At 43.6% G+C, this 67569-nt stretch overlaps 10 protein-coding genes and 3 long non-coding RNA genes across 17 annotated transcripts; 4 read left to right on the forward strand and 9 right to left on the reverse strand.

The window, feature by feature from the left end:
• Positions 1–2041: 2041 nt before the first annotated feature.
• On the reverse strand, positions 2042–3104 carry LOC6593965. The gene is made up of 3 exons (XM_002018914.2): positions 2397–3104; positions 2161–2341; positions 2042–2096 (listed from the first exon to the last, which is right to left on the reverse strand). Exons 1-3 carry the CDS (start codon positions 2695–2697, stop codon positions 2042–2044), a joined length of 537 nt encoding a protein of 178 aa, XP_002018950.1. The 5' UTR covers positions 2698–3104.
• Positions 3105–3648: 544 nt separating this feature from the next.
• LOC6593964 lies at positions 3649–4967 on the reverse strand. Its single transcript, XM_026987666.1, has one exon. It carries the CDS (start codon positions 4936–4938, stop codon positions 3790–3792), a length of 1149 nt encoding a protein of 382 aa, XP_026843467.1. The 5' UTR covers positions 4939–4967; the 3' UTR covers positions 3649–3789.
• A 1126-nt stretch (positions 4968–6093) lies between these two features.
• LOC6593963 (ethanolaminephosphotransferase 1) lies at positions 6094–9783 on the reverse strand. 2 transcript variants are annotated; one of them, XM_026987813.1, is made up of 5 exons: positions 9426–9783; positions 9209–9277; positions 8505–9127; positions 8260–8440; positions 6094–7399 (listed from the first exon to the last, which is right to left on the reverse strand). In XM_026987813.1, exons 1-5 carry the CDS (start codon positions 9501–9503, stop codon positions 7076–7078), a joined length of 1275 nt encoding a protein of 424 aa, XP_026843614.1. In that variant the 5' UTR covers positions 9504–9783; the 3' UTR covers positions 6094–7075. The 2 variants fall into 2 exon arrangements, with proteins under 2 accessions (XP_026843614.1, XP_026843615.1); XM_026987814.1 differs by having other exon boundaries at positions 9209–9272; positions 9426–9509.
• On the reverse strand, positions 7434–8245 carry LOC113565527. Its single transcript, XM_026987816.1, has one exon. The coding sequence runs from the start codon at positions 8009–8011 to the stop codon at positions 7544–7546; it is 468 nt and encodes a 155-aa protein (XP_026843617.1). The 5' UTR covers positions 8012–8245; the 3' UTR covers positions 7434–7543.
• A 1086-nt stretch (positions 9784–10869) lies between the features above and the next one.
• On the reverse strand, positions 10870–16780 carry LOC6593324 (centrosomal protein of 104 kDa). Of its 2 annotated transcripts, none has more exons than XM_002018910.2 (8): positions 16644–16780; positions 14384–14551; positions 13202–14312; positions 12836–12950; positions 11758–12773; positions 11550–11695; positions 11386–11487; positions 10870–11321 (listed from the first exon to the last, which is right to left on the reverse strand). In XM_002018910.2, exons 1-8 carry the CDS (start codon positions 16681–16683, stop codon positions 11179–11181), a joined length of 2841 nt encoding a protein of 946 aa, XP_002018946.1. In that variant the 5' UTR covers positions 16684–16780; the 3' UTR covers positions 10870–11178. The 2 variants fall into 2 exon arrangements, with proteins under 2 accessions (XP_002018946.1, XP_026843534.1); XM_026987733.1 differs by having other exon boundaries at positions 12836–12974.
• Positions 15017–16039, forward strand: LOC6593325 (cytochrome b561 domain-containing protein 2). Its single transcript, XM_002018911.2, has 3 exons — positions 15017–15209; positions 15327–15519; positions 15595–16039. Exons 1-3 carry the CDS (start codon positions 15045–15047, stop codon positions 15921–15923), a joined length of 687 nt encoding a protein of 228 aa, XP_002018947.1. The 5' UTR covers positions 15017–15044; the 3' UTR covers positions 15924–16039.
• Positions 16781–17079: 299 nt separating the features above from the next.
• On the forward strand, positions 17080–18103 carry LOC6593323 (probable dolichol-phosphate mannosyltransferase). Its single transcript, XM_002018909.2, has 3 exons — positions 17080–17212; positions 17274–17484; positions 17555–18103. The coding sequence occupies exons 1-3, from the start codon at positions 17109–17111 to the stop codon at positions 17963–17965; spliced, it is 726 nt and encodes a 241-aa protein (XP_002018945.1). The 5' UTR covers positions 17080–17108; the 3' UTR covers positions 17966–18103.
• Positions 18104–18198: 95 nt separating this feature from the next.
• Positions 18199–24357, reverse strand: LOC6593322. The gene is made up of 10 exons (XM_002018908.2): positions 23976–24357; positions 22746–22876; positions 22497–22684; positions 21162–22428; positions 20990–21095; positions 20112–20926; positions 19304–20045; positions 19045–19235; positions 18514–18989; positions 18199–18452 (listed from the first exon to the last, which is right to left on the reverse strand). The coding sequence occupies exons 2-10, from the start codon at positions 22814–22816 to the stop codon at positions 18232–18234; spliced, it is 4077 nt and encodes a 1358-aa protein (XP_002018944.1). The 5' UTR covers positions 22817–22876; positions 23976–24357; the 3' UTR covers positions 18199–18231.
• A 634-nt stretch (positions 24358–24991) lies between these two features.
• Positions 24992–32179, forward strand: LOC6593321 (protein lev-9). Of its 3 annotated transcripts, XR_003408603.1 has the most exons (17): positions 24992–25204; positions 25612–25911; positions 25973–26152; positions 26209–26400; positions 26467–26643; positions 27246–27428; positions 27488–28278; positions 28345–28552; positions 28608–29581; positions 29640–29747; positions 29807–30123; positions 30183–30331; positions 30387–30501; positions 30567–30685; positions 30743–30902; positions 30971–31957; positions 32021–32179. XR_003408603.1 is itself a non-coding variant. In XM_026987591.1 (16 exons), exons 1-16 carry the CDS (start codon positions 25153–25155, stop codon positions 31902–31904), a joined length of 4959 nt encoding a protein of 1652 aa, XP_026843392.1. In that variant the 5' UTR covers positions 24992–25152; the 3' UTR covers positions 31905–32179. The 3 variants fall into 3 exon arrangements, 2 of the variants coding, with proteins under 2 accessions (XP_026843392.1, XP_026843393.1); XM_026987591.1 differs by having other exon boundaries at positions 30971–32179; XM_026987592.1 differs by lacking the exons at positions 27246–27428; positions 27488–28278; positions 28345–28552; ... (7 more) ...; positions 30971–31957; positions 32021–32179 and adding an exon at positions 26723–27021 and having other exon boundaries at positions 25016–25204.
• A 13819-nt stretch (positions 32180–45998) lies between these two features.
• LOC113565413 (fibrinogen-like protein 1) lies at positions 45999–47377 on the forward strand. Its single transcript, XM_026987327.1, has 3 exons — positions 45999–46094; positions 46162–47099; positions 47174–47377. Exons 1-3 carry the CDS (start codon positions 45999–46001, stop codon positions 47304–47306), a joined length of 1167 nt encoding a protein of 388 aa, XP_026843128.1. The 3' UTR covers positions 47307–47377.
• Positions 47378–55658: 8281 nt separating this feature from the next.
• Positions 55659–56071, reverse strand: LOC113565485. The gene is made up of 2 exons (XR_003408610.1): positions 56011–56071; positions 55659–55956 (listed from the first exon to the last, which is right to left on the reverse strand). It is a non-coding gene; the product is annotated as an uncharacterized LOC113565485 (long non-coding RNA).
• Positions 56072–56194: 123 nt separating this feature from the next.
• On the reverse strand, positions 56195–56635 carry LOC113565486. The gene is made up of 2 exons (XR_003408611.1): positions 56576–56635; positions 56195–56472 (listed from the first exon to the last, which is right to left on the reverse strand). It is a non-coding gene; the product is annotated as an uncharacterized LOC113565486 (long non-coding RNA).
• A 558-nt stretch (positions 56636–57193) lies between these two features.
• On the reverse strand, positions 57194–57619 carry LOC113565484. The gene is made up of 2 exons (XR_003408609.1): positions 57551–57619; positions 57194–57497 (listed from the first exon to the last, which is right to left on the reverse strand). It is a non-coding gene; the product is annotated as an uncharacterized LOC113565484 (long non-coding RNA).
• Between the last annotated feature and the right edge of the window lie 9950 nt (positions 57620–67569).

Consider the following 67569-nt stretch of genomic DNA (forward strand, 5'->3'; position numbering starts at 1 on the left):
TTCGATAAAAATCAAGAATAACAATTATAATAACAATTATAATAACAATTATTCAATAAAAATCAAGAATAACAATTATAATAACAATTATTCAATAAAAATCAAGAATAACAATTATAATAACGATTATTCAATAAAAATCAAGAATAACAATTATTCTATAAAAATCAAGAATAACAATTATAATAACAATTATAATAACAATTATTCAATAAAAATCAAGAATAACAATTATAATAACAATTATTCAATAAAAATCAAGAATAACAATTATAATAACAATTATAATAACAATTATTCAATAAAAATCAAGAATAACAATTATAATAACGATTATTCAATAAAAATCAAGAATAACAATTATAATAACGATTATTCAATAAAAATCAAGAATAACAATTATAATAACGATTATTCAATAAAAATCAAGAATAACAATTATCATAACAATTATAATAACAATTATAATAACAATTATTCAATAAAAATCAAGAATAACAATTATAATAACAATTATTCAATAAAAATCAAGAATAACAATTATAATAACGATTATTCAATAAAAATCAAGAATAACAATTATAATAACAATTATTCAATAAAAATCAAGAATAACAGTTATAATAACAATTATTCAAGAATAACAATTATAATAACAATTATTCTATAAAAATCAAGAATAACAATTATAATAACAATTATTCAATAAAAATCAAGAAAAACAATTATTCTATAAAAATCAAGAATAACAATTATTCAATAAAAATCAAGAATAACAATTATTCAATAAAAATCAAGAATAACAATTATTCAATAAAAATCAAAAATAAGAGTTATAATAACAATTATTCAATAAAAATCAAGAATAACAGTTATAATAACAATTATTCAAGAATAACAATTATAATAACAATTATTCTATTAAAATCAAGAATAACAATTATAATAACAATTATTCAATAAAAATCAAGAATAATAATATATGGAATGCGGCTAATTGTCGTCAACCGGTTATGACCAATAAATATTCGTTTTTGATATTCCTTGGAATATTACTAGCTATATAGATCTCTCAGTTTTGCCCACATAATTTTATATTATTAATGAATCAATTTTGTTCGAGATTAACTACTTTTATGTACTTGCATGTATTGTATTTTGACTAAAACACGGTTTAAAAATTAATGTAGCCAGCAAAATTGGGATTCATTGCTGTCAACCGGTTAAAGGAGGTCCTTACCCGATTCCAGTTCGGTAATCGATATGAGTGGTGCCCGCCAAATAGAAATTGTTTGAAAGTGAATGAGCGAAAAGGAGTTAAATGCAATCTATTGGAATATATGATACACGTAAGTACGATTTGAGAGCGAAATTAAAAAAACCTGCGTATTAAGGCTTCTAAACCCTTTGTTCTTAAAAATACACTAGAAAATTAGATTTAATAGATTGATGAAATTGACAAAATACATTTATACCGTAAATATACCGTAGGTTAAATGTTGACCTAAAAAAAGTTTTTTCTACAAGGTAACTACACGGTAACTACATTTTGTCACAACTGAACTACATATTTATGTAAAAACGTAAGCGTGTATGGATTGTAACGTAGTGAGCATGAAATGGTACGTCATTTGAACACTTGTTTGTCAACCTTAGTATGGACTTATAAATACCCTATTTTATATTCCAAGCTTATTTGAAACATTACTAATGACTCTTTCCCAGATTTGATTAGTTTCCCGTACGTATATTTCAATCCCGTTACCTATTCTATGGTTTTCTATCCGCGCCAGTGTAAAAATAATAGTACGGTCTATTACAGTCATGTAGAATGTCATGTAGAAATATACGTTATTAAATTTACAAATTTAATAACCGTTTAAGCTAAACAATTATTTTTTTTTAAATAATGCTTCAGAACTACCAATTTACCAGAAAATTGATTCATCGATAGGATAAAGTGGTGAGTTTCATTGATTCATATATTTATTTATATATCCTAAATTAGTTTTTAAAATTTTATTTTTTTTTAAGAATAACGTTAGATTTTTCTGCTTTTAAGCTTCTTTAGCATTTCAAGCAATTGAGAAGGTGAACTGGAAATAGCATAAAAAAATGTATTATTTGATAAAAGAAATTTATTCGATTTTAGATACATACCGGCTAGCGTTCTGCGGTGCCACAACATGATGCTGTCGGCTTTCCATATCAGTTTTGGGATCTGGAATTCTAGTATGCTCCTCTGAAGCCGTTGATTCTGGCTCTCTGACTGGAACCTTTTCGTACAATTGGGTTTCATCTGGCTCTGGAGTAGAATGTTGGAGAAGCATTTCCCTCATATCTGCAAGTTCAAAGGAATGTTAGTATCTTTTCTTGTACATTTGATGAAATCTTACTGAAATACTGATCGGCCATCATATACAAAGAATGGTAACTCATCTCGGGTGCCAGAGCTACGACCAGACCATCCATCTTCAGCTGCAAATTTTCAGCTCCCTTTTGCCGCTGATCATAATAGATATCCTCCTGTTGATACCCGTTATCGTTGTAGTCGTCATACAAGACCTCCAGCAGATCGCTGATCACATTTCGTGGGCCACCGGGACGAGCCTTGACCGACACGGGCTGGGCCAGCACCACGCCCAGAGCCAGCAGCAGCAGGGCAAAGACGAACAATCGATTGGTAAATTTGCACATACTCGTACTCGTACTCGTACTGCTTTTCAGCGCAGACAGGACCGTTGTGCTCTGACAGCGTGCGACGAATGACCATTCTGGTCGTGGTTCTACCACATAGACCAGAATGAGCCTGGACCGTGGACCAATGGATACTGGGATGCTGGGATGCTGAGACGCTGGGAGAAAAAAAACCCGATTTCTGGACACAGTTCAATGTCCGTCGACCAAAGACTTCCGCATTGCAAGGGAACTGTGGGAATATTTACTGAGGCTGGGATGCACATCTAATGCTTCCTAGCTGCCACATAGGAAAATGCTTTCTATACCTTAGACTCTGGATTTCTCGCCAGTATCACATTTCAGACCCCACCCAAATGGGTTCATTCTGAAAGTAGTAGCTAACCTAATAACCTCGATTTGATCTAAGCTCAATAGAAATCGTAAATCATCAAAAATATACTAATTTCTGGGGGATGTAATATATGTATGTTTGACGAAAATCTGTTGACTCTTCGAGTTAACGGCGCCCCACCGTGTGTTTCATTGTGTGTGATCAGGTGTGTCGTATGGTAGATCTATTGAACCAGGTTCAATGACCAATGACCAATCTCAGGCCCAGTCTGCATGGAGAATGCACTGCTCCCCACAGGAAGAGGCTGTGTGGATGTGGCTCTGCTGGAGCTTGAAGCTACAATTCAGAGTCTTTCTAACTGGAAACTGGTTTCGAATAGAAAAACCTGCAAAAATTATGGAGTTGCTGGCCTTTGTCTCTGGGTAATTGCTAATGCACGGCCTGTCCCTGCGCCTGTCCCAGTCCCCTGGCTCTGGGCTGTCAAGATTATATCTAGACTTATCCTTCAGCGCATCATCATTGAACCGTTAGACGGGTGCACCGACTATTGCTTCCGCATTTGCCTAAGGCAAGCAATCAGCATGGAGATTTGCAAATGTCATTAGCAGCTCGGGATTACGTTTCTGTATTTATTTGTTAGATGATAGGCTCAGCGCAGCTTAATTTTAGAGTGTGCAAAAGTATGTAGTTGTATGTATTTAATCTAAAACTAACATTTAGGCTTTCATTTAGTAGCAGTCTGGAAGTTCTCATTCGCGTCAATAGCCTTCGATCTGGCGGCACGCCCCGTAGCTGTCGCGTCTTTCGCCCCGGGCACAGCGTGCCAGACCATCCCTGAGAAGGGTCTTGGAGTCGCCCAGATCATCGGACAGCAGATCGAAGCTGATGATATCCGTTTCCAGCAAATGCTTCGGCTCCACCTGGGTGGGCTCTTCATCCAGCTGCCAGCTTCGGGCTTCGTTCAGGACATAGGCCGGGGCATCGATGGGCGGATACAGGGCATTGGCCTGGCCACTAAGATCGCTCCGATAGATGGGCACGCTGATGGAGCGTGGGTGGGCTGCCTGGGCGTACTCGCCGCCAGCCAGGCGGTTGGTCTCCAAGTAGGTGTCGCCTCTCAGGGCGCGCGAGTTGCGAAAGTAATGGGATCCGGGCTGATTGTAGCTCTCGAGTAGGTTCGATCCTGCAGCACTGCTTGTGGCTGGCACCGGCGGCAGAGCTTGGATAAGCTCGGGCTCTGCCTCCAGGTGGAAGGGCTTGATCAGCTGCGGCATGTGTATCAGTTGCGGGGGCAACACATCCACCTGTTGGCGCTGCAGACGCTGCGCCTGCTCCGTGTCACTGGCCGAGATGTCCACATGATAGGGCGTGCGTCCCTCAATGAACTCGGGCAGGGCCACCAACGGCTGCGATGGCTGCTGCTCCTGCTGTTGCTGCAGCCTCTGGAGCTGGTTTCTTTGGTAGAAAGACTTCAGCGAGGGGCCTCGTTGTGGGCTCTTGCGTTTGCTGCTCTTGGTCGCTGCTCCACGGCTAAGCAAATCCAGTAGACTAAGGCTCTCCTGCGGTCCCGGTGGGATAAGTAGTATCATGAAGTTCTCCAGGTCGGCCCGGATGTTGTATTGCCCCTCCTGTCGCTGATCGTAAGTGACAGTGCGACGACGCAGTGCCTCATCGTCCCCACTGCCGCCGGCAATCGGCGGTGGCTGCAGTAGAATCGACTGGGACGACTCGGCCGCTTGAGCTGGGGCAATTGCCGGAAATTGCTCTTCCTTGATCAAAGTGCTCTGCTCCACCACACTGGCGGTGGTGGTGGTCGGGGACAGCTTCTCTGTGGTGCTGGAGACTAAGTGGGACGCAGTCGTCGCTGCCCCCAGCAGCAGCAGCAGCGTGAAAGTCTTCCAGATCATATTGGGATGTGGGATGGGTTCCGCCTCACGTTCTTAACTCTCGCGCTTCTGCCTCGCAACTGATTCCACGATCGTCGGGAGCGCTTCGACGTTGTATCGCCGCCAGCGCAGGCGCAACTTTCATATCTGGCTCTGCCGACTTCGCTGCTACTGTGGCTGACTGGCTGGCTTTCTTCTCTCGCTCGATTCTCGATGCCCGATCTCGATCCGATGTTTGCTTTTGTCCATTCCACTTACTTATTCCTTGTTTCTTTTTGTTCTGCCGTGCCCATTTCGGCTGCGTGACTTGGGAGCTCTCTGTTTATTGATATTGCTCAACGGTCAGCCGTTAGCCGATGGTGCGGGCGAGGCGGTGGAGGCGTCTTTCTTGGTTCTCACCGGCCCGGCTCGCACAGTGGGACGTGAATTCAATTTTCACGCCAATTAGCTAATGAGGAAGCATTCCGTTCGAAGCTTCGGCTAATAGCCAAAGCACGTACTCAAGTTGGTCAGTGTCAGCTGAGCAAATGATTCCAAAAACCGAACGTGGGGATTCTGTTAAAACGAGCTTTATGGAAACAACAAATATAGGAGCAGCGTATACATATCATAGCATAGAAAATTAAAATAAATATTTGTAACAGCGCCAAGCTTCAAATAGAAACCCAGAGAGAACGTTCTGGATCATAGGATATCCGCTAGTCCGATGGGCTTTACATATACATATGTATATAATTGCATTTCATTATTGAATGTAGACTATTTGAATCCGATTTGATGGATTTAGCAATTTACATATATACATTTTGTATCCAACAAAATATGCGCATGTCTGGTACGTTTAGGTATCTTCAAAGTGATTAGTTTTGTAAAGAAACTGTCTGCTCATAAAGCTGTCTCGCCAAGGAACCATAAAATACTACTTAAAAACACTGTGATTCATATAAGAAATATGCTTGGTATTCACAACTACTAGGGAACCATGCCTCCCATTCTGGAATTTCAATGATAATCCTTACTCAGATCGACACTCCTATTTGGGTGCATTTCAAAGCAAAATTGCTGGGTACGAAAACCTCTCAAATTGTTAGCTCTGCGATCTGAAATCTAGATAAAAGTCATATTTCACTGCTCATACCGAGCGAGCTCTCAAGCATCTCAAAATACAATTTGGGATTTTAAACATATTGTGTTTTATTTTGTTTACTGTCTTGTTGTTTTACACTCACTGTGATAGAGGGGTGTGGTGTGGTGGGGGCGTAGGTTTCATACCATAAGCGTGCTGTGGCGCTATGGACGACGTCACATTACAGTTGAATGACATTGAGGTTGGTTTTTTAAGAATAATAAATACCTTTGTTTTTCTAAGTAATTAGAGGTCTTTGCGGTTATTTGTTGTTAGAAATAGTACATATTGCTGTGTTGCGTGTGTCTATGTGTACAGTATAGTGTAGTGTATAGCAGAACAATTACAAAATAATGGAACAATGGAAATAAATTAAGCTAGCACATAGAAGTCATTCGATTATGTCTAGTCGAATAAAACAACGCTGAACATATCGGTTACCTATCAGAGGCCAAAGGAAGCGAACCTGGTTTTTAAATTTACATTGAATTCTTTCTTTTTTATGTTTGAAATTAGGTCTTAAGTAGTAGTATACGTGAAATAAAATAATTGTAAATGTCTAACCTAGATGATGTTGTATACTGGTCTGTTCGGTGTTGCGTTAAGGTTTCGATTAGTAGAGTTAATGCACTGGAACTTGTATGGCCTATCAGATATACGTTTACGAGTAACATTTGGGTCAAATCTTATCTGCGGATTACACCACTTGTCATGATTAATAGTTAAGTCCAAATAAAGCTAAAAATGCTGCCCTAAGTGAAGGGAGAGTTGCAATTGTGCGACTTTTGAAAGAGAGCATTACACAAATAATTTCTGAATAAAAGACCAAAACAAGTTCCAACATAAGGATGGATAATACTAGGATCAAGCAAATTTTTAAATTAAATTCTAACTATGAAAAATATACATAATCTCATAAATCGTTTAACTAAACAGCCTCCATGATGAACAGAAGAACATGAAAAAGAACTCTTGACCGAAAACAAAATGAGCAAACAATTTGACATAAGCACGCGCACAAGGAGCCGACAACTAATCCTCCTTCTTGAGTGGTTCCTCAGGTTTCAGATGCAATTCCGGTTCCAGAAGCATCTTCTTCCGTTTCAGGAATTCCTCTTCCGGCAGCCGTTTGTGCACCGTGAAGCAGACGCGATTGAAGTGGTCGCACATTTGGTTGACAACACTGGCCCCGTAGTGCCAATGGGTCAGTGTGGTCACAATCAGCAGTAGGTAGAGCAGCGGCCTCTCCAGCAGCGGTATCCACATGCTCAACAGCAGGGAGAAGGCAAACATGGGTGTCTGCCAGTGCCAGGCCTCGCAGCGCGTCACCGACATTTGCGAGACAATCAAGCGGCACTATAATTAAGAGAGAGTGTGAAAAACAATAAGCAAATGTTTTGGCCTGGATCACATCTAATTATTATAATTATTCTTCAAACAGACTTAAATTTGTGGAATTATTTCGTGTTTTTTTGTCGAGTTTCTTGCAAGGGTTAGGCATTATCGAGTATTGTTAAATTTGTTACTTAGAATCTGTTGAATATATGGATCATTCTCGTGTGGAAAGACGAAGATGCCACGATCACGCTTTAGGTAACGATAGGCGCGATCTTGATACCAGCCATAGATTTGATTTTCGGTCATTGGCTGTGCCGTGGGATGATCTACTTTCTGTGTCAGCACAACGTCCTCGCTGCTGCTTTGTCTCCTGGCGTCAGTCAGTCTGCCAGCTACCTTTAACGACTCCGGATCGAGCTTCTCACGAATTTGGCGAATCTCCTCCGGAGTGCAATTAAAATACGGCCAATCGTGACGAGCGTAGAACTTGAGGGTCAACGGACGCTCATAGTCGGCGGCCGTCGTGTAAATAGTATCCTTAGCTTCATCTCCCTCCATCTGTCCCTGCAGCCCCTCCTTTTGTGCAGCATCATTCGCACATCGCCGACCACCGCAACAAAAGGGCGGCATTGCAAATAGTTTTTGTTTTTTACGTGTTTTTATCGACTTGACGTCGGTATGAATGTCGTTTTGGGGCAATTCGACTGGCTCATTAAAGGCCTGTTACTGCGCTGACAGTAAACACATGGGGCTCCAGTGACTAACAACTAACAACCGATGTTGACACACTCGTCGTTCCTTATCTATATGATTCAGCGCACCCGCGACACAGTTCGATAACAGCCAATGGCAGTAGGTGAAGGGGTGGAATGACTTACGCTGACATTCGAGAAGATGGTGCCGCTGAGCATGAATATGGCTCGAGGATCCGTCTCCATGATGTTGTTGGGTGAGATGTACGGCCAGAGCAGCAGGATGATGAAATATGAGACAAATGGCCACATGGGACGGATTGCTTCCCATGGGGATAACAGGCGGCCTGTGCGTTGGGCATAGGAGCTGTGTAAAACACGGGAATTACTAATTACTAAATGCCTTAAGATCTCTAGGTCTCAAGTCTCACTTGTAAACGTTGATGATGACTAGCGGGAGATTGGCCATGGCACTCACATGGAGTACGGCTTCCATAACATTACCCAACGGCAGGGTTCCGTAGGAGCCCAAGGACAGCTCGAACTTCCAACGCTCGAAACCCAACCACCAGGTGATCAAGTACATTGCAGTGCTGCCCCACATGCTGAGGTCGTAGCCCCAGGGGAGATACAATATACCCGTATTGTACTTCTCCCAATGGGAAACAAAGAAGTTGAAGTAGACCGTCAGGCAGACATAGTACATTCGCATCGGTCGCACGGAATAGACCCTGCTCCGACCGAATATGCTGTAGAGGCATGTGGGTATCAGCATGGCTGTGTACGAGTCGAGGCCATGATCGAAAAGTTCGCCCAGTGGCCCAGACAGGCCGATCCGGCGCGCCTGCTTGCCATCAATCCCGTCCAGAGTGTAGGCGAGGAAGATGTTCACTGCCGTGCACAGCCAGACCCATGATGGTATCGGGGTGGTGTCCTCCTCCCCCGAGCTGGCCTCGAAATTCCAATCATAATAGGAGAGCAGGACCAGATTCATGGCACTAAACAGGAAGCCCAGGAACGTCATTAAATTGGGCGCAAACCAGCGCGGGAAGAACTGAAATAGGCCGACAAGAGGCATTAGTCGATTAAAAATATTGATTTTTTTGTAATCAAGCAATGCCTGTTGGCTACCAACCTTGACGAGCCAATCCCAGAATGGATGCATTACGTACTGGCTCAGAGGGGAGGTGTCTATGGCGCTGTACTGTAAGAAATATGTACATAAGCGTACAGAAATGGTTAATGAGAATGATATTACAATGCTTTCGTATGTTCATCAGGTACACGAACTATAAATAGATGGTCTATAAAGAACTGGTTTTGATCCATCCTTCTTCACATTCTCTACCTACCTTATAGTTGTCGAATCCATTGATTTGCGACCGGCTCAGGTATTTGTAATCCATAATTCTCTTAAATAATTCGTGCATTTTATGGGTTTTGGGTGGCGTGACGCACGTGCAGGCAGGGTAGTACCAAATCGGGAATCTAAACTATTTTAATCTACTCGGAAAACACGCGAGCCAAGACGCTGAGAGAAGCGGCGGAGTGGAGTGGGGTTTGATAATAGCAGCGCCTGATGTTAATTAAATGATTTTTAGCACATTTTTGTAAAGATTTGCACCGTACACCGAGTGAAAATGAATTGAAATAACTATAGCGCAGGCTCCGGTTCAGCTCGCATTTTTATTGTTTTTAAAAATTGTTATTTATTGCAAAAAAAAACTATGCTGCCGCCGGCTGCAGTGTGGCCAGATCGGGCTTATCGATCAAATATACGGTCTGACCCTCAAAAATATACCGCCTCATTTTAAAAATATACCGAAAAATAGCCCATTAAGCCCCCCCTCGATTTAAACAGCTCAACGACTTGAGGTAAATGGCGGAATGTAATGGTGTATGTAAGATCTTCTCATAGATGCATGCCATTTCTTCTGAACTTCAAAAAAACCACAATATCTTTCAACTGAAGTGCGTTATATTGATTCAATTTTCAATAACTCCTGTATAATCTTAAAATACACACTTGGTCTACAATGGGTTAATCGTTGTCTGTCAAGGATTGGAAACCATATTCCTCGATTTTGATATTCGATTTGATATTTCTAGCTAGCTAGGACTTCCATACCTGTACACATAATTTTATTCGATTGATAGATCAATTTTCTACAAGACATGCTTATTTGAATTACTCCGTTTTATTGCATTTTTTTTTTCTGAAATAAAATTTCAACAAACAAAGTCAAAGCACAAAAATGTACAAAAATTTAAGTTTGCCTTGAATGTTTCGTCATTCTTGCTGGTCAACAGGTATCCGCTATGAGGATGGACCTCTTTACACCCTATTTCACTTAAGTAACATTAAAATTCTGTTTTCCAAGCTTATTTGGAACATTTCTAATGATAGTTTCACAGTTTGACATGTCTTAGACCTATTTAGTCATTTGATAGTTTCCTATATATATGTATATATATATACATATATGAATATATGTATATATCCCGGTACTTATTCTTGGTCTGACTTGGTTCGGCATTCATTGGATTTCTATAATATCCTTTTCCCTAGGGTTGCATGTTGCCCATGTCGCGGGACTAATTAACAATTGTTAATTAATTTGCCTTTCATGTAGTTTTATTTTAATATCGATGTATTTTATTTGCTGGACTTGTATGCAAAATAATTTATTCACATTAATTGTCAGAATACCTACCCGACAACTTATTCAACTGGCGATTAGTTATCGCCGAATGGAAAATTCCAATTTTTGATTTAAAACTGTTTGGATGGGCTGTATTTATTGTAAGGACGTTTCAAAAATTCGTGTTAGGTTACTTAACAAATCACATTGCGTAAAAAACATACAAAAGAAACTACACATAAACTAATTGTATCTTTGAATTAACTAATTCCCATAACAAAATGTGTCTAAAAGAAATTTAGGGTCTTAAAACAAATTGATTTAAATAACGCTTAACGCCACTGCAGCTGGAACTTGTGTATATATAATTATATATATATATTTATAGTATGCATCCTGATTAGTATAGTTGCTCTAGTAAATTCGCTACATATGCCGATTAATCGAGTAGATTGACTTAGATTCAGTTTGATTTCTTTGGATTTTTTTTGCGTATATTCCCGGGACACCCGGCGGCGCTGAGGAGATGCAACTTCCAGCCGCCATCCACAGGTAAGTGCACATCGTCATGGCAGAGTGGACACCGAGCCGCACCAGTTTTCAGTTCTAAAGAGCGAAACATTATCAATATTAAACGATCGTAATAGACTGGTTAAATGCGCATTCTTACCACGACAATAATCCTCCATCTGATGCAGTTCGTAGAGCTGCTTGTGCACCGATTCCGTACAGCGGGTGCAGACCACATAGCTCTCCTTGGCATCGCATTCCGCTGTGCAATAAAATGAATATCAACCCATTGGATCTGATGGATGTCTGATTTCTTTAACTTACTGGTCAGGTGATAGTTGAGCGCAGCTACCTCCAGCACTTGACTGCATTGTGGGCACTTTGTGAGAAACGGACAGGCCTTCCAGTAGTGTCGATCCAGTTGGGTGGCATCACTTCCAGCACACGACCAGTTACAAAAAGGACAATGTCTGAAAGAATAAGATCTATGTATTAACACTTAAAAAAAGGAAAGGCAGCTCTCATTACGAACATCTTGGGTGTGTTGTCCTCGGTGGATTCCGAATTGGAGGCAGACCCCTTTCGAGAATTCGATGCGGATAGCATGGAACGTTTCAGCTGTTCATTGTATTGCTGTTTTCCGTTGCAACTGGCATATCCGTTGCTGGAACTGGCAGCAAGGCCCAGCCCCTGGCCGCTTTTACTCTTAAGCAGACGCGAGGCATCCGAACTGGTTGTGGGCTTGTCTGTCGGTGGAGTGGCTGCATCTCCGGAACTGTGTCCCCCCACATATTTGCTGGCCTCGAGCAGCTCCTGCTTGCGGTCCAGGTCCAGCTTGTCAAATTCGGTGAACAGTTGTCTGTAGAGGAGATTGCGACGAGTGATGTCGTCGTCGGGAGGCAGCTGCTTGCGCACCATGCGAGGATTGATCTTGTAGACAAGAAGGAGAATGCGTTCTGCCACCTTGCGCACGGGCTCGGCTGGATGATGGATACCAGAACAGCCGCATTCTGAGAGTGCCCGGCAGGTCAGTCCACTGTGCTTGTCCGTGCTGATGCCCTGGGTATGCACCAACTGCTCGAGCATTTGAAGGCGGCTCATGGCCAAACGCTGATGGGTGCCGGAGCCTACGCTGCGTGAGAGGGCCGGAGCCACCAGACTCTGCTCGGCTACTTCCGGACAGGCGGCAATGCTGAGTATGGTGTGCTGGGCCAGGGTGTGCAGGCGGGCCGAAGGATCGCCGGACTTGGCCAGCAGCTCGGGCAGCAGGCGGTCCACACAGCGTGCAACCTCACTGGGCGAGACACGTCCTGGCACATATTCCAGAAACAGGACGCGGACCGTTTCTGTGGCCTGGCTAAAGACGGAATAGACTGCGTCTCGCACGGCTCGATGAAGCAGCAGGGCAGCACTGCGTGCCACCTTATTCGGACTGGCTGCGTGCTCATTGCTGGGTACCTCTACCACCTCCAGCTCCTTTAGAAAGTTTCGCAGTCTCATCAAACCATCCTCTCGATCCTGAAACTGCCGCGAATAGAATTGCTCCACCTAAACGAAACATTTAGCTCAAATGGTGTTTTGTGAATTGTCGTGGGTGCAAATATTCTTACCAACTCACTGCCAAAGACCAGAATGGGAAGGGCTGCCTGGCGACGTTCGCGATCGTTGAGGCGCGAACGTCCCCGGTTTGGATCGGCTTCCAGCAGGGCATTGCCTTGGCATTCCCTTAAAAATTCATTAGTATTTGAACTTAACGATTTTTGTTTTGTGGTTACGGAATGGCAAGGTTTACGGTTTACAGTTTACGTTTACGGTTAGAAACGCATTAGAAAAAAGAAAGTAAAACGTACATCAATCAACAAAAGATTTCAAAACATCGACTCTCGATGTCTATCATGCAACACAACACAGTTATTTGTTTAAACCTTATCTACGCACAAGAATTGCCTATAATAAAGTTGCACTGCGTTACTCACTGTCTTAATGTAGGTATGGCGCGCTCCTCGTAGTCCTCGTATGAGTTGCGCGGAACACTCTTGTTGCGTCGCCGCAGGGATCCCTGCCGGCTGCACATGGGCGAACTGTGGCGCGATGGTAGGCGCGGCGATTGAGGTATCTCGTCATGGGACTTCCGCCAACCACCAGTATGTGTGGGCGTGGCATGCAGGGCTGATGGTACTGTTGGGGCTGGGACAGATGACGCTGGCACGGCCACCACACTTTCATTGCTAGCCTGTCCCAAAGAACCGTCTGTCGAAGATTTATCGTCCTGACTCTGGCTGGTAATGCTCTTGGGACTTAGGGCCGCCTCAGCCAAGGCGTGAGCTACTTCCTGAAGGCTCGGAGCTGGAGGCAGACTGGGCTTTCCTCCGGCATAGATCTCACAGCTCTGATCATTCGAGCTCTGGACGCCCTGGGACTCCAGGAGCTGCTGCACTTGCAGCTGCCTGAGAACAGATGCTCGATACATTTCCATCTGCTCCTTCCTTAGCTTGGCTGTAGTGAAGTCCTCCTGCTGCACCGCTTGTCTTTTGGCCAGCGAATAGCGTCCCAAACGCTCTCCCGCCGTCCGCAGTGCTGTCATGCAGAGCTTCAGCTTCCGGGCGTATTCAAATCTTTCCGAGCTGACCGCCAGAGTTTTACGCTGTTCCAGTTCCCTGATGTACTTCACAATGGACTCCTCCACGTACATGGAGAAGAGCAGGTCATCACAAATGGAGGCCAGCGCTAATTCCCCGGTGGCCGTGTCCAGGGGTGGGGCCTCGCTGCCAATGTGATCCTCGCCATTCCCGTTGCCGTTGCCATTGCTACCAGTGCCCACGTCCAGGTCCTCGCCCAGCACATTGACGGCCAGCAGGGAGATCTGCCCCGTTCTGTTGTACTCATTGTCTTGGGATCCGATGAGGCGCAGCTTCAGATGTGTGCCCCGCCTCGGCGTGACGGTAACGCTCTGCAGCTCCCGGGACTTGTAGTTTGTGTTGGCATTATCGGCCAGAGCCACAAAACCAAGGAAATCAAAGTATTGCGAGGACGGGGTGCTGGGTAAAGACTTGGGTGAATAGTGCAGCCAGAGCTCAACTTTCTCAGCTGTCGATGGAAAGAGAATATCATCAGTTCCGTTCCGTTCCTTCATAAGAGAACTTTGCACTTCAACTTACGTATGAGATACTGGTGGGCTAGCAGTTGTATGCGGTAGATCTTCGCCGGCTGCTGGAAACGTAGAATTATATCATGCGTGGTCAAGCTGCCGTCCACCGTACTCCTCCAGCCGTGCACAGTGGGTCCATGTGTATTCAGTTCGCTGGCCGGAAAGTTGACATCCTCATCTAAAAATATCAACAAAATTTCAAAGTCAGCATTACTGTGCAGTCGACGGGAGAGCGGCTGAGCAGCTCAACAGCTGCTCGAAGAGCACGCTCTCTTTGGTGCCTCTCTCTTAGTGTGAGCCACGCACACCTAAAAAAGCTTATCTCTCTGCTCTTTCTGTACCAATTACAAATGGAGTGCAAGGGTATGTACGTTTGTTCACAGTCACTGCTGCATGTCCGTTTCTCGTCCCCTGGATTGTGGTACTACACCTGGCTGTTATGTACTGTTCCCATCGAGTATCTATATAATTAGCGTTGTTTAGATAGTCCGCGTGGGCTTTGTTCTACATATTAATCTGGTTAGAGGGTATCCAATAGTCGGAATGGCGACAATTCTCTTCGAACTCACTCCCAAATTGTTTATTCTGTTTTGTATTTAAGCAACGTGCCAGCCTTGTGTGGATTTAGTCGCTCTTTAGTCGCTCTGCGCAACAAATTTAAGCAAAAAATCATGGCAGAGGGATCCACCGGAGCCACCGCCTGGCTGCAGGTACAAAGTTTGTTGAACAGCATTAATCATATGCTGATCTTCTTGGTGGCCACCTTCTTCTTTGTCCTGGCCCGCAGCCTGGACTTCAAGGATACGGCAATGCACATGTTTATGACCGGAATTGGTGTGAGTACCGCCTTGACAAGTACCTGAACACAATAATCCCCAGTTTTCATAGTGCCGTCATATCAGCGATTATCTTATCGATCCAACTAATTATTCTGTTCACTTCTCTTGGGACAGTTCCACGTCCTTATCGCCCAGGCCATGATGTCCCACTATAAGGTTAACCCCATCACCCGCTGGCTGTCACACCGCAACAAGTCGCGTTTCCATGGCATTCTGCAAATCATCGGCGGCGCAATGGTCCTACTTGGGGGCCTGGGCAAGTTCTCCAACAAGGAGGTTCACTTCAACACCTGGCATGGGAGAGTTGGTGAGTGGCTTTCGGTTAAACTTTGTGCCTCATTGACTTGTTGGCGCTAATCGATGTATGTTTCTTGTGTTGCAGGATCCGCTGCTACCTTTTTTTGCGCCGCCAGTATTGTGGGTGGTCTGGCCAACTATTTCCAGCCAAAGTTGGCCCTAAAGTTGTTCCCCCCCTCGGAGCTGCGTTTCCGCCACAATCTGTTCGGCCTGGTCACCTATTCCCTGGGCATGGGAGCCATCTACCTGGGCTACTACTCGAAATTCTTCACGAAACATGTGGACAATGACTTCATTCCCGGCATGATGCTGGTCACATCGCTGGTCTATGTTTTGACCATAATTTCCCCCGTTTCATCGCTGTTGAGCAAGCTGAAGTATAGGCGGCAGAAAAAGCAGGAGAAGGTCAAGTAAATAACTCTGTCACATCTGCTGAAGGCAAAGGGAAAGGCTACGGAGGCTATTTGGGAGGAGTGTTTGGGAGTATCTATCAAAATAAAACGCTTGGCCCAGTGCCAATAGTAAATCCATGTCCGCATCTCTAATTGAATATGCAGACACCGAAAGAGCCAGACATATTATGACAATCTGTCAAAATGACCATGATATATGGTGGTTGCAGTGGGTTTAGACCCTTTCAAAGGTGATGTCAGTCAATTTTTTATAAGAAACAAAACACAAGGTAGTTCTTTTTCATGTTTAGACTTGATCTAGGGTATAGTTGCTAGCTAGCTTTCTCGATTCTCTGTGCAATGTTCCATAACAAATTATCTGGAACTGTGGCAAATTTAAAACTTTGCTTGGCTCCCCACTCCCCAAACTAATCTGGTTTCCATAATGTCTTTAAGTCTATCCAAAATTCTCTTTAATATCTAACGTCCCGCTCAACCAGACGCACATAGTTTTTGCGTGCTGTATTGATTTCTCAAGTGCACCCAAATGCGAATACGACACGGTTAAAGGGGGCGGGGCGGTGAACGGATGCTTACATGCAGAACAGCAGCAGTCGCTAAAACAAAATGAAAGAAAAAAATCATATAACAAAACACAAAATAAACAAAATTATATGAAGAAAGTATAGCAGGTAAAATGAATTGTTATGCTTGGGAGTATTCCATGGCGCCGCTTGTTTACCTGAGGCAAATACTACATTAAATGGTATTTTCTTGGCCATTCTGAAGATTTAAAATCACACGAAACTATGTTGCGGGACATGCACACCGCCACGACCAGGCGCACACGGCAGACTTTATAAATAACGTTTAATAAGTTTAAAAAAACTTAAAACAATCACGACCCTAGAGCAGACGGCCAGTGCTGTAGAGCTGAAAAACAATTGATGGTGCTATCGATACTCGATGTTTTCGCAATTTCAGGACAATATTTAAGTTTAGATCAATTTTTAATTTGTAAAGCTTCTGCCATTTTTATGTTTTACTGTTTATATTATAATGCATTGTTTTTAACAACAATTTTCTTTAATTCTGTTAAAACACGATATAGACATATCGATACATCTTTAGGCGGTCAGCTGTTTGGCACAGCCAGTTTCCAACACTGCTCTAATTGGCTCAAGAATTTTATTTACACGGCTTAAAAATGCCAACAAATGCCCACAAATACAGCATTTTGCTGCCCACCTACAATGAAAGGGACAATTTACCAATTATAATCTGGCTGATTGTGAAATACATGAAGGCCAGGTGAGTAGCTGTGCCAAAACGGTCTAAAACAGCATTTACAAAGTTCACTCTCTCTGTGCAGCGGCTACGAATACGAGGTGATTGTGATAGACGATGGCAGTCCGGACGGAACATTGGATGTGGCCAAGGATCTGCAGGGTATCTACGGCGAGGATAAGATTATCCTCCGGCCACGCGGCTCCAAGCTGGGCTTGGGAACAGCCTATATTCATGGTATTAAACATGCCACTGGAGATTTTATAATTATCATCGATGCGGATTTGAGTCATCATGTGAGCATAGATAACACCACTCTCCGTGTGACGTGTACGTGAAAGTGTAAACGAATCTAACCCCACACAGCCCAAGTTTATACCGGAGTTCATCGAGCTGCAACAGAAGGGCGACTATGACATAGTTTCGGGCACTCGTTATGCCGGAGAAGGCGGCGTCTATGGCTGGGACTTCAAGCGCAAGCTCATCTCACGCGGCGCCAACTACCTCTCGCAGGTTCTGCTGCGCCCCAATGCCAGTGACCTGACCGGCTCATTCCGACTCTACAAAAAGGATGTCCTAGAGAAGTGCATCGCGAGCTGCGTGTCGAAGGGCTACGTATTTCAAATGGAAATGTTGGTACGAGCGCGACAACACGGCTACACCATTGCCGAGGTGCCCATCACATTCGTGGATCGCATCTATGGTACATCCAAGCTGGGTGGCACCGAGATCGTTCAATTTGCTAAGAATCTGTTGTATCTGTTTGCTACTACATAAGCAAGAAGTCAAGAGACCATAAATGAAACATGCGCCGGACTGAGTGGATTTTTAAATTAATAATTTCTTTGGATTTTCTTTGCATTGTTTGTACATTTGGTAAGATTTGTTTAAAGAATTTTACATACAACTAATGAATTATGCATGAGAAATTTGTTTGCCGTATTTATAATAGTTCAAAATTCTGTTTTCCTTTGGTTTCCTTTCTTGTAGGAGGAGCTTCATTTATAATTTGAATAATGATAACTAACTTTAATTGATTTAATTTAATTACTCAAGTCGAAAACTTTGTGCTGGTTATCTGGATTGCCATACAATGTGCCACAGTCATCCTCTAGAGCGTCGCCGGAGCCGCCGCCGTAGTTCTTCAGCGCCAACGTAAGCAGAGCATTGCGATCTTTGAGGGCCAGAACGACATAGGCTCCGTTGGGCAGTATCTCGCAGGTGCTCACCTGCGCGGGTGGCTTGAAAACTGCCAGCGATTTGGCTGCCACAAAAACGAGCAATGTAGAGAAACTGCATAAGAAATTGTAAAGACAAAGACCCACCTGAGTTCAGTTCCCACATGCGTATGGCACTGTCGCGTCCCTCCTTGTCATAGGAGACCAGCACCTTGCCGAGTGGATCCAGTTTCAAGAACGTCACCGGTGCATTGTGGCCAATCAAAGTGGACTTGCAGTTGCCTGTGACCAGATCCCAGATGACTATTTTGGCATCTTCTAGACCAGCTATAACACAGGCATTCAGCTGCGATATGGCCAGGGAGACGGTATTGCAGCTTGGCTTCCACTTCTTGAACAGAGTTCCACTCTGAAGATCATACACCACAATGAAGTTCGGTGTTGTCGGCTCATTCAGCTCCTTGGCCACCACGCACACATAGGAACCCTCATGGGTAATGGCCGAGAGTGAGGTCATAAAGTCATGGTGGGGTATGCGGAGATCGTAGAGCAGTTTCCGCTGCGACAGATGCCAGACGAGCAGAGGGAAGGGCTTCTGTGTCTCATCGCCACAGACAAGGATGCTGCAGATAAATGTTTCCACTCAAGATTCAAACGATTCAAACGTATACCACTTACCGCCCATCTCCGGAGACCAGCAAGGAGTTGAGGAAACGATCTTCGCCAGCCTTAAAGGTGGTCACACAATCCCCCGAATCAAGATTCATGAGATTCACGTACATCCGATTACGAGAGAGGCACACCAAATGATTCTGATCATGAAGACCGAAGTAGGGCATCTTCTGGTTCATCACGCCCTTGAGTGTGACCTGATCACGGAAAGGAGCGCATCATCAATCACACGACTTTGAGTAGGGATTTCAGATGAAAGACTCACCTTAAACTTTCCCTCATCAAGATTGATGACACGAATCTCGCGGCGACAAAGCACTGCCGCCTCGTAGCTGCCAACGGGACACATCGCCGTCGGCTGCTGTATGCCCTGGAGCTCTCTGATGCGACAGCAGTTCTTGACATCCCAGATGCAGATCTCGGCCCGTTCCGTGCACATGGAGGCCACATAGCAGCCCGGCTGGGGTAGATTCATCAGCAGATCGTAGCCCTTGACAGGAGCAACAGCCGGAGCATCGCTGTCACCAGCACCATCGGCCTGCTCTGGCCTCTCATTGCCATTCTCGGTGTCTAGGTCCGCATTGAGTATCTCGAGGAAGGCAAACTCTAGCTCATTGGTGTACTCCCACCAGGAGCGTATCTTCTGATCGTCCTTGAGGGCGGGCGACTCCCTAAAGCTCGTCTTCAGATAGTACTTCATAAGCGTATAGAACTGTTGGCCGTCGTAGCTCAGCTCGTGCAGATACTGGACGAGAAACTGTTTGAGGAAATTGATATGCACATAGCCGGTGGATCCATCGCTGCCAACGGAGGCTAGCCACTCGGCGTGAAGGATGTCGTGCATCAGATGATTCGGCCCAGTGGCATGCACCTTGTTGGCAATCCATTGGAGGTCCGTAAAGTAAAAGCAATTGAAGAGTATGTCGATCTTGTGCGCCGCCGGCTTGTCCTCAATCACGGCACAGAAGTGATGATAAGGCAGTTTTAAGTACTTCTGGTAATTGTAGCTGCAATGTGAGATTCTTGATATAACAGAAGGCGAATCCTGTGTGTACAAGAGCCTGGAAACTTACGTGTTGGCACCCTGGCTACCCTTGAACTCGCTGTCCTGCCGATCGAAGTAGTCCCGCAGCGCTTCATGTACCAGCCACTGCTTCTGCGCATACCTCGCCAGGACGGCACGTCCAAAGCTTCTGTCCGCTATCCTAATATTCTTAAGACCTAATAGCATTGGTCCCATCAGCCAGCAGAACTTGGACCATATCTTGAAGGCGACCTGCGCCTCCAGCTGCGTCATCTTTTGGAAAACACCCAGGCAGTCGCTCTCCCTGATGCCCCACGGCGACAGCCGCACTATCAGCAGCAGCAACTCCACCTGATCCGCCGCAAACTTCGTCTCCAGCACCTGCAGTATCCGACTGGAGATGTCGCCGATCTCACTGATCGGCTGCGCCACGTGCCCCAGCCATGCCAGCCACCACAGCGACTTGGCATGGTAGGGCGTCTTGCCGTGCAGCGATTTCCATTCGTCGGGCAACTTGAGGGCTCCGTTGGCCGCGTAGAAGTCGCCGCCTCCGGAGCTGAGTATATCGTGCCACTGGCGCTCAGTAAACTGGCGTAGGCGCAGAAAGCAGCGCTGCGGTATGCCCAGCTGCGCCAGCGCGCCGAGCATATCAAAGGAATCTTCATCCTGCTCCGCCTCCTCCCCCTTTTGCTCTGCCTCCAGCTCGCTGACGGTCAGGATGAGCTTCGAGTTGCCCAGCTGCAGTGGCAGCCAGTCCAATGCCGCATCACGCTGCAGCTCGTCCACTCCATCGATTATGAGGACAAAGAGGCGCTGCTGGCGTGCCAGAATATCCCGAATGACTCCGGCATAGCCCTCGAGGGTCTGTGGATGGAATGGATTTTTCAGATGATAACTCTCGATTATTCAAGCTGTTCATTCACTTACGTGTGGCACCTGGCACTGCTGGCCCGTCTCCAGCACCGACATCTGATTGGCCATGGAACCCAGCAGCGAGGTGAGATCCGATGAGCGAGCACTAAGGTTGGCATATCTGTTGTGGAATGTGGAAATGTTAGTAGGAGCTTGGCCCTGATCATGATATTGGTACTGGGCCTACCTTAATATCAGCTGGGCCTCTGGCTTCCAGCGATGCACATTCTCCATTATCTTGGAGACGAGCACACTCTTGCCACTCCCCCGATCGCCGGACACGACCAGGGGTTGAGCGTTGGAATCGCGTATGTAGCGCTTCACATCGTTCATGATGTCGAAATTGGCAGAGTTTTGGGCAAGCAGTTTGGAGTAGTGGCCGATGAGCTGGAGCTCCTCGAGCAGGACCCTGTCCACGCCCAGCGTGTTGTAGGGTATACTGCTCTTTTGCTGATGTTCCTCGAAGATGGCGGCCAGCGACTTGTCCAGCAGACTCTCGATAACGGCCGACAGCTCCTCGTCCAGGATGTTCATGGTGGGCAGCAGGCGAATCAGATTTTTCTCGCACAGCTGACTCTTGAGCTCCGCATAGATGCGGGTGATGCGACGCAGCACCTCCAGCTCCAGCTGGCTGGCATTCTCCGGCGCCCGGGAGTAGTGGGCACCCGTCTGTATCCATATGCAGCGCTTGGCAAGCTCCTGGCTCATCAGCACCGTATTGTTGATCTCCTGCTCCACCACCGTGGTCAGATAGGAGTCCTTGACGTCGTCCGAGAAGAGGCGCAGCAGCACGGCAAGCAGCTCGTTCAGCTCCCCGTTCGCCTGAGTGGAGTACGGGTCGATCTGCTGTGTGTAAAGGCGATGGCACATCGGCTGGTAAGAATTGTCAATGGTGTACCACTTCTCGAGAAGCAGTTTTTCGGCATCGCTGGCGGTACCCAGCACCGAAGTGAAGTCCTGACTCTCGATCGTCAGCGGCAGCATCGGTGTGCCCAGGGTGGAGCCCAGGAAGAGCACGGGTATGATATACGCTCCGGCAGAATGGCGCGATATCTCGCACAGGCAATTGGCGGCCTCTTCATGGCCGCCCTGGGCCTCCAGCGGGGTCTGCGTCCACCTCTTGACCTCCTGCAGGCGGGAGAAATCCTTCTTGGCATTGCCGTTGGTCTGCTCAATATGCTCCTCGCTGTCATGGACATCGGCAATGATGAAGTCGAATCCCCTGCTTTGGCACTTGCTCTTGAAATGTTTGTACAGGCTGTAGATGACGCGCTTATGCTTCTTGTACTCGGTGCTGTTGTCAGCCAGTATATAGATGACAATCTTCTTGTCCCGCTCGATCTTACGGCCAGGCGGGGGTTTGCCCTGGAGCATGCTGAGATTTCCCATGCTCGGATTGGCATTGGCCACATCGCTGGGCGCCAGCGCCCCCTGCGGTGTGGTGGTGTTGGAGTCTAACAATGCATATCAGTATCAGTATAATCGCCTCTCCAAAGTTCCGCCGATCGTCCTCCCTACTTACCTTTTTCCGTGGCACCGGGCTTTGCCTGAGCCGGCTGTGCTGCCGACTGTGTCTGATTGCCATTGGCCTCTGGCGCTGGGGTCGTCTCTGGCAGAGCCTCGACAGCGGCTAGTGGGGCTCGCTTCTCATTGCCCATATCATTGGATATCAGTATATCCTTCTTGTCTGCCTCCTGGTAAGGTGGGGAACTGGAAGCAGAATCAATTAGGTTGGGTTTTCTTATAGCGTAGGCATGCGGAAGTCACTCACTCATCGGACTTCTCGGAGCCACTGTCCTTGTCCTTCTTTTTCTTCTGGCCGGAACTGCACACGTTGCCCATGATTTGACGGAGTGAAGCCTCTGTTTGATTCTAGTTAACTTAAAATTGACTATGGATGTCCTGCAATGAGTAGCCATAAAAGGATGTTCAGAATATGCTCTCCTTGATTGATTAATGGATCGTTAGATATATCTCACAGCTGTTAGGCATTCATGCACAGAGATCTAGTTGTTACCTTCGGTGGTGCTCCCCCCATATCGATTAAGTCCTTGCTGATAAATCTGACATACCTGAGATTTATCAACATTTGAAAATCTTACGTTTTCATTGAAAATCCTTTTTTCCATACATATTTGATGGATTGGCATATCTTTTCCCACAACAGGTCAATGACAAAAACAAAGTCTTGCCATCCTGTGAGAGAGGCGCAGAGAGCCCGAGAGAGCGGTGGAGAGAGCGAAAGCTCAGGCAGGTAGAACGCATGCTCTCTGCTATGCTGGAACTGAACTTTATAGAGATTTTCTGCGTTTGAATTGGCATTGGCGTTAATCAAGTGGCCGGGCTGGCCTGGTTGGGTGGATGGGTGGTTGGGTGGTTGGGTGGTTGGGTGGCTGGGTGGTGGGTCTGTCGGCTGGTCTGGGTCTGGGTCTCGTCTCGGATTTATTGCGGGCAATGCGCTTGGCTGGATTTTTGTGTACACGCTTGAAAATTGTTGACGCGCGAGCTCCCTCTCTCCCTCTCTCGCTCATCGCACTGACGTCTGTCGCTCTCTGTCTGTCCTTCTTTCGAAATCCCTATAGATGCTAAATATGTTCTTTTTTTTGTAGTTGGATATCAAGTATTTATTGGATATCAAAATATGTTCAATCGCTCGGACAGACACACACATAATTTTATGTCTTTCGCATTCAATTTAAATTCTTTCACAGTGGCTAAAAATACATTTCCCTATATACACAGAAGAGAGATACTTGTATACGTTTCTTTTTTGCATCTGCTAGTTCGACATTTTGTCGCAGATGTATTTCGAAATGGTTCAATATCAATTAATTTATCAAACCTTCCGCTTTTTCCCTTTCTTTTGCAGATGCCCCACTCACATAGAGAACTATTCACTCTCGGGCGTACATACACTAATCGCGGTGTGTGTGTGTGTGTGTGTATGCATCGTTTAGTTGGTTAGTTGATTTATTTTAATACACAAATTTCTGGCACTTACTTTTCTTTACGCGCTTTTCACATGCGCCCCCGCCGTACCGTACTCGTACCCGTACCCGACCCCGAGCACGTTCCCGTTCCCGTACCCGAACCCGAACCCGTAAGCGAACCGAATCTAAAACATTTTCCACCCACTGCACTTGCACTTTGCTCAATTAATTGCTTAATCAAAATGTTTGTTACACTCTTGCTGCCCCGAAGACATTTTCGTCTAAAAAAGTGTCTACTTTTTCAGTGTGTGTGCGTGTTTTACTGGCGTTTTTTTTCTTTTGTATTTTTTGTATTTGCTTGTGCGCGCTTTGGATAGTTTTTCCCGTGGCTCTGTGCGTAGTCGTCGGTGCTCGGTGCTGTGCGTTTTCACTGCTTCTGCTTCTGCTTCTGCCCGTGAGCGGTGATGGAAAATTGTATGCCAGCGAGCGAGCGTATAGTGAAAGCTTTTTCAATGCTCTCATAAAAGCTCTGCTGCGAGGGCTGCACAACCACAACCCCCGTTTGGAAAAAGCGCCATAAAAAGCAGCCGAAAAATGCTTTCCGAAAATTACCGTTACAGGTAGGGCTAGAGCAATATGCAGAAATTCTTAATGCGAAAGGGATAAAAGGGAAAACTTTGTTAAAATTAATGCACAATTTTTCAATAATCTTGGTTAATTATAGATTTTTAATAATATTAATGTTGGTTTTTTCAAATGAATACTTTTTTCATGATATATTTTGTATATGATAAAAACCTACATGTGGAATGTACATACTAGCAAAAATAGACAATTATATTATTTTTAATTTATTAAAATAATGTTTACTATTATCAAAGGCATACCCCTCTTAGGTATGCTATAATTTTGGATAAACTAAACGACCAAATCCCAAAAAAATCCATGTTAGAGGGACCAACCACCGGGAGGGACCATTGTGAGCTGTCAGAAATTGGCTGCTGCTCTCTTGATCTGTCAAAATGCGAGAGCTGGAACGACTTTCGTCTCGCAGCAGCAGCTGGGCTGGCTGCATTTCGTGTTTTTCCGCCAAAGTGTGAAGTCTCGTGGCTCAGAGCCCAAGCGTAGAAAAAATTTAAAAAGTTCTCCTGCATCCGAGCAAAAAATTTAAAATATCGGTGCGAAAATGCTATAGATCAAAAGCAAGGAGGAAAATCAAAGGAAAAAAACCAATTGGAAATAATCAAAATGAATCGTCTGCTGCTGCAGTGTCTGGTGGCCACCATTCTGGTGTACAAAGGTTATAATTAATTTAAAAAATTAATCCAACTGCTCAAAAGGGAGTTTAGGAGGGGGAAAACAGAATCTGGTGAATGAAAAACTGGCTTGAAATTGTAGAATTTTCCATGTGAATTGGCAGAAAAATGTATATGCTGCTGGGATTATATAAGCAGGTGGACAATGCGCAGGTCCCGAATGATGCTGGAAACGACTCACATCTGGAGCAGGCATCGGGGGAAATAGGTCAATGTTTTTGCCACCAAGCAAGGCGGAACAAAACAAAGAGAGGGACAACGACAACGACAACGAATCCGGAATCACAACAGAACACTCGATAGGGGGTTGCTGCTGTTGTGCTTGGGGGTTGGCGCTGGCAACAGCTGTCCACGGGCATTTGTTGATCTGTTTTGAACTGTTTTGTTGCAGTGATTTCTGTGCCCACCAGCACAACTGGTACTAGTGTCCAGACCACCACAGAGATCCCCCAACAGGACGACGACGACGACGATTGGGATGAGGACGATGACTCCCTGGAATCCGACGATGACGGTCGCGTCTACAAGAACCCTCGCAACTCACCCTCCACCGAGTGTCCCAGGGATGAGGAGCAGGCTACGCTCTTGGGGCAGAAGTGCTTGAGAAAATGCTCCTCGGACGAGGACTGCAAGAGCAAGAAGAAGAAGTGCTTGTGCGACGGCGTCTGCGGCAACTCCTGCATCAAGCCGGGTAGGCCATGGACATACCTTTGGTTTCCGGTTCCATTTCTCACTGTGTCTTTTGTTTTTAGACCGAGAGTGCCCGGAACTGGCTCAACCTACTCTGGGCCAGGTCACCGTGGCCGGTCGCCACTTTGGTGCCCGTGCCTCCTATGCCTGTCCCCACGGCTATCATGTGGTGGGACTGCAGAGCCGTCTGTGCCAAGCCGACGGCAACTGGGCGGGCGCCGAGCCAGCCTGCAAGCAGAACAGTAAGTGAACAAATTGCACTATTAATTTCAATTTTTAATTCGTGTTTCTTGGGCAGTCTACTGCCTGAAGCCACCACAGATCGAGCATGCACGGAACTCGGCCCTGCCCGAGCAGGAGACATTCGACCTGGACTCGACGGTGCAGTACCATTGCCATACGGGCTATGTGACCAATGGATTTCCTAGGGCCAAGTGTCTGGCCATCGATAACCAGGCCAGCTGGTATGGACCCGATATACAATGTGAACGTAAGTTCAATTTACTCCGTAAGCTACTTTGGTGTAATTTCTGTTCTTGGGTTATCCCTTTTTTAGCCCGTTCCTGTGGCCAGCCACCGGATCCGGCCTATGGCTGGCATGCCGGCGAGTGCTATACGTACGGTTGCAAGATCACCTACAATTGTGGCACCGGCTACGAGCTGGTGGGCAAGCACGAGCGCTACTGCCAGTCGGATGGCTCGTGGACGCCCAAGGAGCTGCCAACGTGTGTCTGTGAGTATTTTGTTGGACTTGATTGGATCGGTGGTGATTGTAATTTGAACTCCCTTTGAACTCCATTCCTCCTCTGAAGCGGATAGCGCAAATGTAACCACAACCCAAGCGTCGTTGTCCTAAGCACGAGGCACACCCTTTTGAATTTCCGTAATGCAAGCAAGCAACCCGTTAGAGATCTGGGGAGACGTCCCCGAGCCAATTATTAAGACAAAAAGAAAAAATTAACCCGTACTCGTACTTTGATCAGGGCTCCTTTCAGTCTTGTTGAAAACCTTCCTGAATATCCATCTATCTATTGATCCTAGCGTTACCGACAGATTGTTCAAATTTTAATGCAAAAACCTTGTTGTTGTTGTTGGCCTATTAATGTTGATTGAATAAATAAAAGTTACCGCAAATCTTAAGCAAAAACAAAATGAAAATCAAACATTTAAACGAAACCAAAACGCTCACAGTTGTTTTATTTGGTGGATCCTTCCAAGAATGGCTTTTTCGAAGATTTGTGGTAACTTTTACCCTTAGCCTTGCCCCAACTGCTTCCCTTGCCAGTTCATTGCTAACTTCCTTCTCCACTCTCCACTCTCCAACCCTTTTTCCAGTGGTGACCTCTGTGGTCTGCCCCACGCCGGAGAATCCCAAGAACGGCAAGGCCACCTACACCACCCTGGCCTACAATTCGGTTGTGAGCTACGAGTGCCGCTACGGTTACACCCTGGTCGGCGAGAGCTCCAGTCGCTGCGGTGCCGATCGCAAATGGAGCGGAACCCTGCCCACCTGCAAGGGTAAGCCGTTTATGCTCTCAGAGTACCCAAAGATAATGCTAGAACCTTGAACCTGCCAGAGATCAATTGCGGACATCCTGGTGTCCTGTACAACGGCTGGATCGAGAACATTGAGGCGGGCACTGGCCTCGGCGCCAGCATCATCTTCCGCTGCCAGCCCGAGATGATGATCAACGGCTTGGGGTCGAGTGTCTGCCAGATCGATGGGCGCTGGCGCAATGCCTTGCCCGAGTGTCTGGCTCCCTGCGTGGTTCCCACCATATCCCAGGGCTATGTCATTCCCATCGAAATAACCACAGACGAGAACGGAACGACAATTGTCACGCCCACAACGACCACAACCCAGTCGCCCACCCAAACCCTGGGCGGAGTTGAGAAGGTCAAGCACGGCACTGCGCTGGAGGTGAAGTGCGATGAGAACTACGAGTTTCCCGTCTCATTGTTGAGTCCGCCGACCTGCAACAACGGCACCTGGAGCATAATACCACGCTGCATTCCGGCCCGCTGCAAGAGCATGCCGCGTCCTCCCAAGCATGGCATGGTGATGGCCCCCAAGACGGAGCACGGCATGAAGGCGCGCTTCAAGTGCAAGGATGGGTTCAAGCTAGTCAGCCCAGAGGGCAAGGATGTCACCGATCCGCATGATTACGTGCTCACCTGTTCATTTGGCAATTGGACGGGGGAGACGCCAAAGTGCGATGAGGTCTTCTGCTCGTTTCCGGGCTACATACCCAACGGAAAGGTTCTGCTGGTGGGCAACATGGGGCTCTACGACTACCGGCCGTATGTCAAGAAGATTGTCAACAACAAACAGATCATGTATGACTGTGACAAGGGATATGTCCTGGAGGTAAGCCACCAAAAAACTTTAGATACCAAACTCCTTTGAAGCTGATGCTCCCCTCTTCTCCAACAGGTTGGTCCGCCGGGTGCCACTTGCGTGGGTGGTAAATGGCGTCCCCTGGATCTGCCGCAGTGTCTACTGGGCCAGCATCCTCGACTCCGTTGGAATCGCCGTCGACGTCGCTCCCTGCAGCTGCGTCAATTGAGATCCGTATATCTGCTGCAAAGACAGCGACAACTGCAACGCGAACTGGCGGAACACCAAAACCATTTGGAGGGAGGTAAGTATCTCCGATCGCATCTCAAGTAGGTCTTTTCTAGCAGTATTCATTCTAGCTGGGACCTCATCGCACCGGGTAAAGCGCAGCCCCAATCCCACGGACCTGGATCTGGCCTATTCCAAATACTATCAGACCATCAAGGAGCGCTATCAGCGTTATGTGCGGAAAATGCTGGGCCACAACAGGATTTATCAGAAGCTGCACGCCCACGATGGACTCTGGTACGATCACAACAGTGCCAACAGTCCGAACAATCCCGAGATGGTCATGATGCGAGGCAAGACCACGCACAAGTGGCACAGCCCTAACGAGGCCAATGACTTTGAGGATAGAAACGATTATCGAGCTGGCGGAGTAGTGCCTCTGCCCAACATCAATCAGAGCTCGCGAACCCACACCCACAACCAGTCCATAAACCATAGCTCCAATGAGGCGCCACTAGCCAACGGGTCACCGCCTCGAGCGACATCAAGGAAGTATCACCCGAACACGACACTCTCCTTCATCGAACAGCTAAAGTCCCAGATCGTGGGACGGCGTCGAAAGCGGAGTACGAGCATTGGCTCAGGCTCCCCTCCACCGTCCGCCACGCTGCCCGATGCCGATGTGGACACCAGTGACGGGGGCGAGGCTGGTAAAGGTGCTGGGGGTAAGCGTATTCGCGGACCCTGCGAGGATCTCGACTGGGATTCGTTTGCCAACATTACCACGGTGCGACCGGGCAAGGTGCCGGGACGAAATTCCGTGGGCATCATGCTCCAGCTGGAGTGCAATGCGGGATTCAAGCTGAACATTAAGGGGGAGAATGCCACGGCCCGCTGCATACGCGGAATCTGGAAGCCCGAGACCCCGCGATGTATGTCGGCTCCTTGCCTGGTGCCAGCCGTGGAGCATGGCCAGTACTACAAGGTGGAGCCGCACACGAAGCAGCTGAGTGATAAACCATCTCTGACGCCGCTGTCCACCTACGAGGAGATCCAGTCCAATGAGTTCGTGACCCTGGAGTGCGAAGATGGCTTCAACATACAGGTGGCTTATCCCATATTTGAGGAGGGTTCAACTCATTTAATTTTCCTTGTGCTTTCAGGGCTTGGCTCAGCTGCGTTGTGCTCATGGTTCCTGGTCGGTGGCCGCTTTCTCCGAGTGCACCTCCGTGCCTTGTACACTGCCCAACATTCCGGGTGTCATCTATGATGTGAGAGTGCGCCATCAATCAATTGATTTCCGAATAACTGTTCCATAAAATCCCCACAGGGCGGTTACCGGGCAGGTCTAACCATCGGCCATGGGAGCACAGTCAACGTGAGGTGTGAGCTCTCCACCAATGCCAATCCCATTGAGATGTCATGCCACAAGGGCGTCCTCACGCCACCCAGTATACCCTGCGAGTCGGGGATGCGTAGGTCCCGCGAGGAGCTCGAACATGCCACACCAACGCCGCATCCCAAGATGGAGCACAATGAGCTGGACAACGATCACGACCATCATGACAACAACACGGAAGAGCATGACCATGATGACTTGAAGATGTGTGGCCCGCCTATGCTAACCGACGGCGCCCTGGTTTACAAGTGAGTATCGGAATCAATCCAACCCTCAGGCCATCATCAGGTTGTCCTCATCTTTGTAGAAATACTGATCCTCATGTTGATATTGATGGAATGTACGAGAGCGGCACAGAGATCTTCTTTAATTGCATACCAAATGCGGCTGGGGATCGGCAGACATGGCGCATTATCTGCGACAACGGCCTGTGGATAGGACGATCCTACAATTGCGGTAAGACGACTGTCCCCTTTGATCCAAGTGCCATATTTATGCATTCTTTTGCCAGAGAACGGCACGTGCGTGTTCAAGAACAACGAAGCGAATGTGGTTAGCTTTTACAATGATCTTGAGATCCGTGAAGATGTTGTAGACTTTCCCCCAGGAGCTACTATAATCTCCAGGTGATACATATACTATTCGATTTCTGGTTGAATACTCACTATACCTCACTATACTTTTCTTGCAGGTGTGTCGATATTGGCAAGTTTTCCATGACTGGGAGCCACGAGCGCACTTGCATTCATTCGGAATGGACAAACACAAAGCCCCTGTGCTCAGGCCTGAATCAGGAGAACGACTATGCGAGTGGGTTAACTGCCGGATTTGCCGAGTGCCAGTTCAACTGAATCCTTTTTATTGCAGTGGAAAAGGCACCCACTATCCTGTTTCGCCACCAGAACGGACCCATTGCCCAGAGCAACGATGGCAAACTGATTGTCTACCCGGGCACCACGCTGCACATGGAATGCCTGTGGATGCGGCGCTTCGGCAATCCCAAATGGAATGTCAGTCACGTGCACAAGTGGGTATCCCGAGGATTGAGCAATTTAGCTTGATGGGATCTTAAAATGGTTATATTGGCACTTTCAGGAACTACACGGAGGGCTGGGTGACCGAGGCAGATGCGGGCCGGGACTCATCGCTGGAGTATCGGCTGAGCATTTTCGATGCCAGCCACGACGACACAGGATTCTACTCGTGCATGACCCCGGCGAGGCACGAGCACGCCGTCGAGGTGGTGGTCAAGGCAATCAACTGCCCGGAGATACCGATACGAAGGGGCCTGATCGTGAACACGAACGACACGAAGCTGAGCACACGCGTGCTGTTGTCCTGTGCCAATGGCAACTCGTTGATTGGCGCATCGGAGCTGTTTTGCTTGCCGAGTGGCAATTGGAGCGCACCGTTGCCGGTTTGCGAGAGCGTCGAGTGCGGAGATATACCGCTGCCGAACAATGTGAGCTCGCCGCGCGTCTCCGTGCTGTCGCGGGAGGTGGGCGGGCGCGCGGCGTTCTCGTGCTCGTCGGGTTACGGCTTGCGCGGCCCTTCGGAGGCCATCTGTAACCCGACGGGCGAATGGTCGGCCCCATTCCCCACATGTGTTGAGGTGCAGTGCGATAATCCCGGTGCGCCGCAAAACGGTTACGCCCAGGGCTCGGCACCTTACCGTGCCGGCGATGTGGTCCAGTTCAATTGCAACCCGGAGTACATGATGCAAGGTCAGCCAATAATTGCCTGTCAGGATAACGGCCGCTGGTCGGGCGGTCTGCCGAAGTGCGTACAGGCCTGTTCGTATCCAGGCACCGTCATCAGCGGCCGCATGTCCTCGGTCAAGTTCTACTACGCCATCGGCGAGAGCATCACCTTCACCTGTGACGCTGGCCTCGAGCTGCGCGGCTCCAAGGTCCTCAAGTGCATGAAGAACGGCAAGTGGTCCAGCGCCATACCCACGTGCGTCACCAACGAGGCACCTCCGCCCGGCACTGTCGGCTCCAACAAGCATGTGTCCAACACCATGGGTTGAGAGGAGGATACCACAACGAAGCAGCAGCTAGCAGCTGAGCGAGCGGCCGTTTAGTAAGTTAATGAGTTAAATCAAAGTGATACTAATACATATGTACTAACTAATGCACATTCAAGGCTCACAGTCTCACGCGTAAACTAACTTACTAATACACTGACATTCTTGCGATTCGAAATTTAATTGTAATTGTCTAACGGCCCATCATTTTACTATTAATAAATGTTCGTCGAATAAACAGTTCTTGGGCTGGGGCCTGGGATTCCTGCGAGTAGTAATCTTATTCGATTATGTCAAAATGCTTATTCGGCTTTTCACAGTGTAATTGTTATCCTTCCTTATCTAAAAAAGCTTTATACACATTCTGTAGATGAACAACAAATTCGAGTAAATCTTGCTCAAAGTCCCTTTGGTCATAATGGTTCCCTTTGGTGTGGTGTCTTATTCAATTTCGCTATATTGGTTAGAATCTCTTGTATGTTCTCCAAAGCATATCAAATATTTTACTCAATGGTTCTGATGGCTCCTAGTTAAAAGGCTTTTCAAAGCGCCTATTAGCTTAAGAAAAAGCTGGCATACGCTTTTAGAACACAAAGTTTTTCCCGATTTTTCAAAGTTCTCTACTCTGCCAAGCTTTTATCAGTAAAAGCTTTGTCCTTTAGAGTCCTTTAGCTTAATAGAAAACTACTAATTAATAATAAAGAATTTATATAATATGTTTAAATGAAATATAAAAGAACCTTAAAAAAATATACAAAAATAAAATATTAAGGAATATTCTTGAAAATATCAATTTCCGAAAGGCTTGCAAACCAAAGATAACGCAACAAGGACTACGAACGGTTTAATTAATAATTATAATTAAAGTCCCATCACTATAATTACTTGTGTAAATATGTATATATTATTTACACTGTCCGGAATTAATATAATTATACAACGCTTAATAGCAACAACAAAAGCATTTAATTAAATCAATTTAAAAATCACACGACAAGCACACGAACTCACAAAAACAACGTGAGGGATGAGAGGAAGTATCGCACAAACACTTGTAAAACACACTCGACTTTTGTATATTTGTTTGATGGTTGTTTTTGGGCTTTATTTGCGCAATACATACAGGAATAAGAGCATCAAGGACGGACGGCGCAGGCGGGATCAACAATACAATAAACATTAATGCTTAAACACAGACAAATAAACATAAACATTTATGTCAATAAAATGAACTGATGCTTGACCCGCTCGGTCAGATAAACCGTACGGTCGGGCACATGTCCCCCCCTTCATGGACCCAGCAGTGCTCACAGATACACACGGATAAACACCCATCCATGGCAGGGCTGGTTGCAACACTTTAGATGGCTTTTCCCTGGACAGCACTGTCCTGCCCAGGCCAAGGTTGAAATTTACCAGAGTCTTTGGAGCGTCTAAATATTTTTGTCAAAGACCCCGACATCAATACGCACGAGTGCGGAGCACTTTCAGCAAGGGGCTGGCATCTACTGTGCCATGTGCATCTACTAGTAATTGCGCCTTTACAACAGGCGTAGTATTTCTGGATAACTAACGTCTAAAAATAGGACGATAACAAACAAAAGAAATAGTTTTAAGATGGTACAGATTAAGAACAAATAAAAATGTTAGAAAACTTCAAATATCCTGTGAAAGTTCGTACAATTATCTTTTCAATCCATCAACTTTTGTGGATCTCCGCGTTGCAGATGTCGATTGAAAATATTGAAATTGCACCAAATCGCGATTTTTAATTTATGCCAAAATTAAATTGCGAACTCCAAATATGAAGAAGTGATCTCTCATTTTTGTCCCGTGCAAAGTACAAAATGACAGTAGCACAGTGCTATCTGAAAGTTGTGAAATTCCATATCTTAAAGTAAATAAGATATTAAATAGAATCGGTATTCATGAAAAGTAAAGGCATATGTATTTCTGAGATATTTTTTAAGTATTTTCTTTTATAAGTTTAGCATTGCTTACGAATATGAATGCTGTAAGGATTACTTATTCAGCATATTATTCAGCATATTATATATTCATACAAAATTAACTGCCATCCTGATCCATTTGGAATTGTTTCACTGATAGAGTACTAAGGTACTGGCGTCTCTTGAATTAAATATTGACACGCACTCGCACTCGTACGTCTTGATATGGTTGGCGAGGTCCGTGGCACTGATGGCTGGGCCTAATTTGGTTTGAATACGGTTTGCTTTGTACAATTAGATTATTGACTGGCCTTAGACCTGTGCTCTGTAATTGAGTCCTGCTGTTTGTCTGGTTGTTGGCCAAGATATTGCATTAACTGAATTTAGGCAGCTTTCAATGCATACAAATATATTTGATTGGATGCCCTTTTTGTTCATGAACAACATCTGTTGGGAAATGTGGTTCGGAAAAAACTGAAATTGCTTTTCAAGCTGCGATTTAATTTTGATTTAATGTCTGCGTTTGTTCGTTGCATCAAACACACAAATTTTGTTTGCGGCCACTTAGTGGCCCAAACTTTTACGTAATGGAAATTGTAGAAACATTTGGTTTTTGCAGCTTTTTTCCTTTGGTTTTGCGTTTTGTCTGGGTTGTTTAACATTTTGTTGTACTTTTATTTTATTGAAATTAATTAAAATTACTCGTGTGCATGTGGGGTTTTTGCGCGGCTTGTGAGTGCGGATAAACTAATTACGTTTTCATTTAAAAATAATTATAAGCTTTAAGTTTTATAAAAAAGCCTTTTCTCGGTTGTTTAATCGGCTTTACTTGGCCGTTAAAAAATAGAGGGCTATTATTGGGGGTGTTCTACTGTTGGTTCAGTGAATTCCAACCTCCGAAGAAGAGTAAAAGCCTTAAACATTTACCTTTTTGGCTTTTATTTATCTGTAAAGTTCCTAGAATTTTGTTCTGTCTGTTTTTGATTTAGGTATATATGTTTTAGATGTGTAAATATTTTCCCCAAGCACTCAAAATCATCATCGGATGCCTGGTGCAATGGGCAGGCCAATTCCCCAACGACTTTCACGCCCTCCCAGCCAGTCTCTCTGCTCAGCAAACACATTCGCCAAATACACCAAAATCTGCACAACATCGGATACATTTATCAATAAATATTGAAATACTTATGCAGCTCGGCAAATATTTCATGAACCTGCTGGTCCTCTCGCCTCGCCTCTCCCTGGTGTAGAGCCAAATGCAGCATATTTTTCATTTCAACACGAGCAAAATTGCATTTTTAAATATATCGAAGCGAAGAGAGCAGGAGAGAGGCAAAAGGAAACCATTTGGAGTAATAAATAAAAAGAAATAATAAATATGCTGCACCAAAAACTAACAAATGCACAGAGCGAAGCAAACAGACAAAACAACGGGTAGAAAATATTTGAAAAAGCTTTTTAGTGTTATTGATAGTTCAGCTTCGCTCTCCTCAATGCATTTGCCATGGCACGGGGGGACAGGACCAACTGGAACAGCATTTTGTGTCATTCGTTGCTGTTTCGCTTTCCGTTTTCCGTTTTGCATTTTGTATTTGTTTTGTTTCAGGGTTTTGCCTCTTTTTTTTTTGTTTTGTGTCTTGAATCTGTTGCAGATCCGCTGCTGCTGGGAAGAAGCGCTTCCGGTTATTTAAATTCTAACAAATACAAATTGCTGGGCGTTTGCTGCTCAGTTAGGACACACTACACTCAACAGTTGTTTGACACCATTGCCATTGTTGGCCATGGGTTTTCACATGCTTTTTCACATCCCCCTATCTCGGTCTCCGAAATATTTTGCATATCTGGGTCATATTTCGAATGTTGGTAGAAGAGAACAAGACTGCGACGAAGCTTTGCGGATGTCCTTCCAAAGGTGCTCAAAGAATTAAGTCTCTACTAGGGACATATATAATTGTAGCTGATATAATATAGCGAGCATCTTGCGGTATTATTCAGAAAAACAGTGGAAAAAGCTTTAAAAACAAATCATAAATCCAAACGTGGCTTGTTTTGCAGGATATCCTCTTAACGGCTTTACCCTTTCAGACATTGTTCCGACCAAGTCCAACCAAGCATTTTCCTGACCATTGTCCAGAGTGGTGGATGCACTTTAGGTACTAGTACTGGTATATCGGAGCATCCCAGCGATCTCTCTTCGATGAGTGCATGGTTTCGTGAATGCTGTTCGATGCTAGCGAATATTTTATCGCTCGGTTTACCGTGCTCTTCATGGTATTGTGTATTTATTTGTGTGATTTTGGTTTTGTATTTGCTCTTTGTTGGTGCATTGTTTTGTCCACATTGTGTGCAGTACGCCATTGTTTTTCTCAACAGCGCGTGGCATGTTGTTTGTGGACAGCTGCCACAGGAATTGTACATTCATTGGATGGCAATATGATGACATTCTCCGTTTTGTGTGGACACGCCAATACGCTTAGAGCTCGTCACAATATACATAGAGTTCTGTTAAAGGTTTGTCAAAGTACATATTCAATTATTCATAGTCATTTTTCACTATTGGCAGGAATAATTCAACAATAATATTTTTTGCTGTTTTTCTAGAAATTTTTGCAAACATTTGAAAAGACTTTATGGACTGTATCTCAGTTTGGCTACAACCCAAAGACTCCTGTAGTTCGTGAGGAGCCTTTGACCCACATGGTAAACTTGGTGACTGAGCAGCTAGCCTCATGTGCTCACTTCCTCCCACTTGGGCACATTATTGTATCTACTCAGTCAGTCAAGTGTTGTCGTTGCCACAGATTTTCATAATGTAAGCCCACGCACAAGAGCAGCGAAAAGAAACAACATATGTACGTATGCCACAACAAGTGGCAAGAAGTTGCGGCGCAAAAGCAGTGCGCGTTGCATACTTTAAGGCGCTTAAATGCTTACGCTGAGAGTCGCTGGCAGGGCCATAAATAAACTGGCATATGCGCCGTGAAGTATGCAACGGAAGCTCTAATGCAGTTAGATGATGACGACACTGCGCTGGGGTGGCCCAGTGCACTGCAGTGGCACGGTGGCACGGTGGAGTGCTGCTTGAGTGTGTAACTTGCAGCGTTCTTCGCGTGTGGCAAGATAAATCTCAACAAGTTTTTATGCGTTTCTTCCCGCTCTTCGCATTTTTCTCCACCCATATATTATTTTTTTCTGTATTCTTTTTGGCATAACAAAAGTTGACTACATAAGCCGTGCGGTGCAAGCCAGAGGAGAAGACTTGGTACGAAAAAGAAACCTCGAGGAAATGCGCCAAGCAGTATGCAGCATCTTATGTATTTTCTCTTTTGATGGCTCCCAGACACTTACTTTCTTTGATTAGAATCTGGCTGCTCTTTTCGCTTTTTATTCAGTTTTGTCTGTCGCTCTCGTTGCCGTTCTTAGGTCGGGCTCATTAAAGTCGGTGGCAAAGACATTAAGCATACGCCGTGGTGACCTATTTTAAAACGTGTTTTTCGCTTCCCCTTTGCTTTGTTTGGCGACATTTTCGCTACTATCGCTGACTGGCCCGACTGCCCGACCGCCTGCCTGCCTGTCTGCCTGGTCCTTTACCCCATTTACCCTGTTTGTTGCTCTGTATGCGCTTTGGGCCCTTTTATTTTGCCTTTCGGCCATGCTTTGCCTTTTTACGTGACGAGACGTGCGGGGCTGCCTGTTGTTTACGGGTATGTTCGAAAATGAATGCCACATTCCTCTCTTTGCCTCTCACTGGAAGTTTCCAATGAAAAAGAGAAAGACGCAATGGTTATTTACTCTTAACATCTGGAACAAAGGGCTGGAAATAATATTGCTCACCTTTGACACGTGGTGACGAATCTTGAAATAGCTTAAAAATGTAGCCGTCACTGTGATTTCAAAGAAATTTAACAACTTTAATTCATTTTATAATCCTGAAATAATATAAACTCAACTTTAAAAGCCTTTTATTCAAATTTGTAAAACTTCAAGATAAAAAAAACATTGTCCGGCCGTCATCTGAAGAGCACTTAAAGGATTAAAGCCAACACATTATTGGCACTCGAAAGTGTGCAATTGTTTTTTGAAAAATATTTTGGAAAGTACGGCGTGATTTCCATCAAAAAAATGGTAAAACAGTTGGCTTCAACAGCAGCTGTCTGTACGAGCAGGACTCCAACCATGTGCACTTTCCTATAAAAAAGTCATGGGACAGGAGGCAGCGCTATAGGCCATGGGTCTATTTGGTATATGCTTATGGGCATGCTTGGCTCACGAGATAATTGCCAAAAGTTGTAAAAAAAACTTTTGTGTTCTCGTTTTTTTCCAAAATTTTTTCTGTTCTGTTGCTGGCCAAACATTTTTCAGCTAGTCAAAAAGTTGGACCGTTGGGTCAAGCTGTGTCGTGATCCCCATCCCCATCCAAAAGGGAGCAGGGCGGGCGGAAATAGAAGTTAGCTAAACATTTTATTTTATCTAATTGAGTGTGTTTAAAGTTTAAAGTGTGCCAAAGTTTGTTGTGCTTTCCGAACTGCTTTTGATCGCTTCCAGAACCTACTCCAAATCTGGCCACAAACTGTTGCACACACACACACACACACAAACGCAGTTACAGGCGAATCCACTTACTCCTTATAATGATTATCTTTCCAATGCCAGTTCTCACAGCTGCTGTCTGGCTGTGTGGCAGCTGTGGCACTTGCTGATGCTGTCGGTATTTCGGCTTACCCAACATTTTGATTGAGTTGGTCAAGTTTTTAATTTATTTTTCTCTTTGCGCGTTCGAGGCGGGAAATGAAAGCGACGCATGCAAATTCCAGCCACCTCGGTCAGGTCAATAACAACAAAAAACCAGCCCTGCAATGGTGACGGCCAAATAATAAAGTAACGCAAATGCCAATTTCCCGTCATATCGTCAATTTCGCATGCACACGTCGTATACGCAATATCCACTCCCCGTCCAGCTGGATTCGCTGTGTGTCCGCGGTGTGCAAATATAAAAATGGGCATTCCAAATTTATTGTGTTGTTTGCCACACTCGATAGACGAAGGCCAAAAAAGGCAACACTCCACATGGGTCGATCAGCACTCGTGGCTATCGAAATATAAAAATTCATTCAGGCCGGAGAATATTGAATGGTCGAGTGCGCAATTTGTGGAAGTGGTGGAAATTTTATGAAATTACCAAATGTTATGCAGAGTCCGTGGCATAAACAAACTATTTGAAACTATCAACAATTCGTTGTATTTCTTTTCAATTAGGACTCTCTTTAAGATCAATGATTATCATTCATATGTATGCTCGTGTATTTTTGTATATAAATTTCTTGTTTACTTTCACTATGGCTTTTCGCTTCAAACTTTCGGAATATGGAAGTCTTTAATATGTGTTAAAAATATGTGAAAACCCGCTTTAAGTGGTGGAACTTATTTTATGTAAATTTGTAATTTAAATTCGTTGATTGACATGTGAGAATAAATGAAAGAAAAAATCCATCGCTGAATACCATATCCGCTTGATTATTGTTGTTGAAGTGTCCTGATGATTATGCTGCGGTTGCTAAAGTTAATTTAACAAATTGAACTGTCAATTGACGTGCTGATACTTGCACGCGTTTGAGGTGAAATTCGTAAAAACTTTTGAAGGCACTCCATGCTGGGGCGATCATGTAAGCACACTCTTAGCTAGCTTAGCAAGTTTGGGGCCACAGCCTGACATTGATAACAATTAAACAAGTTTTGCATATGGTTTTAAGCTGAACTGTAATTAAAGCTTCCTGGCAAGTGGATAGCAAAAAGTAACAACAAAAACAAGCCAAAAACAGGAATGGGAACAGGAACAACAACAACAACCCGAACTGCAAGTGGTGGAAACTTTGCTGGGGAACTCATAACTTTTACTTTGAGATGGAGCCAAAGTGCAACAACAATAACCCCCAAAGAGTAAAACTTTTCTCCATTGAAATTCCCTCGAACCCGCACTCCACCCACACCCACACTCACACCCACTCACACACCCACTCTCTTTCCGTACTCTTTCTCCGAACTTATCTCTCTGGCGCTATATGCGTGTGGTGTTAATAATAAACCAAACCAAAAAAACCAAAACTTTTAACGAAAAGCAAATAAATTGCTTTTGCTTTTCGCATGCTGTTGTTGGTGTTGCAGCTGCAGCTGCAGCTGCGATTCTTATGCCAAAGTGTTAAGCGTGTTGGTTTTTGGTCTGGCATATGCATGTGCGTGCCGGATGCTTTGGGGAGTGTGGCAGTGGGGGTGACTGTACCGAGTTTTAAGAGCGCCAACAGCAAAAGTTTATGCTCTAATTTCCGAAAAGGAAAAATTAGCAAACTATTTGCACCATCGCCATATCATAAACATGGCTGGCGAAAGAAATTGCAGCAGGACGTTGCCAGGGCTCATGTGTGTGTGGGTGTGTCTGTGTGTGTGTGTACAGTTGGTCACAAAAGTCACATAAATTTGGAATGACAGCAGCAGTTTTACAGTTTTTCGAGGTCGTGTGGCAATAAACTTTTAGTCCTTCTTTTTTCCGGCTCCACAGCGACAGTTCCTCAAAGCGACGCACGATGACGGACAAGCCAGAGGACGTACAGGGAGTAAGAGAGGGAGAAAGAGGGAGATCGAGATACGGACTCGTAAAATATGTTTATGTCTGTGTTGAGTCAGTCCTGTGCTGCTGCTCCTCTCATAGGCCTACCGAGCAGTAGCAGCAGCACTCAAAATTAGTTTGCTGGTCTATGCTATGAAACTATGCCATGGGGATTATTTTAGTTAAATTGCACGACTGCGATTTGGGCTTGGTGGGGGTGTATGTCTGCTTGTGTGTGTGTTGGAATGTGGAAATGGATGGTGAATCCTTCACAGTGAAAATTAGATTTAAATGTTGCCTGAACCCAAACTTTTCCTAAAGCAGCTAGGAGAACCAGCAAATTGATATTTTAAGTACTTAAGCTTGTACACCCAGAAAAGTGTTTCTCTGTTTTAATTTTGATGCCCTTAAATTTTGCAAATATGACATTAATACGAAAATATATGACCTAGATATATTTTATTATTCAAAATACAAGTATTTCATATTTAAATTAAATTAATTAATATTTTCCACAAATTTAATATAATAGTATATTGCTTTTAAAGTGTTTAATATTTGGATTAAATATGGGCTGTATTAAAAAGACCTAGTGCCCACTTGCATTTATCTGTGAGTGGGATAACAGGGAGCAAATGGATCTGTTAGAATAATATCTTCATTTATTTTATCGTCGATGAAAATTAAATCTATTGCGCCCACGCATGCAAATCGGATAAACCAATCGTGAAACCGCGACACAAATCAAACCGGTAGAGGTGGCCGGGCTGGATGCACCATAAATGATTGCCACAAACAAAATATGTTTAAAATAAATAAAACAAAGTGCCAAAGCCGGGCACCGCACAACATGCGAAATGGTGGCTCTGCCACTCGGCCAGTATACGTACGAGTGAAATGCCAAATAAATTGTAATTAAATTGACAGACGACAGGGGAAAAAACGATTTCATTACCAATCTCCATCTCCAGTCACTCCTCTGAACCGGGCATACATTGCATTTTGTTGTATAAAACGATTTATTCGTTAATTATGGCAAACGAGCAGAATGGAAATAGTCCAGTCAACGCACTCGTCCAGCCAACTGACAGCAAAAATCAATGGCAAAGCGACCAGCGAATTGTGGCCGATTTAGCCTGGTTTAAACTTCGCTTTTAGGCGGCAGCGGCAGTGGCAGCGGCAACAACAAAAGAACAAAACGAACAACAAAATCCATGGACTGTGGCCACGGTTTGGTTGTGGGCTTTGATCTGATTCTGACCCGAATAAAATATAAATGCCGCATTTCTTCGTTTTCCTTTGGGGTTTCGCCCGTAAATGTTCCCGAGAAATGGGTGCTTTGAAGTGCTTTAGGATGTTGGACTTCTAATTAACGAATAATTTATTATTTTTTTGAATTGAATATTGAATACAAAACATATTCCTATTATCACAAGGAAATCGTATGAAAATTACTAGTATAATTTTTAGTTCAAGTATCAAAGAAGTAATGAGAAAAATAAATCAAATATTAGACAAGCTTTTGACCAAAAATTGAAGAGTCACTTGTAGCATCATGGGATGGGCTCTAGTACAAGTGCCGGCCTAATTAATGCGAATAAAGCCACTTTCCTCCTCCTTCTACGTCTTTTAACCCATTACCATTGGTTTAAAGAAGATTTTGTGAACAGGGAACGACAACAGCTCGCAGTACAACATAATTAGGCTTCTGGCAGTAAATTTTATGCCCAAACGAAATCGTCGCCACTTACACAGCCCTTAGCCTCCCCCCCCCACCAGGGAGGCACCCAACCATCGGGCGCCCACCCGCCATTCCACACCACTCCAAAAGCCGCCCATTTGCGTGCGTCGCTAATTAGTGTAAAATGTTTCCTGTTATTTACCTTTTTCGGTTTTGTAAGCAACAAAACAAACTGGAACAAGTAAGAACGTTTCACTCACGTACACTGTGGCTATTCCGACTAAGGGATACCCGCTACTCGGAAACTATCGGCAAAAACTCCTACAATGAGAAGTATGAAAGAGCTTCGAGGAGGCTTTCATTTATATTTGGGGCAGCTGGTAGACCTTGATCTGCTTGGGCATCCTCAGAGTAGGCACAGAATTTGTGGCAGTGGCGTTCCACAGGCATTCAGGCATTCTGTACCAACGCGGTCGGAAATGGTCAAAGGCAGTGGCACAGGACTGGGACCGGGCACAGCGACAGAGCAGATTGTAAATGAGCAACTGACGCTGGGGCGACGCATTTGTTGTAGTGGATACGATACGTTGTATCACAAAACCGTTTCGGTGTCGATTTTTATTTGAGCCAAGTTACGTGACCTGTGTGGCCAATAATGAGGGAGCGACGCGCCCAGCACCCAGCACCCAGCACCCAGCACGCAGAACGCTATTTGCTCAACAGTTTGTGCGCAAACGAAGACAAAATCAGCGCTAATTAACTCGCTTTGGAGCATAAACGCGCGCGCCCAGGACTCCATTCATTTGCGTTCAGATCATTCAGTCAGTTTTTCCGCGCTTAGCATGCAGAGCATCAGCCCAAGTGAACTGAACTCGACCCAACTCGTTGCCGCGTAAATTGCGTTTTAAAATAAATTATAATGATTATTATGTTGCAAACAACAGATGTCAGCCGCCCGACTGTTGCGCCCTTTCTCTCCGGCATGCCCAAAGTGGGTTGAAGCTGGAAAACATCTACTCCTTCGCTCCTTCGCCGCCACTCGTTAACGTTGGCAGGAGCCGGCAGCAGCAGTCGTTGTGCCCGTTTGCCACTTGGGTCTTATGGTGCAAGCATAAAAAATTTAACTGAACAACATTAACGCAAGCATTTTATGGCGTTGATCTTAATATTATTAAATCAGCGACGAGTTTATTAAGCGCTAAACAGATGAGAACGACAATTGCTTTGGATCACTGGGGAGGGTAAAATAAGTTCGAGTTGGACTGCTGGATTGCTAAGCATGCACTCATAAATTGTAGCCCATAAACTCTCAGCTACATCAGATTCATTCTGCGGTTAGTACAAAGACGGAGAAACATTTTTAATCATTAATCATGTTGCAAGGATGGAACAAGAGATTCGCTGACCCTGACCAGTATTCGGTTTTGTAGCATTAGTAGGAGTCTATTGAAAATAGTGCATGGTCTGTATTAAAGATTAGACGCTCTGCCACATTTATCTAAGTTTTTTTGCGATATCTAACTAGTGATAATGTACGATTATTCAGTACATATGTAGATTGGGATAAATAATGCTACGATGGTAAGTCTTACTCTGCAAATCGAACGATTCGCAATAACGTCTAATATTTATTATAGGAATGTTTTATTATAAACAATAGGCTTGTTCGCAATCTGACTTTTTACATATATGTAGATGATGATCTAAGATCAAATACGTATACGTATAAGATTATAAATACACTTGAGGGCAAGCCCCCTGACAAGCCCCTACTATAGATGCAAGTAAAATGTCAGAACCACAACGACCGAAAACCTTTTTATAGAATAGAGAGATATAATTTGAATTGTTTGTTATCTCGAAAAAAACATAGAAAGTGTAGTAATCGTATATTTCACATTTTGATTTATAAGAAAACTTGAGAGAACATCAGAGAACTAGGGGATCAAGTGAATTTCCTTAAACAAAAGCTGACGGACATTTCGGAGGCACCCAGTTATCTCCAATTTAGCAAATCCACTTATATGCATAGCAACCTTATTGCACGGAACAGACCCATTCCTTGTGCCTTGTAATTCCAGTGTTTCCGGATCTGGTTGGACTGTCATCCAGAGACGAGTCAACGGCAACGAACTTTAATTGCCAGTGGACCGACTAAAACTGGGGTTCGGAGTCCTGCGGAAGATTAAGATTAAACAGACCTTAAATTCGAATCAAATTTCTACGTTTTCGGCCCAATCATTATTTGAGCAAAAGTAAGCGAGATCGTGTAGACATTCTAGTATCAAGAATCCCATCGAATGCCGTCAAATGATGCACTTTCATAATGTTCCATTGAGAGAACTGTAACTGGTCTCTGTTGACTGGTTGACTGGTTGACTGGTCTCTGGATGACAGTCTAGCCAGATCCGGAAACACTGGAATTGCAGGGCACAAGGAATGGCTCTGTTCCGGGCAACCTTATGCTATGGATATCAGTGGAGTTGACGACGGGTAACTGCTGGCTTCATATTTTCCACTCAGGAGCTCTGCCACTGATTTTCGATGTTTTACTAAGTCCTCTTTGATAGCCAGCTGGTCTTGGCTATGCTTTAATTGAATTGAATTCTTCTTGGAGAAAAATTCATCAGGAATGTTTTTGCATGTTTCTAATCCGTTTGTACTGTCCGTAAATCCTTTATTATCTTTCAAGTTGGTGATCAGCAGTCGCAGATCAATAGTCCTAGATGCTAACTTTCTGCGACAAATGTATTTCTGGATATCCAATGGAGAGGGAGGATTCTCCTTTCAGAAAAATCCAAAAGCCGGAGCTTTTCATGTTTCACTTGACTCTCGCACAGTCGATGCAAAACCAAACTGACTGGAATGGATCCAATAGCCACATATAAATATAAATTATTTCTTTATTTGTCACACTTAATCACAATTAAAAATGTACATGTGTACATACTCGTACATATATTTTATTCCTGATAGCAAATTCATGATAAGAAACGTCTCTACTGCTGTGGTATGATCTCAAGCTATCAACTCAGTGAGTAATATTTTTTTGTATTCGTTGCATCAAATTTATATTTATTATTTAATTTGCATCTTTGATTGGCGATTTAATGATTTAGAATTAGAGTTAAACGTACTGTATTAATTCCTTATAATAATGTCGGAGGGGCAAACGGCATTTTCACATTTCGAATTTTATGCACCGCAACAAAGTGCCATTTAGAAACAATGTTATAAAGCTTCTAGGAATCGTAGCGCCGTGTACTTGTACTTTTATTTCATGAAGATATTTTATTTTCTCGCCCATTTCAGTAGGCTTCCTTTTTGCTGCATATCTGGTTGCTCCATTAATATTTCCAAGTCGAAGCTACAATTCGTGAGGTTTTTTTCCAATCCCAGGAAGAAGTTTTTTCGGAGCTTTACGATATCAATATTTTACGAAACCAATCCAGCTACGAGTACATCAAAACAGACAGATCAAGAACGCCCCGAACTTAAGTCTAGTGAATATATAAAACAATAAATATAAAGAGGTTCGCTGAACTTACATATAGATCGACAATACATAATACCTCGTGTAGGGGCTATTATTATATTCTGTTTTATTATCAACAATTGAACAGGATCTGAAAATGTACATAAATATGACATTCGAAATGCCTATGTATAATATACATATATATTATATTATAATTTTTAATAGGATTTGTTATCTCGGAAACAAAAGGCAAGTCAGATGCAAGCATGATCTATGTCACTGAATGATAATCAGCTTATAAGCTGATTTATAAGAAGACTTGAGTCTTTCATCTTGCATTCAGTGAGATTTAAGTCTCTCAACGGGAATATTAATTTAATTCGAAGTCATGCAAATACGAGTATATTGGATTCTGGTGCTTTTCTTCCTGCAAGTAGAAGCAGACATTACTCTATCGCCGGAAAATAGCGTCGAGAATAGTGCTGTGAGAATTCAGTGCATTGAGAAATTATAATTGAAATAAACTAATTAGTTGGGTATTCCGTTTCCAGCACTGTGAGATGACTCGCGATGAGGACGATGAGCGGTGTGGTGCCATATGCTATCCGATTGTGAAGCCGCTACTCCGGTACGCAGCCTTATGCCAGGGGAAGGATGCAACGATTAACGACCTCAAGGATAATATTAGAGAGAAAGATGTGTACATCGCGCAATTGAAAAGCAAGATTGAGCTTACCAATTCAATGGAAATTCAGCTGAAGGACAAGGAGACTATATTGCATCTGAAGGCAAACGAAATTGTGAAAATGGAGAAAGATATTGGAGATCGGGAGGCAGAAATCCATGAAAAGAAAGACCAGATCTCAAAAATGGAATTGCAGATTCAATCTAGAGAGACTCTAATGCAATCAAAGGATAAATTAATCAGAGAACTGGAGAATCAAGTGAATTCCCTTAAAAGAACACAGGGAAAGCTGGTAGACATCTCGGAGGCAAGCAGTTGTCTTCCATTCACCGATGCCACTGATATCCTTACCATAGAGTTGCCCGGAACAGGCCCATTCCTTGTGCCCTGTAATTCCAGTGTTTCCGGATCTGGCTGGACTGTCATCCAGAGACGAGTAAACGGCAATGAGAACTTCAATCGCACTTGGAACGATTACAAACTAGGGTTCGGAGACCTGCGGGAGAACTTCTTCCTGGGACTGGAAAAAATCCATCTAATGACCCTGTCCCAATCTCACGAATTGTACGTTCAACTTGGAAATGTTAATGGAGGAACCAGATATGCTCGCTACGACGATTTTAAAATAGGAAGCGAAGAAGAAGGCTATAAACTGAAATCATTGGGAAAATATTCAGGAACAGCCGGAGATTCACTAACTGAAGATAATCTAAACATGAAGTTTTCTACATGGGACCATAATAATGGCACGATTTGCCCAAAGTATTATGGAAGTGGTTGGTGGTTTGGTCATTGCGGAAAAAGGTACACATATTTTATGCCGAACTAACCTTATTAATTATTACTTATTTATAATATTAGTTTTCTCATTATTACAGCAATCTCAATGGAAAATATTATGAAAATGGTCAAAGGGAATCCGTTGGCGGTATTCGATGGGACTCTTGGCAATATGATATCTACAGGATCTCGCTAACATTTTCTCAATTGATGATAAGGCCAAAAACATAGAAACTTGACTCGAATTCAAGCTCTGTTTAAAACCATACTAAAAGTATCTGAAACACCAATAAAGTTCTAAATCTTACGGGAAATAATCCTTCTGAATCACGCACTAGGAATTTGAAGAAATTAAACTAAAATTTTAGCTATTCCTAGCTGTTTCTTAAACTTCATTCTGATATGTATCTAAGAGTGTATCTGTATCGTTATCTAGATAGATTTATCTCGCTCTGTATCTTTATTTTTATGCGTAGATCAGATTTTAAGTTTGTGTTCTTTTTAAAAAGAGCGAACGGTTTAAAAGATATATGCAAGAATATAACCAGACGTTATGTTACCAAAATAAAAATGATTTTGAGGTTGCGGTACAAAATATTTAATTTCTGGTAACCGGGTAGAGCTATCTGTATAAGTATTGAGCGTTCCAATTTAATACAATTTCCTGTTTTTTTTGTTATGAATTTTTGTTCGTTACTGGCGTTACATTAGAAAATTCCGGGTTAATAAAAGTTTAAAATATACCGTTAGTCGAGATTGGGAAATTTTCTGGGACTATTTCAGATAGTTCAATATATAAGAGTGACTTTAAGGAAAAACTTTAAAAAAGAATCATTTTTCCTATAGAATATAATAATAAAGGAAAACATGTCTTTAAAAATTCTAAAAAAAACTTAAGTCCAATAAAAAATTACCAAAAAATAACATAAATAATAAGAGGTCCATTCTATTATCAAAAATAAGCTTGATCTGACAATCCACATAAGGATGTCATTCCAATAGTCATTCAAGTAAAAATCATGCAAATATATTGGATTCTGGTGTTTCTCACGAATTGTTCTAGTAGCTGTAGAGTCTCTATCTCAATAAGTATTCGTATCTGCGGATTCATCTGTTTCTTTATCATTATTCATAGCCGTGGATATACATATCGGTAAACGAGTGTACATGATGGCATCCACAGCCACACAGTGTGCAGGCCAAGCCAAATTGAGTATCCGCCGCGAGGACCGACAGAGTTAAAATAACTGCAACTACGAGGGCATAAGTTAATCAGGGTCGAGCTTTTAAGTGGATTACACACATGCGAGTCAGTCCTTGTTAATTGGAGCAGAAGTGCCGGACTTGAGGATACTTCAGTTAAAGTTTTTTAAAGAAAAAAATTCAGCTTAAATGCTTCTCGGTGACCCACAGAGGTGTTTGATGGCAAGGTTAAGCTAAAAAGACGACTCCTTCCGCCACAGGCCGTTTTGCCTTGACATTTTGAAGACATTAAACTGAAACTGCTGGCAGACCACAGGCCAGGCAAATGGAATGGTATGGAGTCGGTATGGCAGCAGGGCCGGGTCGGGTCTGGTCTGGTCTGGTGTGGTGTGGTCTGGCATGGTTGAGAGCAGCAGATTTCCCCAAAGACAAAGACAACGCCTGAACGGCAGTTCTCGACCCTACGGCTTGGAGTCTGGGCTTCTGGGTTGAGGGGAGTGGGTGGTGGGGACTGGGTTCCTGGGGTCTTGGGTCTGGGCGAGTTCAAGTTATGAATAATTAATGTCTGTCTAGGTGTGTGCGTGTGACCGTGTGGGCGTTCTCAAAACGGAAGCTGTCTTAGCTATCAGTCTGTGTGTGTGTGTGTGTCTGTGAGCACGGGATCGTTCGTGTGAGCGAGTTGATAATTTGTTATAATTGCCGGGGGACGCCACAGGTCAATTTTGTGGGCGTTTATATAAATTTACCAAGAGAAGTCAGCAAAGGGAAACCGTCTGTGGTTGGCAGAAAAAAAATATATATAAAAATAGTTGAAAAGTCGACCAACTAATCAAATTATGGTAGCAGTGCTGGTCTTAACTATTGAAAGGGGCCGTAAAGATGGATGAGAGGATTTCTTGATTGCTTAAGAGCTTCGTTTCAAGTTTCATAACTATCTCTCTATTGAGTTTGAAAGCTATTTCTGTTTATTTTATTTCAATAATAAATACACAAGTCAGATTGATTGGTCAGTTGACTTCTACTTCTTTCTACTTTCTATATAGAATGCGGTATTAAAGAAGATACTAATTTTGAATATATAAATATATTTTCTCTTTGATTTTCCCTAGACTCCTGCATTTACAACTAAGCTCAAGAGAAATGAACAAAGTAAAAGTCTTACGTTAAGAGTGCAGAAAATCTGGAAGACGAGCCCAAGGTCGTTGAAAGTTCTGACCGCCTTTTCGGACGATTTCTTGAGGCACCTCCTGATGACCATAAATACCTTAACAGCTTATGCTTTACTTAAGTCACCTCAGCAGTTAAGAACCAAGTCAGAGCCCGGACAGGACACGAGCATCGCATCCCCACGAGAGGACCCAGCTGCAGTTGGCTCTGTAAGCACATTAAGCGCTTTTGCAGGTGGTCCAAAGGTGGGGTGGGGCTGCAAAGGTGGTAGAGAGTGCATGTACGTACGCTCGGGTGTGGCAGTCATTTAAGACCCATATTACGTTCAAGCGCGCACAAAAAGCAAACTTTTTTCATTTTTATTTTTTTTTTTGCAGTGCCACAATGAAATAAGCGAGTAAACTCAATAATGCACTTGGCGCACACAACACACACAATTGCCTGGCTCAGGCCCCCTGCATTTCCCACTGCACTCCACACACAAACACTTAATGCTTTTGTAGTTGGTTTTTTTTTTTTTAACGCCGCCAAACGCTTTTAAGCCCATACGGCGAAACATATGGCAGATGTCGTAGCCATTTAACTGCAGTTGTTGCTCCTGCTGCTGAAATGTATGTACTCGGACTCCTACTCGTACTCGTACTCGTACTTCTGTGCAACTTTTTATTGAGCCTTTGTTTTAAAGTTCTCCATAGATCTGTTCAATTGATAGCTCTTGGGGCGCATACTCAACGGCTGAATGGCCAATGTGTCAGTGACAGCTGCCAAGTGGACCTACTCGGACCTCCGGTGTACCCCACAAACATTAAACACAAATAATTTAATTCAGGTTAATCCATACATCTGCAAAAACGTATAAATTCCTTGGCATTTCAAGTTCTGAATGATAATGGGATTCATCTTTTATTTATTGACCGAGTGTATGATTTAAAGAGCACAAAAGATCATAAAAATCTCACCAGGGCAGTGTTAAGTGGGAGTGGCTGGGGCCAAGAAGCCGCAACGAACATCGGCGCTTTATGAATTTATGCTTTTTGTTGCCAGTTAAAATGGCATACAAAATTACAATAAATTTATAACCGCCATGACCACAAAATGTGGTCAGCCAGACAATAAAGTTTTCTCCCAGATACGAGTGGCCAAAGTGCGGAAAAACACCGAACAGACAGCGAACATAAATAAATCAATTTGGACAAGGAAAATATACTGCACTACGGACAACAATAAGCGCAAAAAGGGACTCCGGCTAGTTGCAAAATAGTAGCAAAGCATTTAACTTTCATGGCTGTCAATTCAATTGAACTTCATTTTTTGTGGCACCGAACAAAACGAAACGAAATTAGAACAATTGAATTGTAAATAGTAGAGCAGATGAAAGCAGTTGCGGATGGGTTGAGTAGAGGGTGGAGACCAAGATGATGATGATGTTGATGATGATGCTAAGGAGTGGGAGCCAAGGATAGCCACCAAATTGAAAATGTTTGTCACGTATTTTACAAATTCACTGCGACGACCACACTCTCCCTCCGTTGAATGAAACTGTATCTGTATCTCTATCTGTGAGACTGTAAGACTGTAGGACGTGCATGTATCAGTATCTCCATCGATAGATAGTTGCCTTTTTGCCGCAATCGGCAGAGGTATGCCGGCGGGTACAGGGGGCTGTGGTTGGTCTGCAGCAGCATCGATTGTTCATTGATATCTTTTGCGGCTTTTTGGTTGAATTTATTTTTAGTTTTTTTTTCCTTTATTTGGTTGTGGTTGCTGTTGCCGTTGCCGTTGCCTCTGGGGAGCTACGCCGAGATCTTGGATTATAATGCAGGTCGTGTCCATGTGTGCATGTATTCCAATAAGGTAAAGCCGCATCGAAATTTTTGGCCAAGGATAGCTATGACAATTTTGAGCTGCAGAACAAAGTGAATTATAGTTGACAGGCGGCTTTAAATTGCCATGGGAATATACGGATATCGACATATGTATGGATATAGTGTACATACTCGTTAGTAGTTATGTAGTTGCTGCATGTCCAAAATACACAACGAAAAGCAAGTAGAAGAAGCAATATATGGAAAAAAGGATTTTGATCTAGTCTACTACAGGCATTGTCCACTAAAATTTTGATTGGTCTGACGTTTGAGCTTCTTAATTTGCCTGCAAGTTTTATACATCTTCCTTGCCATCTACCATCTAACCATACATACATACCATCCAATCGGAAGTACATACATCAAATTGATTCCTTGACATCTGTAAGTTAACTCCAAACATTTTTCAAGTATTTCAAAAACTCACACACAATCCTCGCTTTGGATTCCGTGCTACAGTGCAATCATTTTGCGGCACATCCAGTCGTATAAAAGTCAATTTGAAACAATTAGAGAATGGGTCTCAGTGGTCGTGCTCTGGGGAAATTATGACGAGTAGAAAAGTGAAAAACAAAAAAGGAAAATCTCTGAAAAGTTTGACCAACTGGCACTAATAAGCGCTAATTTAGTTAGCCCTGTAACAGGAACAGGAATAGAAACAGGAGGAGAAGTGGGCCGAGGAGCCGCTTCCGCCGATGCTGATGGCATGCCAAAACTGACTCGAGACTGATGCCGGAGAGGGATTTTGAGAGGACTTGCGAGATGCTGCTCGGACGATTTAACAAAGTCGGTGCAGCTCAAACACTAATTCCATTCATTAAAAAACTTTTTATATGCCAATTTTTGTTTTAGTCGCTCGCCCCGCTCGCTGGCCGACACTTGGTTGCCTTTCTGCAGTTTTGCCTCTAACGTCGCAAAGTTTGCAGCTACTTGGCTGCCATAAAGACAAGCGGATGCCTCCTCGGCTGGTGGCTGGTGGCTGGCCCTGCATCCGTCCATCCACTCTTGCGCCGAGACAAAGCCCGTCACGAGACGAGAGAAACGGGTGAAAAAGTCTGATAACTTCCTGAGTAGTAGTCCGCTGTACATCATCAGTCACATAATGAAGTAGTTGCAGCTGCTGAAAATACGAGTACTCGTAACTTTTCAGTTTATGGCTTGTCCAGGCCCTGAGACAAATGTGTGCAGGAAGACGAGGCGGCGGAGTAAATTAATTAAATTTCCTCTCCGGCTACGTGGTATGCTAAACAGCCAGTTGTTGTCGTTCTCCCGGTTATCCTGGTTGTGGATGGTTCGCTGTGGTGCCTGTTGGCCAAGGTTCGCAGCCAGACGATGGACTATTTAGATGGGTGATAAATAATCACAAAATTTGGTAGACTCGAATAATGATGGACAGAAAATTATAAATACATTTCAATGCATATATGTAAGTAGGTCAGGCCTCGAGCGGGCTGGCTTGAGAGTGATTAAATAACTATTTTAACTATGAAATGCATCATAAGGTACGCATGAATGGTATTAGTGTTTAATTATGTATTAACAATAAACAAGGTTTATACATATATCTGAAAATACTTTGCAGAGGGTGGGTCCTATTTCAGAAAATATGCATTTAAATACCTAAGTTAGATTATCCAATATCTTTCGTTTTGCACGTTTATATAAGAGGGATATGGGGAGCCAGAGTAGAGAATATATGAAATCCCTTCAAGTACATTAAGTATACGCCCCACAAAGTCAGGCACTTTGCCAAGCAGGGGCTAATGTGCAAGTAAGTGTGGATAAGTATATAATCGGGGCACAACTGCAATGACTGCATTGCAGTCATAAACTCGCACCAAATATCAATTTATTCACTTAATTAAGCACATATGTGACTGCGACATTTTCCGAAGGGAAAGGAAAGTGCCAGAGAGAAGAGGAGCGAAGAGGCAGCTCAAAGCCAATTGCAATTTTATGAGCTGTTGAAAATGAAGTATGTTGAATGAGAGAGCGGTATGGGATGCCAGCTCCACTTCACAACCCATTACGCTGATTGGCTTTTAATGTTTATCAATACATTACGCAGTCAGTAGCAACAGCATCAGCAGAACCGATGATGATGCTGCTGCTGCTGCTGAAGAGCCAGCCGGCGGAGATGCAGCAAGTGGAGGCGGAACTGAAGACAGAGTGGGCTTACGACATGCGGCGTGTGGCTTGGACTAATAGGCCGACGAGGTAGAGCCAAGACAAAGTTGATAGCTGTGGTTTCTGTGGTCAACAGAGAGTGCCCTTTAAATATGTATGACCAGCGATAACACCGGCAAGGTACACTGTACTCGCATAGTTGTAGGCCTCTTGCCGTGTCTGTCACTCATAAATTTCCATTATCACATGCAAAACATTTAGGCCGCTATTATTTTCGTGCAAGAATTATAAGATGCACCATACACAGTCATGCCCCATTTTGCTCAGCCGTTGGAGGAGATCCACCTCCTCCTCTGCTAAGTATTCCTCGTCCTGCAATTTTTTCCTTGTGTGCATAATTTATATTTTCAGCGAGGGGCAGCGAGACTTAGCAAATGCCACACAGCAGGTTCAGCTGGTCTGGTCTACAGTGCACACAGCACAGAGCGTAGGCAAGCCAGAGTGACCATATTTAACATTAGGCCGGAACTGTGGACAAAATCCTATAAAAATCTGCGACTGAATGCAACGGTCTTAATCGATTTTACAGTAGATCTGCAAATCTACCTGCAATGGTATCCAAATCTTCGTCCAAGAGTCTAGCTTTTATTTCGACTTCTAATAAGTTTTCCTAAACTTAATGCTCAATGAAATTGCATTACTGTACCAGCTTCAATTTAAGTAAAAGTTATTTCAAACTTAATTAATAATAATTTAATCAATTAACTTTTGAGGGCCCATTGTCAGGCACGCCCTGGACTCTCCACACTCTCTTCTAATTTGGTTAACACAAGAATCCCAATTGTTGTTGCAAATATATGCAAGAATAACTTTGAATGAAATTATGTGGAAAATTTTGCTGGGGCTTCCCACAGTTCATCAGATGACAAAAGAAAAAGGCAGAGGAGGAGCAACCGACTAGAACTGCCATGCATCATCATCATCATCATATTCAGCAGGACCAGGACCAGGAGCACTAGGAGCACCAGCAGTGGCAACAAAAACTACACCAACAAGCTATACTAACTAAATCCTATTATGAACTTTGAGCTTATGGAAAGACTTCAAGCGGCGCATCGTCTGCCACACGGACAAACTTAGCAGTCCTGGAACCACTCGGTCCCTGTCCCTGTCCCTATTCCTGTACCTCTACGAGTGCGAGTATGTCCGGGTGTCTGGGTGTGTGAGTGTTTGTTAGCAACATTTACACTTCTGCATAATTAAGTTATGTGCACGGCACTACAACACACAAAAACATATATGTACATACAAATATATGTGGGGTCCACCTTTGGTCTGACATTTTGCGGCTGCCCGAAGTTTTTCATTGCGCATACGCCGCATGAACCGACGCAAGGTTATGCCGCTTTAATTGTTATAAACTATGTATAAATTAGGCAGCTCCATTAAAGTATCGCACTTTAAGTGGCAGCAACTGGGATTGCGCTGGGGTAACCAGAAGCGCAGGAGCCCCGAACTGCAGCGCACAGATGTTGGCAATTTGAAATTTCTTGCTTGGTTTGGCACAATTTCCGTTCTCTGTTCGCTCTCAATTTATCAGCTGAATGTCGACGCTGTGCATTGAAAACAATTGGCAGCTAATTTTGCTGAAAATTCCATTCCATTTTTTATGCTCGTTTTGTGCAACTGAGTAACGATACCCGGACTGAGATGCTGAGACGCTGGGTCCTTGCCGGCTCGGTTCGGGCTAGGGAAGAGAGCATGGACCTCCAGCCACAGTCAGCCAGTGAGCCAGTGAGCCAGTGAGCCAGACAGGCGATTGCCTCTGGCTGGCGGTTTCATCTACATTGCAATTGTAAAATGCAAAATACATTTCTAATGAATATTGAAGTGTGAAATTTGAATTGATTGCATTTGATTTGTGGATTTGCAGCTGGATATTTACTTTGAGGCGTTCCATTGATGCGGACCGGATTGCAGCCGAAAGGGAAATGTCAATGGAAAATGGGAACAATTCTGGGAGCCTTTCGATATTCAATTGAGCAGCCAGCTGCCAATGAAGAAGTGGTAAATACTCGTAGGAAGGCGATGTTTGAGGCACTTTGATAAGTCCAAATGTGGTCTTCATCATAGTAGGAAAACCCCTGAGACTTTTATCCTTTTTACTGACATTGCATAACGACATAATGGACAGACGTTTATCCAGGAAAACCATGTTGGATGCACCTTGAAGATGTTTAATTCAGTGGCTAAATCCCCTTTTATGGTCCTTATTGCACTCGGAATCTAATACAATGGGAATAACTCTTTGAAGTATTGGTTGGGAGTTTGGGGTAACTTTAGTCGTATTTACTGTAGAACTTTGAGCATCTGTTCCAATTAAATTACGTGAATACAACACAGTTCGTTGTTCGAACAATCGGACGACTCAAATGTTAGGTAGGGATGCCGTTCCATTTTTGCACATTGGTTGTGTGCCTTTGAGATTGGCACACATTCACCTCCGCTGCCTTTACAAGCTGGTAATTAAAGTTGTATAATTAGTAGTGTTCATTCGGGTATTATTTACTTACGTCTGCCTCCGTTGGAGAAAGAAAACAATATGCTTAACATCAAAGACATAAAAATATACCTATTCAGCCTCATCATAGTTCCAAGTGCTTCGAGGAATGGCGATTCGGTACCACTTTTTAAGTTCTTATAGCACCTCGAATCTAATTCATTCGTTACAATTGACATAACAATTGACACAAATGGTTTAATGTTTAAGTTAAGTATGTTTATTTTCTGGGCAGGATCGATCCGACACGTTCCTTGATTTGTCGGTTTTAACTAGGTACTACAGGCGTATGAAAATGAACTTTGCAGGCTCAAAATAAAAGCTTCAACATCCTAGAGCTACGCTTAGATTGGAGATTGGTTTACGTAACACATTAAGGGATTACTCCAGTCTTCCACACACTCATATATCATATTTATAGCACCCCATTTTTTTGGACAAGTCTCGGCACAGTATCCTGTTTTCATCCTGCAACCTGTAAATTAAAATTGCATATTTAATATATACATATTATATAAAAAAGTTCTGGGACGTCGTCGTAGTGGTATTTTACTTACTATTTGACTTATATTACTTACTTATATACTTATATTGACAGTTCGAGAGAGGAATACCCGCGCTCAAAAGGAACGTTAAAAATAAATATTTATGCAGCAGTAGCCATTGTTCAATGTACTTTGAAGACTTAAGATTCAGTGGCTAAATCCCACTTTGAGAGTTCTTCTAACACTTGGAATCCAATTCATTTTTTACAGTTGACATAACCCATTGGAATGTGTCGGTCAATGTATTGTGTAAGATATTAGCGAATGTTATATATGTTATTTAAGATAATTTCCGTCGTATTTATAGTAGAACGAGGGGAACTTTGTGAACCGCGGCGAAGGCCGCGGCTCTACTTTATACCCGGTACTCAGTCAGTAAATATGTGAGCTTATGATTTATGTAATTTATGTGTCTGACCTTGGCTACAATAAAGATCCGATCTGATGCTGTAGTGTGGTAGATATGGTCATTCTCTACGAACCTGCTGATCAAGAATACATATACTTTATAGGGTCGGAAAAGGTTCCTTCTGAGTGTCACCCACATCCACTTTCACCACAAATATAACATATTTCTATAATTCGAGTATCGGGTATAAAAATTGCGGTCCACAGTTGTTCTTTTGTCATGTGAATGAATTAAAATTCATATATAGAAACCTTTGAAAATTAATTACATGAATGGGGTATTTTGTATATAAAATAAAAACATATATAGACACGGTTTAAGCGTTTATAAACGTTTCTAGTTAATATTTTGAGCTAGGTACGTCCAACAGGTACTGCCGATGCTAGTTCACGCTTATGATGCTCCGGGGCGTCGCTTAGCCGAATAAATCTTTCACACAACAGAGTAACGGCCGGGAGAAGTCCTCCATACATTCCGCTCTGTTGCGTATATAGCTCATATCTGCTGGACAGCGTTCTCGACACTCCCCTGTGTTGTCCCTGCAAGCTGAAAAGTAATCTTGCCTATTCGATTTTTCAGTATTTGTATTATTTACTTACATATGTGGCCGTTTGAGAGAAGAAACCAGACGCTCAGTATCAAAGTTAATAAGAGATATTTATACAGCAAAAGCATTGTTCCATGTACTTTGAGGTCTTACGATTAAGTGGCCAAATTCCACCGAAATAGTTATTTTCACTGTTCGAATTTAATTCATTCGTTCCAAATTTCACGCCAAAGTGAGTGTGACGGTGAAACTGGGGTTCCGGAATCTGGGGAACTGGAACCTAGCTTCTACTTATGAAAAATAATATCGCAAGTTGCAATCAGTGGCAGGGCGAAATTGTTCTGCATAATTGCAAAAGTATTGCAATTTGGCATCTTCCGCTTTTGGAATAGAGTCTACTTCAGAAATAATTGAATTATCCATGCTGCAGTCGTAGCGAAATCCTTGCCAAGCCACAGGACGAGTGGGTTGCCAAGAGAAGGGAGAGGAGAACAGAAGCCCGAAAACGGAAAACCGAGAATCCCGGCTACAATCCCGGAGTCATGTTTTAATAATTTCGCAGCAACAATAACGCTGGGAAAATTCAATTTTATTCAATAATATTAGCTGCTGGCTCTGCCAGTTTGTGGTCGCCAACTTTGGTTCCTGTTTGGCTGAAACCGCAGTGGGTCGTGGGTCCTGGCCCTGCCCTGGAAGCTGAACCTGAGGTCTGAATCCCCAATGGTAGAGTGTCGAATCAAGCTCTTCCTCCTCCGCCGCAATTCTCCTTTTGACAAACCTTCTCCCTCTACTTCTACTTCGCCTTCTCTATCGGTTTCGTTTGTTTGACTTGGCCGCAAACTTGAAGCCAAGTTTTGGCTAGTTAAGCCAAAAACCGCCATCTGCCGCATACTCGTACGAGTATATGGAAATTGGGTCGCCGAAGGAGATCAGCCACATCACATCCACTCCTTGGCAGTCGGCCGCCTTTCTGTCAGAGTAAGGCCACTACCATGTAGCCTTTGTTTGCCCAGTAATCTACTTGAGCTCTTCATATGGACCCGAACTTGTCGAGGCAGACCGGGCTCCTTTGTTGATTTTCTGCCGCAGCTGGTGCGAAGTTGTGTCAAGGCCCCAAAAGGTTTGATTTGTTAATTTGTTATTGGTTTGCCATCGGCATGGCGCTGGCACTGGCCCTGGCAGTGTCACTGTGTACCAGGGGAAATACATATGGAAGTATGTTCTTAAAATAATTTGGTAATGGTTTAATCGAATAGGAATAATCTCGTTTCCCTCATACTGGCCAACACTTGCAGATTTAATTTACTATTTCAGGAGAGTGTTTTGCATTTATGAAGTGGTTAAGAGTAATAAGATTAAAGCCAGTAAAGTATTCTCCGTTCGATACGTGCTCTAATATCAGTGTTAAAGCTCGGCCCGTTTGGTGGCACTTAAATATTCATTTTGGGCCTCAGCCAGCTGCTGCCCAGAAATCCGAGACGATCACAAATTATATGTTAATGCAATTGTAATTGATACAAATTTGATTTCGGAGGGAATAAAAAATACGAGTATGTGGCCCCCCAGCCTGATGCTGCCGCTGCTGCTGACGGGATTGGAAATGAGAAATCATTTGGCGGGGCAGCGGCAGGCAGGCATTGTGTGTGTGTGTGTGTGTGTGTGTGTGTGTGTGTGTGTGTGTGTGCTCGTATGGCTGGCATATTTTGCCACCACGTGTCAGCTGCCAGTTGGGCTTGGGGGTTGGGGTTGAGAGCATGGGGTCTGGGGTCTGGGTCGGGGGTCCGGAGGTGGGTGCCTGGTGTTTCACTGAAAATGCTTGAGATAACGTAATAATTTATATGAACTTTACAGGGTCATTAATTTAAAGCTTATTCAGTTGTTCAAGATTTATTAAATTAACTCAAGTTGTGGCAGCCAAGAAGTGGGTGGTGCGACGGTGGGAGGATGCTCAGTGGCTCCCAAGTCCCAAGGACGCACAAGCACTGGAAATTTAAGACCTTTGGTCCGTTTAGCGCGCAGAGTAAGTTCCTCGCAGCTGATTGGAAGTTGGATACTTTGTCATGGGGTTGTTGTGTTTTTGGATAATGAACTAGCCCTAACGATTGAAATTAACTGAAATTAATTGAATTAATTGAAGAGTAGGGATTAGAGATTTTACGATAAATATTCAATATACATATTTTGCCTTATTATAATTAAATCGTACCTGCTTAAGCAGTAAGCTTTCAAGAATTCTACATTCAATGAAATTTGCTTATCAAATATTTCAAATACAATTAAATTAAATACATACATATGTACATATATAAGATACATGCATATATTATTATACGAATAATAATAGTAATAGAAAATACGAAAATGTGCTGCTCTGTAAAGGACCAAAAGCCAAAACCAAAAGCAATCCAATTTATTGCATAAACCGCGTTGGTCGGTTTGGTCGGAGGGCGTGTCTGGTAATAGGGGCAAAGGTAGGGGATTGGTACGTCTGGCAATGAATTGAAACTCACCTGCTCAGGTAAATGTTGCTGTAAAAACAAAAATACCAACAACTGCAAGACGGAGCAGCAGCATTTTGATAGAAACGCTGCAATTTGGCAGTGATGGAGGCGGAGAAAGGATATCAAATGCCCGTCTGCATCCCTGTGCCAGACCCAGACCCAGACCAAGGTGGAGAGGGAGACTCGGGGATAGTAATGGAAGAGGAATATTCATAGAATTGCCAACGATTGACTGGCAACAACCACAGAAATGCATTGAATTGAAAATGTTTGAATTTATATTGCAAGTTTGACTTGATTGAGGCACTTGATATCGTTTCCTTTTTGACAGAGCCGGCGACGCCACTTGACGGGTCCCTGCTCCACGCTCAGCTCAGCCCAGCTCTGCGAGTGGATTACCAAAGGACCAACCAACCAGCCACACGGTGGGCCAGCCACTCCACTAACGAGCTTCGAACATCCACTCATCAATGGGCACCGGATAAGTCCTCAAGTGGACACAATGCGTTTTTGCGGTCATCTGAAATGGACTAACAACATGAGCTTTAAAATGTATATTTGTTAATTAATGCATAGAATCTAATATTGGACTCCAAAGAAGTTATCCTTGCATCAATGTGCTTACAATTTGGAATCGCTACATTCTTAAATACAATCTTCGGCAAACAATCTTTCTTGACGGATATCTAATTACTTTGTACCTTGCCTAATTCGTCTGATAAATAATAATGAATTAAACGAATGAATTCTATGTAAGTGAAAGAACTTTCTTTACTATCTTTCTCAATTTCGAGAGTGATACTAGGGAGTATTGAGTATTGAGCTCGACAAAATCATTTCACTGGTGATGCTTAGTTTTTACGGCCAGAACGGACAGAACGTACTGGTGAAGCCACTGAATAATAAAAGTCACAGTTTAAACATTAATTAGAGCCATCGATGCGCAGCCAACGAAAATACCCATTGATAGGGCCAGGGGCCACGTGTCCTGCATGCCAAATACGGATCACGTAGGAGGCGAATCCGGCAGATACGCAACTGCCGAGCACATGCAGCGACCTGTTTAATGTGGATAACAATTTCAGTCCCCCATTTGGGGACTTTTTGTAGGTTTTTGCGGTGTGTCATCCGCAGAATTGCCAGAAACTAACCGCAAGACAAAATCCGTCGACGAAGTTTGTCGGGGAGTTTAACGCCGTTTTCGGTATGCGTGGTCCGCCTTGATTTTACGACATTTCTGGCAGCGATTTCCATAAGCCCCGTTCCAGTGTGTACTCGCCAGACATCAGACAGCAGCCAACTCCATAAAATTACAAGATACTACCTGTTAGAAGTTTCTCTGCGCTGAAATTCCAATAAACTCACTGCACAATATTAGTTTTATGCGGCACACAAACGAAGAAAATACGAGTACCAGTACCAGTACCAGTACGAGTAATATAAAAGGAAAAAGAACAAAACTGGCAAACAAAAAAGAAAAACGGGCAAAGTCTGTGGAGAGAAAAAAAAAGAAGGAAAACTGCGAAATCATTTAAGCAAACAGTCACAGACTTTGGCAGTCTCTCGTTGGATCTACGATACCTGCATGGAAAACTTTCTGCTATGTGACTTTCAGAATTTTTAGTTTTGATTTCAAGAGTTTGCCCGCTCCCATTGTTGTTGCCAGCTTAGTTTTGGTTTTGGCTTCGGCTCCGGCTTCGGCTTTGGCTGCAAATATTGCAAGTTGTGCCAAAGTCACGTGCAAGTTTACAGACATTCGGTTTGGTCCTGGTCCTGGTCCTGGCCCTGGTCCGGTTGTCCTGGCACTTGGCATCCTTAAAAGAAATTCCAGGTTCCTGTTAGCTTTTTCCCCAACACTTTAAACTAGCCATGGGCAGTCTGTAAGGAGAACTGGTCTCTATTAGTTGGCTCAAGAAACCTTTATTAAAGAATTGCCCACTCGAGTTCTGCACTCAGTCTCTTGAATGTAAATTTGTAAATTGTGGTGTTAAATCCTCTTGTTCGCCAGCCTAAAAGGGGATTAAAATAAATGTACCATCTTTTAGATTCAGAATAATATTCAAAAAGAAACATTTCCCATCAACTTGTAGTTGATTCTCATTTTATAAATTCCCTTATTTTTTGCACATTTTCCATTATCTCTTCTTGTTCTGCCAAACAAACAATTTCCATAACCAAAAAAGCAATGGTTCGGAGTGAATATTTCTTTTGGCTTATTAAAAATATTTGTAGTGGAAACACAAATAAATACAAGGGGAAACCGAATTTCTCAAGTAGTAGTTTCTCGGGAACCCAAAGTTTTATGCACACCTTCTGTAAAAGTCCCTTTGCAAATCCACTTGAGGCTCAAGATGTCAGCTGGTGTCAGAGTAGTCGAAATGATGAAATCTTTAGCAGGTGGATAACATAGTACAAGGTCTAGAGGTCTACAAGGTCTTGTCCATAAAAGCATGTAAGATGGACGCTTGATAAATCGCAAACATGTATTTCTAGATATACATATACATATCTACAAAAAAAATATAAAGAGATCTGGGTATATATAATTGAGAGGTATTAAGTAGTGTCTAGCAGTGTTAACATACCCCTGTCTATGAGTATGTCTTCTTCATCAAGTATCACTTCCCACTTTCTCATCATTCACCTCTCTTTAGTCCTCCAAATCTCGTCCTAACTTACAAATCGGTGTCCAAACATGTTCATTTGAATGGGGAAGCTCCGAGGAAAACTACAGCCCCTGCGCAATTTGGCATCCCTTGTGTGCCCTTTCGCACCCCCTCGAACTGGGGCTCCAAGCGAACTTAAGCAGGAACTGCTCAACACCTTTTCCAGTGGTGAATGGAGCATAAGAAATCATATCAAGCGCTTCAGCGTGCGGATATAATATATATAACAATTTTCACACAATTTTCCTAACACGTTATTTGCGCGTATTTCATATATCCTTACTGGCAGGATGCCGGAACCTCCGCTCCCCCCCTCCTATGCATGTGTGTGCGTGTGAATTAGCGGCAAACGGATGTTGAATTGGTTTGCCTTCGTCCTCGCTCTGGCTGCCAGTCAAGTGTAAAGATGTGTGCGCCTGTCTGTGTGAAGGAGCATCTTGTGGCTGGTTATACCTGGTACTCGCAGAGTACATGGGACCATTGTATTCAGAGTAGATTCAGGTGCAGATACAAAATAAAGTGAAATACTGTGGTAGCCAGAATTGAGGTTAGAAATCCCTGCCATTTCAGATCCTAAATTGGTTTTAATACCGTTCCCAACCGTTCATTTCCGTTTGGGGTGTTTTCTACTCAGTTAGACCCTAATCCGTGGGTATCCTTTGGTCGGATGTACGACTATGGCGTTTCTTACTGGTTCCTTCTCGTCCAATGTTGACTGCTTGTTTTTATTCCTTTTTTCGAGAGTGGAATGTGCTCGCCGTGTGCGACTGTGTGAGGAGTCCTGGCACGTTGGCACGCTTAAATCAAAGCAATTTGCCAAGCACAATCGTGTTGTAAATTATCGCCGCAGGATTTTGTTTTATTAAACCGAGAGTGGGACCGGGTCTGGGCTGTGTTTTTGTGAGTTTCCCAAGATTGGTCGGGCTTCTGGCCTGGCTTCCCGTTGATTGCTGCTGGGATTATGTGGAGGGCATATTTAAAGTTGCCAGAGCATCCAGTTTTAAGCAAAAGATCCAACAAAAATGTGGGTTTTCGATTTTTAAACATTATTACTGGCGACCCAAAAAAAATGTTTGTTCAGAAGATTATCCAAATTTTCGATTAAAACTGATCACACTCACTTGCTCTGACTCGAATTGTCTTTTGATAAGAATAAATGTAATTCAAGAACTATTTTCAGTAGTGTGTCTCTGCGTGTCTTCAGCAAACAGTTTCCCATTGATTGGGCACTATTTGACCAGACGATTAGCGTCTTGCCTGGCAGATAAACCAGCAGAATCAGCAGGGGTGCGAGACAAAGGCAGTTCGCATAAGTCGAGATTATTTCCGTCTCAGATAAGCAATTTTCGGGTTCAACCTGACTATAAAATGCACGCCTTTGCACTAGTTTCCATCAGTGCCGCGCAGTCAGTAAAGTGATCGAGTTTGAATAGTGATTTAGTTCCACAATTGCTGCAGCTTCCTTAAGTAGTATCCATTAAGAGGTCGTCATCTAGCTAAAATCGACCTTTTGATGTACTACTTTAAAAAGCACAGTCGAAGTCAACAGAACTGTGCGATTAGAGTTATCAATAGGCAGGTCCTCTCAAAATAATCGGGCACCTAAGTAGTTGATACAAGGGCGATAATGTAAAAGAACTTTCGCATTGTGTGACCTACTTAAATGCCCGATTGTTTCAAGCAACCTCTAAAATCTACCTGGAGTAGCCCCAAATTGACAAGTTATATGGTTTATTTTTAGAAGTGTGTATCCCTTTAGGAATGCTGATTCAATCTTCAACTTCTTCTATGTGTCTATAATCTATATCTTATGATGATTAATAAAAAAAGATTTTTCAATCGCAACTACTTATCGCCTTTTATATTCCCAGTCTTATGCACCTTTAAATATTTAAAAGTATACAAAATTGTAGCTTGTAGGAAATATCAGGGAAGTCAAATATTTATCTATTTAATCGTATCAAGATTTGATTGGCATTGTGTAAACATTTTACTTTGGCCCTATTTTGTTTTTCAGTAAACTCATTAGTCAGCCCTAGTATAGGCTCCGATGTTCTACCCGATGGCCTGACAGACAGGACTGACTCCTTGTATTTACATACATAAATCAAGGTAGCGATAAGGTTAATACAATTGCTGCACCCACACACGGTTGCTTACTTAACACCTCGTTGGTGATGCGAGCTTGAATGAAGGAAACAGACAGACATTCGGGCAGGCAGGTGCGCGGACCGATTTAGCTGACATGTGTGTGTATGTGTGTAGGTAACAATGTGGCCAAAACAGCATGACAACCCCACAACAGCAGCAATAACAATGGGCCACAGCACAATATCAGGCGAAGAGCTACAGGCGACAACAGCAAAATGGTGTTAAAGCTGCCATGGCTGCCATTTTGGCCATTTTTTGCACGTGTGTCAAAGCTTTGACAATGAGGAGTGTGCGTGCCGATGGTGGGGGTGTGTGAGCGTGTGTGGGAGTGTGGGAGTGTGTGAGTGTGATTCCTCAGGTATGGTGTATCTGTGCGACTGTGTCGCTTATGCGAATGATTTTTCACTTTTGTCGAAATACATTTTTATAAATTCTGACAGGGCATTTGTTGTGCTCGATGCTGCTTGCCAAAGCAGATAAAAATGTTCACCCTTCTGTGCGCTGGCAAGACAGCCAAAGTCTTGCCTGAATGGAATAAATGAGCTTATGGTAGGATGTGTGTGTCCATTGTCATGGACCATGACTTATCGATGCCATGAAAAAGATTTTCAGCTCGAAATTTCTCCTTTAACCTATGGAAAATGATTCATAAGTAGTACATGATAAACTGCTCTTGCTACTTCATACATTTTCATGGAAAACAAAATTACCTACATGTATGTGGCAGTCAGTCGTCTGTGTATCAGCTAGCTCTGATTAAAATAGAAACAAATGTACTGAAAGCAAAACCTCTAACTCTAAAGGTATTGGAACCCCTCTACAAACTTTTTTTTTGGCTAATAAATAGGGAGTTTATCAACAAATTATGAGCACATAACCGTCCTACTCTCATTAAAGCTCTCATCCTCTGAGTGACACAATAAATGAGCTGTCAAGAGCTCTCTAAACAGGGCCATTCACAACGAGGGAGCCACAGGCAGCTGGGATAATAAACCAAATAAATATTATAACTTCATCAAGACTCACAGCCCAACCTCCCCTCAAAGTGTTGAAGCGCAAAGATTGATGATAAAAGAAAAACGAGAGCGAATGACCGGCATCCTCTTTCTGCATGGAATGTCCACGGCTCCGAGTAAAATATTTTGACCAAATTCCCTTGCTCTTTAGCCCCGCCTATCATCATCTCATAATGTTGACATTTCTCCCACAGTTCAATGGGCATCAAAATATCAATGTGTTTGTTGTATCTATTGTTCTTATCTGTAGGTAGTAGCCCTGAAAAGGCCTGTGGAGGGAGAGATGAGAAATGGGATGTTGACTGTCCCATTGTTTGATTGACTTGGCCTGGCCTTTGTTTCAATGACTCGAAACATCTTGAAGATAACTTGTCCAAACACAGAGGAAGAGAGGGGCCAGTGGAAGGGCCTTGGGCCTGGCCTTCTCGCCATGGAAGGCTGAATATGCGACGTGCTGTTTCCCTTCCCCTTCTTTTGTATTTCTAATTTTTCGGTTATTTTCTTTTATTTTTGTCATTTTTTGGTTCAGTGAGCGACGACGAGTAGTTCAATATTTTCAACGTCATTTACGTGTCATTTACTTCTGTACAAAAGACATACCAGTACACGAGTACACATATATACTCCCACCGCCTTCCGACTGCCTGCCAAATTCGCGTTCTTATCGCCGTCAGTCGTCCCCATCATTAGGTCACGACGCCCGCACATCTGGCTCTGCGGGGAAAATAAAAGAAAATCCAAGGAAATTTCATTGGGTCTCCGTTGATTTGTTTGCCCGGCAATTATTATCCTTATCGTTGACACAAATCGCCATTTAATTAGTTCAATGCTTTTGTGTCATGTTTGTATTTCCCATTGATTTGTTGACACTCTCTAAGCAGACCACTTGCCGATTATGCTCCAGTGGGTTAATAAGGATCACAATTCTGTGCCTGTGCTGTGACTGACAGCTGGCGAATATTTTCCCGCTGAAGTCGATTAATTGGCTCGCCTAATATATACATATCTCAGGCGTATCTCCCTGGCAATCCAATCACAAATTAGTAGCGAATAAATGGAGCAAAGAACAAAAATGGTACTAAGTAGTGCGGCGATTTGTGAATTTGAATTTCCTAAAATAATGAAAATCAATAGTTCCAAGTGTTCTAATATCTCACTTGATCTTGATTGTTTGTCAAGCCCTTGAAAAGACTGAGTAGAATAAGTCGATAAATCGATAGAGCTACTAATCCTTTTATGTAAACTAAATATAATTCAATAAAAGCTACTTTTATTGCTTGAATATTTTTGTAAACCCTAAGAGCTTCCACAAAGCCAAAAATTCAACAATGGCTTTTGCTGGCTGTTAGTTAATGTTTGTTAAATAATTTAAAATCTCAGTACAGTAAATTCCGGTCTGCAGGTCCGCCACATACGTCTAATAAATCATGTACTTGGCCAAAGCATAAATTACAATTAAAACTGAAATATAATTATGTTATCTGGGCAACTTTTCATTGAGGCAACAGACAAACGAGCTCACCAAACATTCTCCCCGCATTTGCATACACCAGTCAGGGAGAGAGAGTGAGATATATGAGAGGTTTGTACGAGTATGTTGTGTGCGGTGGGGCATGGTGCGGTGCGATGGTGCGACCTTTTCAGGAGTATCTCACCTTTTAGCAACTATTAATTATGTCTCCATTAGATGGACACAATAGTCGAAATGTCGCAAAAGTTTTGCTGTTCGAGCAGTTT

This window comes from Drosophila persimilis, unplaced genomic scaffold (genome assembly GCF_003286085.1).
Source record: "Drosophila persimilis strain 14011-0111.01,24,50 unplaced genomic scaffold, DperRS2 tig00000124-arrow-pilon, whole genome shotgun sequence".
Classification (NCBI taxonomy): Eukaryota; Metazoa; Arthropoda; class Insecta; order Diptera; family Drosophilidae; genus Drosophila; species Drosophila persimilis.

Coding starts and splice junctions, on each gene's coding strand:
- LOC6593965 (XM_002018914.2), bottom strand. CDS start 2,697: ATGTGCAAATTTACCAATCGATTGTTCGTCTTTGCCCTGCTGCTGCTG. Junction 2,342..2,396: donor GATGGCCGATCAGTATTTCA/GTAAGATTTCAT, acceptor TTGAACTTGCAG/ATATGAGGGAAATGCTTCTC. Junction 2,097..2,160: donor GCACCGCAGAACGCTAGCCG/GTATGTATCTAA, acceptor TGCTATTTCCAG/TTCACCTTCTCAATTGCTTG.
- LOC6593964 (XM_026987666.1), bottom strand. CDS start 4,938: ATGATCTGGAAGACTTTCACGCTGCTGCTGCTGCTGGGGGCAGCGACG.
- LOC113565527 (XM_026987816.1), bottom strand. CDS start 8,011: ATGCCGCCCTTTTGTTGCGGTGGTCGGCGATGTGCGAATGATGCTGCA.
- LOC6593963 (XM_026987813.1), bottom strand. CDS start 9,503: ATGCACGAATTATTTAAGAGAATTATGGATTACAAATACCTGAGCCGG. Junction 9,278..9,425: donor ATGGATTCGACAACTATAAG/GTAGGTAGAGAA, acceptor TATTTCTTACAG/TACAGCGCCATAGACACCTC. Junction 9,128..9,208: donor TCTGGGATTGGCTCGTCAAG/GTTGGTAGCCAA, acceptor GGCCTATTTCAG/TTCTTCCCGCGCTGGTTTGC.
- LOC6593325 (XM_002018911.2), top strand. CDS start 15,045: ATGGCAGAGGGATCCACCGGAGCCACCGCCTGGCTGCAGGTACAAAGT. Junction 15,210..15,326: donor TGTTTATGACCGGAATTGGT/GTGAGTACCGCC, acceptor CTCTTGGGACAG/TTCCACGTCCTTATCGCCCA. Junction 15,520..15,594: donor CACCTGGCATGGGAGAGTTG/GTGAGTGGCTTT, acceptor CTTGTGTTGCAG/GATCCGCTGCTACCTTTTTT.
- LOC6593324 (XM_026987733.1), bottom strand. CDS start 16,683: ATGGCCAAGAAAATACCATTTAATGTAGTATTTGCCTCAG. Junction 14,552..16,643: donor TAATGTAGTATTTGCCTCAG/GTAAACAAGCGG, acceptor TGATATTTTTAG/ATGAGGATGTCAACTTTCCG. Junction 14,313..14,383: donor AGCCCACCAGTATCTCATAC/GTAAGTTGAAGT, acceptor TTCCATCGACAG/CTGAGAAAGTTGAGCTCTGG.
- LOC6593323 (XM_002018909.2), top strand. CDS start 17,109: ATGCCAACAAATGCCCACAAATACAGCATTTTGCTGCCCACCTACAAT. Junction 17,213..17,273: donor GTGAAATACATGAAGGCCAG/GTGAGTAGCTGT, acceptor CTCTCTGTGCAG/CGGCTACGAATACGAGGTGA. Junction 17,485..17,554: donor ATGCGGATTTGAGTCATCAT/GTGAGCATAGAT, acceptor AACCCCACACAG/CCCAAGTTTATACCGGAGTT.
- LOC6593322 (XM_002018908.2), bottom strand. CDS start 22,816: ATGGGCAACGTGTGCAGTTCCGGCCAGAAGAAAAAGAAGGACAAGGAC. Junction 19,236..19,303: donor TTGATGAGGGAAAGTTTAAG/GTGAGTCTTTCA, acceptor TTCCGTGATCAG/GTCACACTCAAGGGCGTGAT. Junction 18,990..19,044: donor CTGGTCTCCGGAGATGGGCG/GTAAGTGGTATA, acceptor ATTTATCTGCAG/CATCCTTGTCTGTGGCGATG.
- LOC6593321 (XM_026987591.1), top strand. CDS start 25,153: ATGAATCGTCTGCTGCTGCAGTGTCTGGTGGCCACCATTCTGGTGTAC. Junction 26,644..27,245: donor GGAGCTGCCAACGTGTGTCT/GTGAGTATTTTG, acceptor CCCTTTTTCCAG/TGGTGACCTCTGTGGTCTGC. Junction 27,429..27,487: donor AACCCTGCCCACCTGCAAGG/GTAAGCCGTTTA, acceptor TGAACCTGCCAG/AGATCAATTGCGGACATCCT.
- LOC113565413 (XM_026987327.1), top strand. CDS start 45,999: ATGCAAATACGAGTATATTGGATTCTGGTGCTTTTCTTCCTGCAAGTA. Junction 46,095..46,161: donor ATAGCGTCGAGAATAGTGCT/GTGAGAATTCAG, acceptor TTCCGTTTCCAG/CACTGTGAGATGACTCGCGA. Junction 47,100..47,173: donor TTTGGTCATTGCGGAAAAAG/GTACACATATTT, acceptor TCATTATTACAG/CAATCTCAATGGAAAATATT.